At 39.9% G+C, this 60,948-nt stretch overlaps 4 protein-coding genes across 7 annotated transcripts; 1 reads left to right on the top strand and 3 right to left on the bottom strand.

Annotated features, from left to right (window-relative positions):
- Nucleotides 1-717: 717 nt before the first annotated feature.
- Nucleotides 718-4,227, bottom strand: tysnd1 (trypsin like peroxisomal matrix peptidase 1). Its single transcript, XM_021613537.3, has 5 exons — nt 3,348-4,227; nt 2,621-3,219; nt 2,111-2,241; nt 1,635-1,820; nt 718-1,323 (listed from the first exon to the last, which is right to left on the bottom strand). Exons 1-5 carry the CDS (start codon nt 3,828-3,830, stop codon nt 1,121-1,123), a joined length of 1,602 nt encoding a protein of 533 aa, XP_021469212.3. The 5' UTR covers nt 3,831-4,227; the 3' UTR covers nt 718-1,120.
- A 165-nt stretch (nt 4,228-4,392) lies between these two features.
- On the bottom strand, nt 4,393-10,897 carry LOC110530473 (small COPII coat GTPase SAR1B). 2 transcript variants are annotated; one of them, XR_016497532.1, is made up of 7 exons: nt 10,614-10,891; nt 9,176-9,248; nt 8,810-8,929; nt 8,611-8,676; nt 8,363-8,470; nt 6,540-6,671; nt 4,393-5,994 (listed from the first exon to the last, which is right to left on the bottom strand). XR_016497532.1 is itself a non-coding variant. In XM_021613563.3 (7 exons), the coding sequence occupies exons 2-7, from the start codon at nt 9,231-9,233 to the stop codon at nt 5,878-5,880; spliced, it is 597 nt and encodes a 198-aa protein (XP_021469238.1). In that variant the 5' UTR covers nt 9,234-9,248; nt 10,614-10,897; the 3' UTR covers nt 4,393-5,877. The 2 variants fall into 2 exon arrangements, 1 of the variants encoding a protein (XP_021469238.1); XM_021613563.3 differs by having other exon boundaries at nt 8,367-8,470; nt 10,614-10,897.
- A 181-nt stretch (nt 10,898-11,078) lies between these two features.
- Nucleotides 11,079-28,666, bottom strand: ipyr (Inorganic pyrophosphatase). 3 transcript variants are annotated; one of them, XR_016486089.1, is made up of 11 exons: nt 25,700-28,666; nt 22,185-22,249; nt 18,952-19,005; nt 17,516-17,635; nt 17,200-17,286; nt 16,718-16,844; nt 16,355-16,482; nt 14,416-14,822; nt 13,737-14,357; nt 13,339-13,378; nt 11,079-11,431 (listed from the first exon to the last, which is right to left on the bottom strand). XR_016486089.1 is itself a non-coding variant. In NM_001165208.2 (11 exon segments), coding segments are annotated over 11 exon segments (876 nt in total). In that variant the 5' UTR covers nt 25,761-25,834; the 3' UTR covers nt 11,087-11,399.
- LOC110530475 (eukaryotic translation initiation factor 4E-binding protein 2) lies at nt 16,170-38,611 on the top strand. Its single transcript, XM_021613577.3, has 4 exons — nt 16,170-16,508; nt 28,700-29,088; nt 34,370-34,555; nt 36,442-38,611. The coding sequence occupies exons 2-4, from the start codon at nt 28,950-28,952 to the stop codon at nt 36,471-36,473; spliced, it is 357 nt and encodes a 118-aa protein (XP_021469252.2). The 5' UTR covers nt 16,170-16,508; nt 28,700-28,949; the 3' UTR covers nt 36,474-38,611.
- The last annotated feature ends 22,337 nt before the right edge of the window (nt 38,612-60,948 follow it).

Raw genomic sequence — 60,948 nt, 5'->3', positions numbered from 1 at the left:
TCGCCGTTTACACATGAATCTGTCGACGAGCGATTATCCTCTGGTCTTTTGTCCACTCTGGACTGTTGTGTCCAGCAGTTCACTTCCATTCCTCCTAACCTTTTTCTGCAGCTTCTGAGGCTTACATCTATAGGAGGCTAGCAAACAACCGTGGCGCTTTGTCGTAGGACTAGTAGGCCCTAATAAAGTGTTACCTCAAAGCGTCTACAACAGGTTCAAATAATATTTGAAATCTTTCAAAAACGTTGAATGTTTGCTCCAGCCTACCTTGCGTGCCAGATTAACTATATTTGTTCACTGCATCGGGGAAGCTCAATAAAGCCCAGCCAAAGTGTTTGCAATTATTTCAAATAGTACTTGAACCCAGGTCTGACATCTATAAGCTCCTCTCTCTGAGTGCAAGGGAGAGAATAACAGATGTGTGAAAAGGGGTCTTGGCAGCTTTTTCCTCTGAGCTACCCAAAGGGACCAATCAGTCTGTGCAACATCAGATTTCTCCGCCCGGCTGGGAGCAACTTCTTAATATTATGATGCTTTACTGTAATAGTAGGAATTTATCCTTGAGTTGGGTACCGTATGAAAACAGAGATGACATGGTGGAAAACGCTGAATGTGTTCGGCACCAATCTGTAGAGATAGTATCTAAAGCTGTGAAGACTCATTATAGCTCGTTTTATGTCTGACATTGGGGGAAAAAACAAGATGGGTCATTATCAATCCTATCATATAAGATCTTTATTGTCTGAGAACAATCTGTTACACAAGGCTCAGACAGTAGTATGAATGAATCATGTATGTACTAAAATCAACTCATTTCAAATACCAGTACTTCAAAGATGGAACGTTAGTCAGCTCTGGTCCACTCGTGGTAATCATGTTACGGTGGTATTGTAACATTGAGGAGAGACGAGACTAGTCTGGCTGACACGCGAGCTGCGACTCACGGTCAAGGACTTAGAAAGGCTGGTGTTAGCAAGCCTAAGAAATGACGTGATGGTAGATAAACGTTCTCACATTTCAAACTGATATTAGTAGAACCTTAAAAAAAGGTCATAGAAAAGTGAGAAAGTTATTGCCTGACAGAAGTTAGTCTTTGTAAGTACTCTGTGTGTGTAATTAGTCACAGTTTGCTCTGAGCAGTCTGTAGCCTCCACACCCTCCTGACTCCCTCATCGGTCGTATCCAAGTCCCGGAACACACCAATGTCGCTCTTCTGGGCGTATCGCCGTAGCAATGGTTCCAAGACAGTCATTGGGACACTGAAGTTCAGGTGAGGGTAGGTTACCTTGGCAGAAAAGTCTCTGGTGTTACTGGAAACAAGACCTGGAATACAATAAGGACAATCAGCCATGAGGTTTGGGTTAGAGAGAGAAGGGTCTGAAATGTGGCATTAGACACAGTACTATTAATGAATGGCTGTCCTGTCATATTTTCTATGGTCAACCAGTGCCCCCCACTGTTAAAAAAACAGTATCACTCTTTCAAAATCTGCAGTTGCAGGCTTCTGTTCCAGCCACAGCTGTTCATCAGGACCTTGACCCTGAATCAGGTGTTTTAGAGCAGGGCTGGAACTAAAGCCTACAAACCCAGTCGCTCTCCAAGAGTAGGGTTGACTAACTTCTTCCATGGCTTACCTAGCAGCTCTCCTGATCCTGCCCGCACCACAGCTCCTCCGCTGGCCCCTGCCTGCACTGCAGCGGTTGTCTGCAGCATGACAGCCTGGCCATGACAGCCGATCGCCCTGGACAGGATGCCACTGGTCAGAGAGGGACCACAACGCTGGCCGAAAGCTCCGTAACCCACCACCACCACGTCCTCACCTACGGACCGACACGAGGAGACAACTCAAACGGCACCCTATCACCTTCGAGATTATTTCAATATCTGAATCACATTTAGTTTATAAAGCCCTTTTTACATCAAAGATTTTTACAGTAACCCGGCTTAGTAGACCAATCAGAAGCACAATGACAAGATAAGGTTTCCTCCTTTCAGGCAGTTTTAGAAGAACCAGACTCAGAGGAAAGGCCCATCCTCCACTGGCTGTCCTCTTGTGAAGAAAGAAAGAGTACACATAGTGGAGTCAGTGTGACAGTGACATCATGTCTACCTGGTGTAAACGATGTGGCCAAGCGTGACACAACTACCTCCGGGGGAAGGTGTCTTAGCTGCACCACGGCTACATCATAGGGAGACGATGCCTTGGTGGAGTACAGGACATCACTCACCACGGCATGAAATCTATGGGGAGGAAGAAAGGAACGTAAGTAACAGAGCCTTCACTTTGTTCTGGATAATGTTGTGTGGACTACTTTCATCTTCATGCTGGTATGGAACAAATGTTACTTTTTTATGTTTGCCCTGGATTTCTCTTGGAAACCAGCGTAAGTGAAACTTGAACCATCAACCCTGTATCTCCCATACCATGAAGGACATGACCTCTTGGCAGAGGTTGCACTACACTTGCATACATGAAGCTTCAGCATTAATGAACTTCCTATGAGATGCATACAGAACAGTAACCATTATTGGTGTTGAATCACTGAATGTTATGCGAGATGCAGATAGGTCAGGTGAGTAAAATGGCAGCATGGTCCCTGTCATTGGTGTTGAATCTTACCTGTCATTGGTGTTGAATCTCAAGGTGACAACAGGTTTTCCATTGACAACATGTCGACAGGTGACCACCAACCGCGGACTAACCAGAACCCCAGAGCCCCAGAATTGTCCAGCGTCTACTAAGGCCACTGTGGGGTACGTCTGAGTTTCAGTTTCACTCTGTAAGGCTAGAAAGAAGTCTGTGGGCTCCTGCATGTGGTGGATCTCTTGGTGTGGATTGCAAATATTCACACACTGTGTGATGTTCCTCAGAATCATCTGGAGCGAGCACACAAGTGTCAGCCCAATCCACTCGCTGGCTTTCCAGCACAAGGGGGACACGATCAAACCGACGAGGAGCGTTCGGTCTCCGTGGGGCACAAAAAGCCCCCCTCCCTCTGTACCGGGCAGGCAGCGGGCATCAGTGAGAATGAGAGCATTACCTTCCCCGGACAGGTTACTGATGATACCCTTGCTTAGTGTGCCCATGAAGAGATCGGGGCAGAAGGCGCCGAAGGGAGAGCCGCAGGCGAGGACCGCGCATCCTTTCCGGAGAGTGGAGCTGGTCGCCCATGGTATGGTTCCAAAGTTGATGTTTGATGCTTTGGCCAAGGCTGGTACCTTTGTTGTTGTTGTATGAAAAGACAAAATACAGATCATTAGACTGTCAGCATTAAATGGTAACAATGAAAATACTGTAAAGAAAACACATGACTACAAGCAGGTTACTCATTCCAACTGTCTGGTACCTTGAGTACAGCAAACCAGCTCAGAAACTCTGAATCCCTAACCATCTCTGCATCATCATCCTCCTCCCCACCGTAAAAACTCCACTTATCAGACTCTTTGAAGATCTTCTCGAAAGCACTCTTGAACTCCAAACAGTTAGCGAGCATCAGCAGCTGTGCTGTCGCTTGGTGTTGATGCCGCGAGGTGCTGTTGCTCTCCGCGACGGTGCATGACTGGTATGCGCATTGGTTTGTGTCCAAATCTCGCTGTTCATGGATGTTAAGGCTAATTTTGAGTTTTCCACTGAAACTGTCTGGTAGCAAGACCCGGTGATCTGAAGAGAAAGCGTCCTTGTCATTCATAAAGCGAGAAAAGATAAGACCATTGCAGAGAACGAGACTAGTCTGTGAGTTCAGGATGACTCCACTACAGCTTACAGGTTTCTGATCAGAAAAAGACTCAGACACCGTGACCACGCAACACATTTTTTCAGTCGACTCCATTTCGTTGTCAGTAGCTGGGGTGTAAAACGAGAGTTTCTATTGGTCAAATGCAGGTAGATCCCTCCCCGTGTCGTTCCGTTTAAAAAACGTTTTGCAAAAGAATAGGCGTAATAAATACACCCCCTGGCTAACTAGCTAACATGAACTTTGTGCCAATGAAGCTTATCGACTTCCACCTACCAGGAAAAAATGAGTTTAAAAGTACGACAACATATTCAAAAACCTTATGATGCGGATGGCGTTGCAGAATGACATCCAGAAATATCGATCATATCCTATCATCCAACAGGCAAAATATATATGATTACTAATTTAACACAAACAAACAATATTAATACGATCGACCTTAATGCTGCGCGCTGCTTCCGAAACTCCTCTCATTGGACCAGAAGGAAAAGGGGGTGTAATGATAGCTTGAATTGTTACGTGATTGGCTTTCGCTTCTCCAGCTGTTTCCGGTTTCATTGGATAGTTTCATTTTAGTCCAAGGAGAACCAACAGTAAATGTGTCATAGATCATGGATTGTAGAACATAAAATGAAACAAACAAAAAAATCACTAATGGATTGTCCAAAATATTTATTTTGATAAGAGGGCATGCAGAATAATTTCACATTATGTACAAAAAGGATAAAAAGTACCCTCTATCTATTGCACTCACATATATTGTGTATTTCCTACAAAGCCTATATTCTTCAGTACCACACAAGTACCCTCATATTATAGCTATGAGCAGCCAATAATCACCAAGTACTTATTTTACAGTAACAAAAACCATCGATACAGTAGGTAGGTACTGGTAGTTGAAATGACATACATCGTCTGTGACTGACAACGTGGTTGTAATAAAACCCTGGTATTACAAAATACTGCACCTTTGTATTACAAACAAGCATTAATAAATAAAAAGTGATAATGCACTTGTAGTCACATTCATGGCATCAGTTGGTAGTGATTCAACTTGAATTGATCGATCAAAAACATTCATTTGACAACTTTGTCCTCATTGGTAAAATACTCCAGCTGTGCTTGATTGAGCTTGCCTGTTGCAATGGAACCAACAGAAAAGTCCCAGAAGTACAAAGTGTTTGAAATATTTCTAATAGTATTTGAACCCAGGCCTATATTACGTGGAAGGCAACATCAGCAATGGCGAAAAGAAAACGCGGAACTGTTACACCAATAAGCACTCCTCTGTAATCAAATGCCACCGATTTAAAAAATAAACCGGGGTTACGAACTGGTTCAAAGCGATGGCATGTCCTACCCTATAAGTGTAGAGGTAACGTTGCCGAACATAGAGGGGATTGCCTAACTAACTTAATCATATTAATAAGAATGGTTTGACAGACATGAGGTATCCTTAAATGTTCACCACCAGTAAGTAACCGATAATATATAATTGAAAACTACGAAATGTGTAAACTACGAAATCTTGGGTTTGCAGGTTGATACTTGGCTTAGACAAGAAAGTTTGAATTCACTACATAGGGCTCAGACGACCAATTATCAATGGGTTCAACTGTTAGAGGGTTATCAAACAATCACTAGGCCTGAATATTTTAATAGCTCAGTGTTTTCCCAACAGCACATATTTTTATTGTAGCCCCAAACAAACCAGAATTGATTCAACTTGTCAATTTATTATCAAGCCTCCATGAGTTGAATGAGGTGTGCTTATCCGGGGCTACAACAAAAAATACTGAAAGTTTATCAATAAAAGTACATTTTTCTTAGAAATATATTTACTTACTGAGGGCACACTCAAATGCAAAAATTACAATGAATGCTAGCAGTTGATAGCTTTTCCAGCAGGTAGATGTGTGAGGCCTGTACTCTTGTGCATACAAAACAGTTGATAAACAAATACTCTTCCTTTTCACACTATTGAGCCTTGCTGGCCTGCATTACACATCGATCATAGTTACTGGAACCATGCTGGAAAGGACAATTAGAAAACAAATGATGAAGCCCACCCAGTAAGGTTCAGGTTAGCTCTATCGTGTGAATCAGGCAAAAGAGAGATAAGATGGGAGTGATATATAGATCAGTCAATGTACTGTGAGAGCCAGCGGAAACCATCTCCATATCCCTGTCTCTTCAGAACACTGCACATGAAGATCTCCATGGGCCTCAGGTTCAGCTCCTTCAGTGACACATTACCCTGAACAGAGATACACACGCAGACAGACAGAGACAAGTAAAGATGAACCTCCATTCCAACCTTTTCCTTTGTGTTGCAGTGAAGGCGAGACCTCAGAGTTAGCATAATAAACTACCATAATTAAGTGGATGCTAACTGTACTTTAAATATAAATTTGTCATCCCAATCTAGTCATTGTCAAGACTGGACCCCTCTGCCTATCTCTGTAGGCCACCACCTTGAATTAGTTTCATCAGACGTCAGTTTCTCTGGAGGCTGCTGCTTTAGAGGGTAAACCATGTGGGGTGCATTTAACAGTAAGCCTCTCTCCTCCTGCAGGTTGGCATTTATTGTAATGAATCTTGATCTGGAGCCAGCTCTGCAGAGTCATCACTAGTTATCACAGCCACAAAGATATCCAACCTAATCCTAACCTTAAAAATTTTTTCATGAATTTTTACTATGTTGCCAATGTTGACTTTGCAGCTGGGCCATCTAGCAGAAATCTCTCAGTTCTGCCTCCAGGGCAAGAATTGTGACAAACATCGACCTGCTCTCCTCCCTACCTTTCCAGTAGTGTGTCCAATGAGCCCGAACATCCCTCTGAGTGCGTCTTCACTGATGGCCTCTGGACGGTCGATCTTATTCCCCAGGATAAGTACAGGCACGTTGGAGATGGTGTCGTCTGTTAACAGCGCCTGGAAAGAGAATGTAGAGTGCCAGTTTAATGCCCCGCTCATCAGTGAAAAGCAATGGTGTATTGGTTAGCATTTAGCCATACAATATCTACTGGGTGTAGGATAGGCTGCTTATTTACAGTTTTTCCCTATGGTTAACACAAGTTTGCTGAAACTAAATCTCAGGTACACAAAACTCTAACCACAAAACAGTTAGCCATCTTCTCCAAACCCCACAGACATCTTGCAAAATGAAACACAGCAATCAAACTCGTGTACTCCCTGCTCAAAATGAAACTCTGCATACAAATGAGACACACACACACACACACATCAAATTAATCTAATTTAGTGACAACCAAGATCACACCAATGTGACATATTCAAAGCAATACTATCAGAACCTATTTCAGTGTAAAGACTTAAGTTTTTGTAGTTATACTGTTATTGTTTGTGTTTACTGAAACAAGAAAGGAACACAAATGCAGGATACGGGCTATGGTTGATAAGCTCACTCTGATGTTATTAAAGATGGCAGGGTTTTCAATAATCTGTTGTATGATTTCCCGCAGTCTTATGGCACTATTTTCAACTACCATTTGCACAATGGCAGCCTCCTTTTAGTCTGTAAATAGACGCGTTCTACCAACGTGGTGGTCGTCTTTCAGTTCTACAAAAACAAAATAGGATACAGTACAGTAAACACTACAGTAACAGTATACAATAAACATGTTACAAAGTAGTATTGCTCCCAATTTCATACATACATACATACATGAAACATTTACTTTGTTTCCCCTTAGTGTGTATTGGAATCGACAGTCTTCACTGTGCTTTATGTTGTACTACTGTCAAGTAGTAAAAGTAGTAGAGCCAATGTCTGCAGTACATACTGTACCTATTCTCATTTTGGTACTTCCGGATGATGGATGCTACGGTGAAGCGGCTCAGATTGGGCTCTCTGCCCAGCCGCTCTCATGGTCAAACCATGGTTCAGATTGGGCTGCACTCTCTGCCCAGCCTCTCTCATGATCAAACCATGGTTCAGATTGGGCTGCACTCTCTGCCCAGCCTCTCTCATGGTCAAACCATGGTTCAGATTGGGCTGCACTCTCTGCCCAGCCTCTCTCAAGGTCAAACCATGGTTCAGATTGGGCTGAACTCTCTGCCCAGCCTCTCTCAAGGTCAAACCATGGTCCACCACATGGTCCACCACAGTCGCCAGATATCAGATATTACTCTCCTTGTTCTTAGTCTTCCTCCACCTCCACCTCTCTCTGCCAAGTTTGCATCCATTATTCTCCAAACACAGGAGTACTCACCTGTGGACTTTTTATCCATACCAAAAGGTCTGATTGCAAAGTGAACATTTAGTGTTTGCACATGTTAAGAGTGAATGTGATCAATTGGTCATTTACCATAGCTTGTTGAACAGTGTTGCTTTTTATTTGTGAAGATTGTGCCAAAGGTAGAGAATTGTGTGTTGTGTTTGGCCAAATGTTTGTTATAGAATTGCAATCTGAGTGTAAAGCAAAACGTTCCAGTAGTATTGCAGATTTGGTGTATAGTTTTGCTTAATGAGTTACAGGTTTGGTTCATTGTGCCTCATGGGCCAGTTTTAGTGTGTAAACAAATGGGAAAAACTGAAATACTACTATTTGTATTCTTTGTGGAATGTTTTTTTTGGGTGGTGGGGGGGTGCGATGACTTACTTACATCCAGTTCAATTTTGGCTTCTTGTAGTCTCTCATGGTCTGCCGAATCCACCATGTAGACTATACCGTTTATAGCTGGGAGGTAGTTCTTCCAGATTCTCCTGGCTGCGAGTGAAAATCAAAGCAGTTTCATTGTTCACAAGTGACCTCTCACTGCCACTTAAGCCTCAGTATCACCTGAAGGTTTCAAGACTTAACCATTAGAGAAAGCACAGTGTGCATACAGTTTGAGTTCTAATGTGTACCTTGTGTGTGACCACCAAGATCAAATGTTGTGAATGTCATCCCAGCAATGGTCAGCTCTTCTGATGCTGTGGGACAGAGGCAGACAAATAGACTAGCTGAGGAACCACCAGATAAGGGTCATTCGATGAGCGCACTTAAGACAACTACAGACAGCCATAAGTAAGTGAGCAAGGTGTCTGAACATCCTCCATGTCTTACTGGGGTGTAGTGTTGGCACATGCTGTCCCAGTCGGTCATCTCTGAGCATGTGCAGTAGCGTTGTTTTCCCAGCATTGTCCAAACCAAGGAACACCAGTTTCCCAGACTTCTTATATAAACCTAGAGGGATAAACAAGAATAGAGACAGTTTATTTACCACCAGATGTAATGTAGTAAAATATGCTGATGAAAATATGACACGGGATTGAATACCTGATCTGACCATATTATGAAACGCAGTTATTGGTAGAGCATGAGGGTCAAAATACAGGTACACTCAGAAATAAAGTCTCAATCTTCAGTAAGTAATTCATTTTTCTCCAGTAGTTAGTTTTAATGATTTAATGGTATACATTTTAACTGTACCTAGTAACTGCAGCACACCACTGAGGCCTCTGTAGATCCAGTTAAATATAAAGGACATGTCTGTTGTCTTCACCTGAAACAGAATGGTTAGAGGTTTTAAACACCTGAAACAGCTTTTTCCTACACTCTAGAGGCATGATCATTATGAGTAATTCTATGCAGAAAAAATATGCATTATTTTTTTACATATCTCAGCACACATCTTGAGCTGTCTGGTGGTTATTTTTTTTAGGCAACTAAATATGCATCTCTGCTAAAATCTGGGTAACAGATTGAAAGGAATGAGTATGAAATAACTAACAGAGAATACCCTCCACACACGTGATAAAATACAATTTTGTAGTGAAAATCACACAGCGCAATAGACCTAGTCATGGCTATTTAACCTCCAATACTGAAGCTCAATTGTTCAAACTTTTTTTCCCAACCCCGGATTACCTCTTTGGTATGTGCAAACTGCTCCCAGTTGTTGTGCCAAGGCGAGAAAAGTGAAGGAAAATAATACATCTACCACAAACTGTAGCCCGTTCACACTAACTGATCGAGAGCTATTCATGTCTCCTGAGACCCGACCTGGGAACCCCAGGGTCCAAAATTCAAACTTTTCCCTCTGGTCTGGGTCGGGTCTCAAGTCTATGTAATGACAGCTGATAGACCTGAGTGGACCCGACCACGGCTCTGTATAGCTTATAGCATATTTATTTTACGCTAATAAAGGTTCATTTGACTTATAGAAGGCTTAGCCAACATATAAAGATATATTTGTTAACCAGAAGAGTAACTTGGCTGATAAACATGATTTGTTTTGTCAATCGGGGTCGGGTCTAGGTCTGATTGTCCTCGGTCATTTCAGGTCCAACTTTTTGGACCCGGGAAGACCTCTAAACTGATCATAGTACTCAGACTATTTTTATGAACAAGTTGTGGCTACAGATGACATTTGACACGTCCGGGGCTGTCATGGAGCACCTGTTACTTTCTTGACAGTGTCTACTAACTTGCTGTGTGAATATTATAAAAGTAACCTTACAAGAATGCAAAAACGAATACAAGAGTTAACCTATAGCTGCCCAGCTATGATAAAATACACGGTTATTGAGTAAGATTGGTAGTTTTATTGACTAAAGACGTGCTATACATTATAACTGAAATTGTTACAATGGAACTGGCTAATTACACAGTATCCTAGCTATACTGTTGTTGACACCATATTGCAATTCGGTCTGTGACTGAAAAGTTGCATCAGAGTTGCTGAATTAAACAGCAATATGAAGTTAAACAACAAACCGAGTAGGCTAGGCTGAATAGTTCGCAATTATTACAGCCCACTCCCATACGATCAAACTAAAAACATACTAGCTTGATTTTATGATAAACAAATATCTACTAGATAATAATTTTCATGTAACTACTGAAGGTAAACATTTCAACAATTTACCTTGTCTCAGTGGTTCTAACACTCCGTCCTGTTACTTTTGGTCCAGGCTTTCTCCGTGGATGACAGGTCGAAATTTGACAGTTCACCGGAAATGCGTAAGAACGGGGGGGGGGGGGGATCCAATACGTTTCTGTAATTAGATTCTGAGACAAAGAACTCAATCTCGAATCAAAACACAGTTGATATTTTTCAAATAGAAAAATACACATGCCATCTCGAATGAGAATTTACGCACAACCATGCAGGGAATTACATAATTCGGAAGCCCGCTGTTATATAACATTGCCGCTAGATGGCAGTATTGTGTATTTCAACATCAGTACAGCATGTGACTGTTCTAGCAAAGTGTAACCAAATCAACCCTCATCTACATAATATGTCAGCTGGGTAACAAGAGTAGAACTTTCTACAAACTGTCAACAAAGACCCAAATAAAATATTGAAATTAAACAAAATGATCAGACATTTTTTCAACAGAAAAAGCTTTATTAAAAGGCTATTGAGATGATCCTGGCATACAGTGCATGAGTAGCTATAGCTAGCACACTACCAGTGCAAGCTGTTGGACAGCACATCTCCAATGAGACCTTTGTTAAATAACAGGGAAAATGCATTTCCTAAGACATGATTTCATTACTCTTTGTCCTTCTATCTCCTCTCATCTTCCGAGTGTGGAGAAGATAGTCTATTTTTTCTCAGTCACACCCACAACCATCAACTATTATCTTCAAGTATGCTAGCTAAACAGATGAGACACTTCTGGTCCATTGAGTCTTCTTTGCAAAGTTACTTCTTCTCATAGTAGAACCATTTATCCACTGGAAATAGAAAAGCAAAAAAAATAATCACATTAGATCTGTACAGGGTCAATTCCATTTCAATTCAGGCAGTAAACTGAAACTGCAATTATCCCCACTGAGGAAAAATGTAATTGGAATCTTAGCTTACTTCCTGAACAGCAATGGAATTGACTGTCCTAAAAGAAAATACAGTGGGGCAAAAAAGTATTTAGTCAGCCACCAATTGTGCAAGTTTTCCCGCTTAAAGATGAGAGAGGCCTGTAATTTTCATCATAGGTACACTTCAACTATGACAGACAAAATGAGAAAAAAAATTCCAGAAAATCACATTATAGGATTTTGTATGAATTTATTTGCAAATTATGGTGGAAAATATGTATTTGGTCAATAACAAAAGTTTATCTCAATACTTTGTTATATAGCCTTTGTTGGCAATGACAAATGTCAAACGTTTTCTGTAAGTCTTCACAAGGTTTTCACACACTGTTGCTGGTATTTTGGCCAATTCCTCCATGCAGATCTCCACTAGAGCAGTGATGTTTGGGGCTGTTGCTGGGCAACATGGGCTTTCAACTCCCTCCAAAGATTTTCTATGGGGTTGAGATCTGGAGACTGGCTAGGCCACTCCAGGACCTTGAAATGCTTCTTACGAAGCCACTCCTTCGTTGCCCGGGCGGTGTGGTTGGGATCATTGTCATGCTGAAAGACCCAGCCACGTTTCATCTTCAATGCCCTTGCTGATGGAAGGAGGTTTTCACTCAAAATCTCACGATACATGGCCCCATTCATTCTTTCCTTTACACGGATCAGTCATCCATGTTCCTTTGCAGACAAACAGCCCCAAAGCATGATGTTTCCACCCCCATGCTTCACAGTAGGTATGGTGTTCTTTGGAAGCAACTCAGCATTCGTTGTCCTCCAAACACGACAAGTTGAGTTTTTACCAAAAAGTTATATTTTGGTTTCATCTGACCATATGACATTCTCCCAATCTTCTTCTGGATCATCCAAATGCTCTCTAGCAAACTTCAGATGGGCCTGGACATGTACTGGCTTAAGCAGGGGGACACGTCTGGCACTGCAGGATGTGAGTCCCTGGCGCCGTAGTGTGTTACTGATGGTAGGCTTTGTTACTTTGGTCCCAGCTCTCTGCAGGTCATTCACTAGGTCCCCCCGTGTGGCTCTGGGATTTTTGCTCACCGTTCTTGTGATCATTTTGACCCCACGGGGTGAGCTCTTGCATGGAGTCCCAGATCGAGGGAGATTATCAGTGGTCTTGTATGTATTCCATTTCCTAATAATTGCTCCCACAGTTGATTTCTTCAAACCAAGCTGCTTACCTATTGCAGATTCAGTCTTCCCAGCCTGGTGCAGGTCTACAATTTTGTTTCTGGTGTCCTTTGACAGCTCTTTGGTCATGGCCATAGTGGAGTTTGGAGTGTGACTGTTTGAGGTTGTGGACAGGTGTCTTTTATACTGATAACAAGTTCAAACAGGTGCCATTAATACAGGTAACGAGTGGAGGACAGAGGAGCCTCTTAAAGAAGAAGGTACAGGTCTGTGAGAGCCAGAAATCTTGCTTGTTTGTAGGTGACCAAATACTTATTTTCCACCATAATTTGCAAATAAATTCATTAAAAAAATCCTACAATGTGATTTTCTGGATTTTTTTTCTCATGTTGTCTGTCATTGTTGAAGTGTACCTATGATGAAAATTACAGGCCTCATCTTTTTAAGTGGGAGAACTTGCACAATTGGTGGCTGACTAAATACTTTTGCCCCACTGTATGTGTACACAACCATGCAATCATTCCAGGTTGGTCATAAAAGTGGGATTTTTACAATACGTCAATTAACCATCTGATAGTCAAGGCAGGGACTTACTTTTCACAATCTTAAGGTAAAAAATATTTTAAGAGACTTACCTGAGCAGGGGATATGATCTTCAGTTCCACATGGGCTTGTCTAAAAAACAAATACAAGCATTAATAAATACATCATTGGATGGTCTGACTGAGCAAAGTGTAAAGATGTATGCCAGACATGTTTGACAACACCAGAGGTTTGTAGGAAGCATGTATGTGTAGAATATTACAAACCCTGCAATGCACTTTGAATTGCTCATTTTGATTTGAAGTGCTGACCCCATCAACAGAAGCGAGTTTCATCCTTGAATTGCTCTATTTTATTTGAATAGCTACTGACCGTAGTACTAACCACAGTACTGACCGCCGCAATTAAGAGCACAGCATATAAAAGGAGACAGTTCTGAGCTGACCCTGAAGTTCTAGAACATAGTCATAAAGAAGCAGGAAGTACTGACCCTGCCTACAACAGCCTTGGCCTCGTCCGTAGAGCAGCAGAAGGGGCTGTCTCCCGCCGACACGCACGTGTTTTTACTGCAGGATGGGAGGAAACATCAGTCAGATATGAATTAATACTCTAATACTGTATTCAGATGAAGGGGTTAAACCAAGGCATCATACCTTTTAAAGGGTTAATCATTTGTTATGGTAAACTGTAAGGTCTCCTCTTCTAGGAGACCTCTGTGTGTGTATTAGCACCTGTTTTGAGTGTTGTGCCCTTCACACTATCAGAAGGCAGAAACCTCCTACGCTCATACTCCTCCTGTCTGGGCCCCACCTGGCTATCTGAGGTTCTGAGAATATGACTGGTGTTCCGAGAACACAAGGCTGCCGCAGGCCTGATGAAAACAGCCACCTGTCAGAAGATGCTTGGACTCGTTCACCTTGTTATGACCCTATACTTGTGATGAAAGGTCAAGTTTCGGTCAAACACTTCTGAGCTTTTAATTGCTGACAAGATGGTTGCTGCTGTCAGGGGGAGGTTAGATTTATTAAAATGTTGTTGCCAGGGAAACTCACACAAGGAGGACTGGGAGAGGCTAAATGAGTTACAGGATGACTTAGACATTTTGTAGAACCTGGGGAGAGCTATCATATACTGTAGTCTGTACCAACTTCTGCCTACAATTGTATTACTAAAGCAGAATTTTAATACTTAAACAAAGAATCTGTGTTTCCTTTCCATTACTAATGTATGTTTGATAATTATATAGACCTGATCATCTGTTGAAGAAATTGACCAACACAGATTCAAACAAGTTTTTGCTTGTTGCTGTACTCAAACAGAAGTCAAATCAAATTTCACAAATTAAGCAGCAGGGTTTACATGTTAGAATTACAGATGGGGCCTTTAAGAATGACTTCACATTAATTATATTAAAATGATGGGACTGTAATAAACACCAGTTTTAGAGGTACTGTACATTAAAATGATTGTACATTGTGTTCTCTCCTCACCAGTTGAGTCCTCCAGCATTGGTCTTCTCAGAGATAAGTGCCTTCCAGAAGCCATGGGTGCTCTTGATTGTCTCAATGGCAAAGTCCTGACAGGGAAACATACAGACCGAGCAGAGGCTGTTGTCAGGGTAAGGAAACATACAGACCGAGCAGAGGCTGTTGTCAGGGTAAGGAAACATACAGACCGAGCAGAGGCTGTTGTCAGGGTAAGGAAACATACAGACCGAGCAGAGGCTGTTGTCAGGGTAAGGAAACATACAGACCGAGCAGAGGCTGTTGTCAGGGTAAGGAAACATACAGACCGAGCAGAGGCTGTTGTCAGGGTAAGGAAACATACAGTTTGGGGGAAGTTTCCTGGACACAGACTAAGCCTAGTCCCTGACTAAAATGCAAACTCAATGGAGAATCTCAATTGTGAGTGTTTTAGTCCAGGACTAGGCTGAATCTGGGTCAAGGAAACCAACCCTTCGTATTTCTGTATTATGCTGAGCCAATCACTCTAAACCCAATTTCCTTACTAGTTACTATTGAACTTCACTGAACACAGGGGCATACTACGTTGCAACAGGATAATATCACCTTGTGATACTCTCTGTTCATCATATATGCATAGTCACTTTAACCATATCTACATGTACATACTACCTCAATCAGCCTGACTAACCGGTGTCTGTATGTAGCCTCGATACTTTTATAGCCTCACTACTGTATATAGCCTGTCTTTTTACTGTTGTTTTATTTATTTACCTACCGATTGTTCACCTAATACCTTTTTTTGCACTATTGGTTAGAGCCTGTAAGTAAGCATTTCCCTGTAAGGTGACCTGTTGTATTCGGCGTACGTAACAAATAAACTTTGATTTGAAATGTCAGCCCTCTATTTGGCCAATGCAATCTAGCCTGGGTACCACACCACTTCGGCATTCAACAACACTGCATTGCTACAAGGCTACGAAGGCATAACAACACAATGGCTAATGCAGAAACAGACTGGCATACAGGCTAAACTGCTATCCATGTACCTAGATTGAAAAAGCTGTTTTAGATGTGTGGTGCAAATGATGTGCTACAAAGTAAACAGAATGAAAATGATCTTGATGAGTGTGGACGAAGATACTGGAACACGAGGCTCTGGCAATACCTTGCTTAATGCAACAGAAACATGGACCACTGCCTCAGACAGGGCTGACACTGTATTGTTGGGTTCTGAGAATAGGAAATATACTTATTCATGTCACTGATGGAGTGCTGAGGTTCAGAGGGTCTACACCAGAAGTTAAGGGTTATAGGAGGAAGGTACATAGTGTGTGCAACTAAGCTTGGAATGTGTTGAGTGCAGGGAAATGATAGCATGTGGCAGAACTGATAAGGGGAAAATCCACTGAAGGCTCATATGACGTAGCTCCCTGCTCAGCAATAATGATGCAATGTTTAAAGATAAGGAGGAGACTCCACCCAAAGTGGGGTATGAATACTACCACAGGGGAAGCCATGTCTGTGTCTGAATTACAGCCGTATCGACCCTTTGGGAAGAATTACATTTGGTTAAGCTTCTCTAGTGTCCGTGAGTTATTTACTCAAAAGTAGAACCTAACAGTAGGGAATACAAGATGGATACCTTGTCTTTGAACGCTCCGTTGAAGGCGAATTGGTTCTCTGGTTTCCCGTCTGGTACCTTGTACCTCCTGAACCAGTCCACCGTGGCCTCCAAGTAACCTGGCTTCAGCCTCTGGATGTCACTGATGTCTGAGGTACACAGGATAAGGAGACAGGTGAGAGGATGACTGTGGCAATAGGAATAGACACACACACACACACACACACCTGGGAAAACAATAGTTCAATCATTGCATTCTTCACTTGAGCAATCATATTCTAGTACTACTACTTGCAGTGACTGGACCAATGGGCAGCATTAAGGAATGGCCTGTTGTATTAGGGATTGTCAGTTTAGCCCACATCCAGCTTCTCCGGTGCTTACCGTTCAGGTCCTTAGCTTCAGGGTCCTCCACGTTGATGGCCATGACTTTCCAGTCAGTCTCCCCCTCGTCGATCATGGCCAAAACCCCCAGTACCTTCACCTTGATCACTTCACCACGCGAACACACCTGGAGAGGAGACAGGGATGTGATCAGTACAACATAGAGAAGTAGGATATTGGTATGGGGATTGGTCAATTTCAATGATAGTATGTAAAATACAGGTCACATGCCTGAGGAAAGTTAATTTCATCAGACACCCACACATGAAGCTCACACCATAAATTCACTACAGACAGCTGATGTAGTAACAAAACAGCCAAATTGGTACCAACATACTTTTCAAAATTGGACACTTTGCTTTGGTGACAAAAAGCTGCTTTGAATGACACCTGAAACACGTAAGAATGTCAGAGAGTGAATGGAATAAACCAGATCCACTCTAAAGGTTTAATGGTTATAAGATAAAGAACAAGTGCTGTACCTTGGTACCGATTTCACAGACGTCAATTGGGTCGTTGTCACCACAGCAGCCAGTGTCTCCATCTTTGTGCCCGGGGTCCTCCCATGTCTATCAAGAAAGAGAAATATCACTGTCAAAAAAAGATTGAGATACTTAGTTCATATCACTACAGAGAAATAGGCAATCAATGCCAACTCAGTTCTAGGTGATCAATGAATTCAGTTAGACACGGATAGCGTAGTCTACATTGTCAGACCATATGTAGCTTGATACCAGGTTAGTGACTGTCTGGTGGCAGGTTAGTGACTGTCTGGTGGCAGGTTAGTGACTGTCTGACCTGAGGTATTGCTCCATAGTTCCAGATGTAGCCTTTGTGGGGGAAAACGTTGGCGACATAACGCAGGTTCCCCTTCTTCACATCCTGCTTGATCGGATTCAGGGGGTCTTTGGTCGCAATCTGGAAGTAGCAAAGCCAAACATTATTAAATGTGCTTCCACCGTCTTGAGAAACAATCTGTCCCTAATGGACACACGTACTCTTAAATCTCCACCCAGTACAGCCAGAATAAGACTGGCCACCCCTCGGAGCCTGGTTCCTCTCTAGGTTTCTTCCCAGGTCCCTGCGTTCTAGACTGTGTTTCTACCTCTGCATTGCTTGCTATCTTTTAGGCTGGGTATCTGTAAAGCACATTTTATTTATTTTATTTCACCTTTATTTAACCTGGTAGGGTATTTGAGAACAAGTTCTCATTTACAACTGCGACCTGGCCAAGATAAAGCAAAGCAGTTTGACACATACAACAACACAGAGTTACACATGGAATAAACAAACATACAGTCAATAATACAGTAGAAAGTCTATACAGTGAGTGCAAATGAGGTAGGATAAGGGAGGTAAGGCAATAAATAGGCGAAGTAATAACAATATAGCAATTAAACACTGGAATGGTAGATGTGCAGAAGATGAATGTGCAAGTAGAGATACTGGGGTACAAAGGAGCAAGATAAATAAATACAGTATGGGGATGAGGTAGTTGGACTGCACATTGTGACGGCTGATGTAAAAAGGTCTTTATGAAATAAATTTGATGCCTTATTTTGCTTACCTCTTGACTAGCTAGGGGTCAGATTCCCAGACAAAAATTAAGCTCAGTCGAGGATTTTTCAAACGCATGCTCAATGGAGAATCTCTATTGAATTAACTAAAAATCGAATGGACAAGGCCTAATCGGAATCCAGGAAACCGGCCCTAGATCGTAAAAGCCAGACTAATCTGGCTAAATAAAGGCTGAGTTGTTCTGATTAGTGACAAATGGATACAGGTAAGTAGGTTTGCATTATTATATTAGGCTTATAGACTAAGACCTGGTATATTACTGTACAGGTAAAGTTAGCAGGAGAAAGATCTCCGCATGGCCAAGAGCACAACGTACACACCAGAGTTAGGCTCAATTCGAAATGAAGGCAGTCAAATCAAGAAGTATATAATAATTCTAATTGAAAAAAGGGCATTTATTTTCAACGACTCCACAATAAACAAAAAAGTTGTAAAAGTTTTTTTTTTAATCTAAATTTAAAATTCAAATCACTTCCTGAATTGACTGCATTCAATTCGAATTGAGCCCAACCCTAGTACACACAACAAGGTTTGTTTCTGCACCCTGCACATGGAAATATGCCACTGACTTTATTGTGGTATGCCAGTCACGTTTTTCACATACTGTGTATTTTTAAAAACTGGCTCATTAAATCAATCAATCAAGGTGAACCTACCTCCATCTTTGAGTTGGTCCATCTTGGTACTTCAACAACCACGTGGAAAATGTTCTGAAAGAGAAGAAAGCAATAAATCATTCTGCTTTTTTTGTATGCCTGTGTCACACACTACATCTCATTCCAAAATCCGTTGGTCTCTTCTGGGAAGGCTTTCCAGCAAATGTTGGAACATTTCTGCAGGGACTTGCTTCCATTCAGCCACAAGAGCATTAGAGGCCGGACATCAACGTTGGGCGATTAGGCCTGGCTCACAGTCGGTATTCCAATTCATCCCAAAGGAGTTTGATGTGGTTTAGGTCAGGGCTCTGCGCAGGCCAGTTAAGTTCTTCTAAACATATTTCAACAAACCATTTCTGTATGAACCTCACTTTGTGCATGGGGGCATTGTCATGCTGAAACAGGAAAGGGCCTTCCCCAAACTGTTGCCACAAAGTTGGAAGCACAGAATCGTCTAGAATGTCATTGTATGCTGTAGCATTAAGATTTCCCTTCACTGGAACTAAGGGGCCCAAACCATGAACAACAGCCCCAGACCATTATTCCTTCTCCACCAAACTTTAGTTGGCACTATGCATTGGGGCAGGTAGCGTTCTCATGGCATCTGACCAAACCCAGACTCGTCCTTTGGACTGCCAGATTGCGCAGCGTGATTCATCACTCCAGAGAACGCGTTTCCACTGCTCCAGAGTCCAATGGCTGCAAGCTTTACACCACTCCAGCCGATGCTTGGCATTGCGCATGGTGATCTTAGGCTTATGTGCGGCTGCTCGTCCATGGAAACCCATTTCATGAATCTCCAGACAAATAGTTATTGTGCTGACGTTGAAACTCGGTAGTGAGTGTTGAAAACGAGAAGAGATTATTTTAATGCACTTCAGCACTTGGCGGTCCCATTCTGTGAGCTTGTGTGTCCTACCACTTTGTATCTGAGCCATTGTTGCTCCTAGACGTTTCCATTTCACAATTACAGCACTTAAAGTTAACCAGGGCAGCTCTAGCAGGGCAAAAAATTTGACTAAATGACTTGTTGTAGAGGTGGCATCCTATGACGGTGCAATGTTGAAAGTCACTGAGCTCTTCAGTAAGGCCATTCTAAAGCAAATTATTTCCTATGGAGATTGCATAGCTGTGTGCTCGGTGTGGCTGAAATAGCCGAATCCACTAATTTGAAGGGGTGTTCACATGGAGTGAGATATATTCACACATGTGAGATATATATATATATATATATATATATATACACATACTTACATATACACACACATACATATATACTTTTGTGTAATATATATGTATATACACAAAAGTATATACACACTATCTGTCAAAAACTTTAGAACACCTACTCATTCAAGGGTTTTTCTTTATTTTTACTATTTTCTACATTGCAGAATAATAGTGAAGACATCAAAACTATGAAATAACACATATGGAATCATATAGGATCCAAAAAAAGTGTTAAACAAATCAAAATATATGTTATATTTGAGATTCTTCAAATAGCCACCCTTTGCCTTGATGACAGCTTTGCACAATCTTGGCATTCTCTCAACCAGCTTCACCTGGAATGCTTCTACAACAGTCTTGAAGGAGTTCCCACATATGCTGAGCACTTGTTGGCTGCTTTTCCTTCATTCTGCAGTCCAACTCATCCCAAACCATCTCAATTGGGTTGAGGTCAGGGGATTGTGGAGGCCAGGTCATCTGATGCAGCACTCCATCACGCTCCTTCTTGGTAAAATAGCCCTTACACAGCCTGGAGGTGTGCTGGGTCATTGTCCTGTTGAAAAACAAATGATAGTCCTAAACCAGATGGGATGGCGTATCGCTGCAGAATGCTGTGGTAGCCATGCTGGTTAAAGTGTGCCTTGAATTCTAAATAAATAACAAACAGTGTCACCCGCAAAGCACCCCCCCTCCCCCTCCCCCCTCCTCCATGCTTTATGGTGGGAAATACATATGCAGAGATCATCTGTTCACCCCCACCATGTCTCACAAAGACTTGGAGGTTGGAACCAAAGATCTCAAATTTGGACTCCAGATCAAAGGACAAATTTACACTGGTCTAATGTCCATTGCTCATGTTTCTTGGCCCAAGCAAGTCTTTTCTTATTATTGGTGTCCTTTAGTAGTGGTTTCTTTGCAGTAATTTGACCATGAAGACCTGATTCACACAGTCTCCTCTGAACAGTTGATATTGAGATGTGTTTGTTTCTTGAACTCTGTGAAGCAATTATTTGGGCTGCAATTTCTGAGGCTGGTAACTATAATGAACTTGTCCTCTGCAGCAGAGGTAACTCTGGGTCTTCCATTCCTGTGGTGATCCTCATGAGAGCCAGTTTCATCATAGCGCTTGATGGTTTTTGCGACTGCACTTGAAGAAATGTTCAAAGTTCTTGACATTTTCCATTTTGACTGACCTTCATGTTTTAAAGTAATGATGGAGTGTCGTTTGTCTTTGCTTATTTGAGCTGTTCTTAGTATGGACTTATGTATACCCCCTACATTGTCACAACACAACTGATTGACTCAAACGCATTAAGAAGGAAAGAAATTCCACAAATTAACTTTTAAGAAGGCTCACCAGTTAATTGAAATGCATTCCAGGTGACTACATAATGAAGCTGGTTGAGAGAATGCCAAGAGTGTATAAAGCTGTCATCAAGGCAAAGGGGGGCTATTTGAAGAATCTCAAATATAAAATACATTTAGATTTTTTTGGTTACTACATGTTTTCATATGTGTTATTTCATAGTTTTGATGTCTTTACCATTATTCTACAATGTAGAAAATAAGAAGAATTAAGAAAAACACTTGAATGAGTAGGTGTTCTAAAACATTTGACCGGTAGTGTAGTGTATCATAACATCAATATACCCAGTTATAATGTATTTATGACTATGGATGAGTTGGAGGAAACGAAAGGCCATCCAACTGGGATATATTATTCCAGTGAGATAAGATAACAGGAAATCCAGAATTACTGCATAATGATTGAAGAGTTCAGTGTTGGAGGGGTAAAGACCATTGCTTTGACAAACAGACTATGACCTTGCTAGTGCTACTCCTACTCTCCCACACGCATAATACATTAAAGCTATTCTGACCACAAGGTTTCACCATGGAATCAAAAGTTAAACTTAGTGGGTGTCTTCCTATAAAGAAACAGTTGAATAGATATCCCATTGTGTAATGGGGTGTTGTAGCGGAATAAAGGTGACATACTTTACCTGGCTCTCATCAGCGTACATGGGTATGTCATGGAATGGGGAGACATACTTTCCATCAGAATTTTCTAGAGAACAGACAATAACATACAAGTAAATTAATCTATATGAATTCAATCACTTTGACTGCATCCCTTTTGATTTAAACCAAAACATTTCTATACATGTTTGCCCATGGAAGAAGTGGTCTGAAAGTTACTTTTTGGATCTGAATACCAAAACATTCAGGAGATAGAGACGCTCAAAGTTGACCCATTTTGCATACCTCACCATACCACGAGTGCATTCACGTCTTCTTCACTGGAAAAGATAAACGGTTGAGGTTTATATAATTGAAATGCTTAAAAACAGAGTTGTCAAACTATTTTATAATTTCTTGAAAAAAACAGTTTAAAAATAGTTTGGCAATTCTGTTTTTAACTTTGCAATGATATCAAATCTCAACCTTTTATATTTTCCAGTGATGAAGACGTGAATGCACTCATGGTATGGTGGGGTATGCAAAATGGGTCAACTTTGAGCGTCTCTATCTCCTGAATGTTTTGGTATTCAGATCCAAAAAGTAACTTTCAGACCACTTCTTCCATGGGCAAACATGTATAGAAATGTTTTGGTTTTTTAACCTTTACAAAAAAGGTGCTCCGCTAGTTTTTTCCACATAAACTGAAATTAGGCAATCTAAACAGCTGTGAAATATATTTTCAACACCAAAAATATTGGATTTTGAAGCTAGTGACTTGCCTAGTTAAATAAAGGTTAAATACATTTTAAAAGTTTACAAAACCAAAAGTAAAAGATGCAAAAATTTAACTTAAGAACAGCAAGCATAGAAATAGCACACATAGAACAGAGTGTACCGATTAAGCTCACCAAAATCTTAGATTAGACATTTAATGTATACAGCCCTAATTGTATTTTTTTATTTTTAAAGTGGACATAAAATGAAATATGAATCTGGCATTAAGTTTTATGACTTTACTTACAAAGATACGTGAAAAGCCCGAGCTAGGCTTAATGGGTACCGATGTAAGTGGGCATAATGGGTACGTGGGCTTTATAGGTACACTTACCAAACCACTTCTTAAACTTGCTTCCAATGAGAATGACAGACCTATAACTATGTGAATTTGTCTGGGTTGCCCAAAGCAGCTTTAATGTCAATTATCCAAAATATGCATAAACTCAGATTTTTTAAATTTTCGCACGTTGTAGCTTAGACCCTACCTTACATCATCTGAGGTTTTTGTGTTGTGCCTGCCATCGGTTGAGACAACATGCTCTTGAATACAGGGTGGGTGTCATTTCAATCATGGAAATTGAATTCATAGAATGAACGAGCATGCGGCAGAGTCGTGCCGGACCTTGGGCTAGAAGGTTGACCTGCTCCCTGCCTGTTTCATTACAATATATTTCACAGCAGTTTCCATGGTACAATGATTCTCTACAATATACTCTCATGTTTTGTCACAAACTGAAATGAGGTAAACTATTATCATTTTAGCAACCACGAAATGGCGGCACGATTTCTGCATAGTGTAACATTTCAATGGCCATCCATAGCAACGGCTCCACTTGGGCTGGTAGCCTAGTGGTTAGAGCGTTGGGCCAGTAACCGAAAGGTTGCTAGATCGAATCCCCAGGCTGACAAGGTAAAAATCTGTTGTGTTCTGCCCCTGAGCAAGGCAGTTAACCCACCGGTCCCCGGGCGCTGAAGACGTGGTTGTCGATTAAGGCAGCCCCCCCGCACCTCTCTGATTCAGAGGGGTTGGGTTAAATGCAGAAGACACATTTCAGTTGTACAACTGACTAGGTATCCCCCTTTCCTTTACTTACTCACCGAGTCAGAGCTGCCATGACCGGAGTGCATGCAGAGCAAGCTGCCTGTGCACAGGGAGCGAGTGACAGAGAGAGGAGCAGCTAATGGATTTATTAATGGAGGAAGTTATTTCTGATTTCGGGCCTGGGTAGGGCCTGAATGTTGTCGGCATATGTAGTGCTCAGGCTTAAAATTCATGCCCACGAAGGGCTCTGGTGTAAATGTAATCAACTCTTACACATGAATAACATGTATTCATAATGCAACCCCCAGAGTAATAGACATCAGGGCTCAATCACAAAGGCTGCACTGTATGCAACAAATATGAAAAACTGCTGCATCACATTCAATATCAACAAGGATACATTCAGCCTAACTGGTTAAATGAGAAACACCTTTGACAGCTCTTGAAGCCTCATCTTAGAAACTGGGCGTAACCCACACCGTTTATAAACGGAATTCTCTAAATTGCTGGTGTGGTAGCCCTTTCAACAGATGGTAATGTTAACCATATACAGTAATTTCACGAAGCTGTCTGCCGCCCAAGGGCAATGCCCCGACTCTCCAACGCTTTACTTTCATATCACATCAAAATAATTTCAAAAGGCTAAAAATACACTTATTGTACACTGTTTTAACCGGCTTTATCACAGTTGCAGCAGACAGTATTTTCCAGTGACAACACGTTTCTGGCAGCCTTCTTCCTTTATGCTACATCTACACACAGGTGTTCGGAGACGCAGATTGCTAATTACCACAGGTGGTCCCTCTGTCTTCATTAAACATGCGCTGTAACATGGAGATATGGCTATGTGGGAACACTAACCCTATAAAAGGTGTGTATCAATTTAACCTATTGTTTTTGTATTTATTATTTTTCATAAGGTCCGTATGCTTCCAAAACCATACTGCAAGCTATACGTGTCAATGTTCAGACCAAGTATCAGGGCTCTTAACAAAACTCCCCATACAGATGATGTCTTCGTCCAATGACTTGTGTAATGTATGGAACAGATTGTCATGATCAAGGGCTAGGAGCCAGCTGTGGTCGATACATTCAGCTGAGAACCCAAGACAGGGAAGCTGAAAGTTTGGCCAACTTGGGTTTTCGAGAGCTACTTTAGTTTACAATTGGCTCATTCATCCCCCTCCTCTCCCCTGTAACTATTCCCCAGGTCGTTGCTGCAAATGAGAACGTGTTCTCAGTCAACTTACCTGGTAAAATAACGGATAAATACAAATAAAAACTTGTGTGGTATCCCAACACTAGTTTATATCAGAAATACCACATATGCAGAATTAATTTAATAAACACTTAACTTAGGAATTAATTGGATCCTGATACCAAGTCAAGTTAAAGTACAGCAAGTTCGATAGAAGCATATGTCAGCCAACCGGCAAAACTGGTCCATTCAATTACTAGTTTGTCTGCTCAAATCAATCAATGTGGGGCAAAGGCCAAGCGATGGTACACGCCTATACTTATAAATCCACGATGCTAGGTGACAATATGTGAAATCTAGCTACACTTGAACGTAGCATTAGATAGGAGTATAAAACCAATGCTAAAGCAATGAATAAAAGTGACACGTGGGAGGTTGGGGCCCGATCCCAGTAGCAAACCGGCGAACCACAATGGACACGATTATAGCAAGCTAATAAGCTAAACTAATATGTTCATTAAAAAGTGAACCATACTTACTGAAAAACAAACGATAGCTCAATGTATTGGGGTTCCCCCTCTCTTCGACTGTGAAGCTCATATTTAATCTGTTGGTTTCTTGCCGAAACTGCGGTGATGGTTAGTGCACTTTGAGTGTTCAAAAGAAGTCCACCCAGAACTACACTGCACATGCGCATTTCTAGGCCGAGTTTGGAAAGTGCAGCAACTGCGCATAACGAATAATCATATCGCGTTGAAGATTACGTATGCATACTGATACTGTCTGTGGTTCATTCTAAGAGTTTATCTTGCTTTTGCAAACCAGCTGAATGTAAGGCAGGTCTCCAATCCATTCTACTGTACATTTTCTTGAATATGGGAGATATCATGATATCAATCCGCTAAAACGATGTCCTGCTATATATAGTTTGTTAGAGTTGATCATGTGCTACGTATTAACGGTAAAGCAAAATATCCCTCAACCTACATCAAATAACATATATATTTTTTTCTAAACACGTGTAGTGGGTCTCTTCCATTAGCCCTTAGTTATTATTCCAAACCATACAGTTTGAAGCAGAGATCAATATATAATGACGAGCTCATGTCTCCGCCCTAACAATGGGAGTCGTTGTCATAAACTGTGTTCGAATACTCATACTAACCGTAATATTTGTGACATAAATTGAGTATGTAGTATGTTTCTAAGTCATAGTATGGCTATAGTTATTATGCCAAATGTTCCCGGATGTCGTACTAGATTCGCCAAAATACGAAGTATACACGCGATGGACACTATTTCCGTGTTTGTGTATAAAGTATTTGGCAACAAGAATACAAAAATTAAAAATAATTTCTGTGGTTTTGTTATCATTGTAATAGTAACATATTCTATATTTTATGTTAAAATTATAGGCAGTGTTCATAATGGTAAATAAGTACTTTGCAAGGTTTTCCCAAAATTCGGACACAAATTTACATTCAAAGAACAAGTGAGACAGATTCTCACCTTCTTTTTCACAGAAAACGCAGATAACATCAATAGCCACACATTTGGAAATCATAGGATTACATGGATATATCTTATGTAAAATGTTGAAGTGCACTCCCTTAACTTTGTTTGGTATACAGTATTTGTAAGGCCTTAACCATGCATTTTTCCAGACAATGTCAGGAATAAGCATGTTCCAGAAAAACTTTCCTCTCGGTGTAAATTGGTTTTGTGAATGAAGAATTTGTCTTATATATTTATTACAACAAGATTTCTCAAGTAAGCCCACACCTTCCAATCTGAGTTCTGGATAAACTTTGTGATCATTCCCAAAATTAAAATTAGAAATTAAGATGACTTTTCATAAGTGTAGTTAGACCACTGGGAATGGCTTTGATCACAGAAATAAACTCTCTGAAAGGTATTGGAAACTCCTTCAATGTTATAAATTGTTCATATGTGAGAATATTACCCTTGTTGTCGAAAATATCAAGAACAAAGTCAATATTCCTCTCATGCCAAAATTCTATACCAAAATTAAAATTTTTTCTGATTGAATTGAATTATCTTATTAAAACACTAACCCTAGTGAATAACAACAAGAATAACATCTTCATGAATCATTATAATAAGATATTTTCAGAGTGAATATAATTGCACTTAAATTGTTTATTTTTTGTATTTTATTTGTATTTATATTTTTTGTATGTTTGAGCATTGTTAATACCTGTGTTTGGTTTGCTAGACATTTTTGATGTAACAATGTAAGTAGATTTTTGTATTATGAATGAAATAAATTTATAAATAAATAAATTAAAATAAAATAAAATGTAAAAAAAAATACACTATTTCCGTGCTTTTAGGGCCCATAATGCCATTCTCCAGAAAATGGGCGTGGCTTTACAACGGTTTCAGATTTGAAGAAAATTGTGGAAAATATGCAGCCGAAGTCTGACGAGAGCAATAGAAATTCGTTGCTTAAATTATGATAAATGTTACGAACATGTTGAGCAATGTAATAAAGCAATGACTTTTCAAATAAGTTACACTTTCTTGGCTGACAATTTGTTTGCTAATATATCCTATCATTACAGCATTATGTTGAGTTAGCTACCTACTGTAACATTAGTTGGCTACTAATACATTGAACTTGCCAGAATATTTACTCTGCAATCTAACTACCCAACTTTTAGTGACTTGATTATTCATGTCATTCATAGTTTACCTAAGTGGTATAGTCGTTTGAGTGCGTTTGTAAATTATCTCTAGCTATCTACTCCAATTTCAGAGCACTCTCGTGCAGGCATAGAATAACTGATGACTTTACCAACGCTCAACACCAGTTGAATGTGGCCGTGTCAGTAAACGTCTGCAAAAAAGCGTAATTAAATTGTTGCCAGCAGCACCGTTACAGTCACCAATGCTCTGGATAACATGAAAACTGCCTAACCAGCTCTGCTGAGCAGAGTAAACTGGTCAGAATGAGGTGTTCTCTCATTTGTGTCTGGAAATAGCTAGCAAGTTCACTTGGGTGCTTGACTGCCGTTGCGAAGTCGATTTCATCTACCCTGCTCGGATCATCCCTACTCCTTGGCCAGAGCATCCAGTGTGCGACAATATGACAACGCCCTGAATTTAAACCCAGAGAGCAAACCCTGGCAGCCCAGATTGAATTTACGAACACACCCTAAATCTAGCTAGTAATTTGTTAATATGCTAGCAAGAGGTTGTATAACAACAGCATCAACTTCTGATAGACAGGCGAAGCGCTAATATGCTCAACTGAAAGGTTACCGTTCGTTTACAGTACACTAAAATTGACTTGTACTATATACTCATTAAGTATACAGTATGTTAGTATGGGTATTCGAACACAGCTAAAGACTGTAAAAATAGTTCGTTGTCCCAGCAGGCGACAAGCTTAGGTCTGCTTAAACCCAGAAACGCATTGAGATATTTTTGACATATTTCGGAGTAACCATCTCGCTTTGCCTCTTCCTCTGTTTGAAAACTGTGATTATTCTTTATCGTTTGTCATTGCATAATAGCTCCACCAGGCGACAGCGGGGCTACTCTTCCACGACGTCATATCCGGTCTCCTTGTGTTGTTGTTCTTCCTGCCTGGCGGAGGGAGTGGGGCTGTGCTGACGGCTGGGAGGACGAGAGGAGCCACAAGAAAGACTTGGGAAGAGATAAGAGAGAAAGAGAAAAGGCCGTGGGTTACACCGTCCGTCGGGTTAGGCATCAACCACCTACAGATTACAACACCGTCTGACCATTCACTAAACCGGGGGTGAAATGTCGTCGTCTACCAGTCGTCAGTTTAGCGAGAGCAGGGTCATTCCGACCAGGACGGTGTTGATCAACGATACAACGCAGCTACCTCATGACTATTGCACCACCCCAGGAGGCACTTTATTTTCGACCACTCCGGGAGGTAAAACCAACACAAATTTATAAATTGCATATTATTGCTTGTTTGTCCCGCCCCTGCCGTGGCAATGTGATTGGTTAGTGTTCAACAGCAGTGATTCTGAATCATGGTGGCTGCCTACATAACAATGCAATAGATTATTTATTGTAGAGGAGGCTGGTGGGAGGAGCTATAGGAGGACGGGCTCATTGTAATAGCTGGAATGGATAATGGAACGGTATCGAACTCATCAAACATATATTCCATTCAAAACGAATTTATTTATATAGCCCTTCTTACATCAGCTGATATATCAAAGTGCTGTACAGAAACCCAGCCTAAAACCCCAAACAGCAAGCAATGCCATTACATTGAGCCCACCCTCCTAAAGCGCATCCCACCAGTCGCCTCTGATTTATTGATTTATGCTCGATTGTGTCATTTGTCATTTTCAATAATTAGTCATGTTTTGAGCTAGTCTCTATTAAAAATAGACATGTCCATTTTATATTTGATATAATAATTAACAGATTGCATTTTGCTCCTCCGTCGCCTACTGGTTTTGCCTGCTGGAAAGATTTGCTTCCCTCCTGCGCGCCACTGTTTTGGTTCAGTGCAGTTAGAAAGCAGTAGTTGCACCACTGATTTTTAAAAAGAAAAGGCACCTGCAAAATAAAATATTGTATCTATTAGGTTGTGCTGTATCATTGTTTCATGTCCGATGCACTCCGGGTGTTGTCATTTCACTTTGCCTGTAAGAATCACAATGTATAACGGGCATGTATGATTAGGCTTTGCTGTATCACAGCCTCTGGGAGAATCTAAAAAGGATCGGACCCTTTTTTTTCAATTTTCGTCTGAAATGACATACCCAAATCTAACTTCCTGTAGCTCAGGACCTGAAGCAAGGATATGCATATTCTTGATACCATTTGAAAGGAAACATTTTGAAGTTTGTGGAAATGTGAAATGAATGTAGGAAAATGTAACACATTAGATCTGGTAAAAGATAATACAAATAAAAAAGTTTTTTTGTTTTGTTTGTACCATCTTTGAAATGCAAGAGAAAGGCCATAATGTATTATTCCAGCCCAGGCGCAATTTAGATTTTGTCCACTAGATGGCAGTGTATGTACAAAGTTGTAGACCGATTCAATGAACCATTGCATATCTGTTCAAAATGTTGCATCAAGGCTGCCAAAAGGTGTCTAATTGGTTTATTAATACATTTTAAAGTTCATAATTGTGCACTCTCCTCAAACAATTGCATGGCATTATTTCACTCTAATAGCTACTGTAAATTGGATAGTGCAGTTAGATTAACAAGAATTTAAACTTTCTGCCCATATCAGCTATGTCTATGTCATGGGATTTATTTTTGTGTTAATTACAACCTCATGCTAATCACATTAGCCTACGTTAGCTCAACCGCACCGTAGAGGTTGCTCGTGCTCTCTCGCCTCCTTCTCAAAACCAATTGGAGGAGAAGGTCAGAGGTGAGGGACCTCTGGCTTTCTCATCCAGTGGGTTTTGAGGAAGAATTGAGGACTATGCACTTGAGATCTGCCACTGACCCAGAGTAGCCTTCCATCAGCCTACCAAAGGTTGCACCTTTGTAGAAAACTGCATATCTGGTAGCTTGGAAGTAGATACTGAGAAATAATCAGTAGGACTAATGTTACATGATTAAATATGTGAAATAATTTCTCCCCCAAGCTCTTTACAGGTATTTAACACCATTCTACATTTTTGACATCTATTTTCCCAACATCAATCACTTAAGTCACATTGTTAAAATGTTTTCATTCAGTTACAAAAGTAACAGTCCATGGCTGAGCCCTATATGTGAGTGCACCGTGGCTGTATAAGTACTGAAAAGCTTGGTTCTGGTGACTTTTTAAAAGGAAAAAATAAAAATAATATTTCTGCCCCCAGAAATGAGCTCAATAACGTATTGGTAAAATTATTATAGTATTCAGGATGCAATTTCTTTCTGAAATAAGACATTTATCTTGACAAAAATTAAGAGGGGAACATTTGACTGAACATGAATTAAAGCGAACAAAATCATGTTCATCACAAAAGGAGGGCGTTGGAAATCTCTTTCCAGGTTCTTACAAAAGCCTAGGTCTTCATCAGGCATCCATATATAGGTGGGAGGTGAAAGTTCCTCTATATAGGGGCTGTACTCAGTGACATCCCTTCCAGGAGGTAAAAAAATGTATAACAGTTGTTCACAATATTCAATGTATTAAAATATATGATCATACACAAGGAATGGGATCAATATTTACAATAATATACATACAATATTCAATTAGGATCAAATAAACACTATAATTTGGAAATGTTGAAACTATGAAAACGGTTTCAAGTCAAACTCCTAGTTAAGGCCAAGAGGAGGGTGTGCTAAGCTTGTGGATCCAGAAAGAATCCCTTTGAAGAAGTTTCTTCTCACTGTCCCCGCCCCTGCGTGACATCTTCTTTTCCAATGTATCTCAGAGAACTAATAAGATGTCCAGCTTGTATGAACAGCAATGAACAACAACCAGATTGTTTGTCTCACCTGCCCGTATATTCCTGCGGTGCTCAGTGATCTGTGTCTTAAGGCTTCTATGGATTTTCCGTATGTAAGACAGACCACAAGGACATTTCAACATGTAAATAACATTGGTGGACATGTAGATAATCAGGCCTTTGATATTAAATCTTTGTCCTGTGCGGGGGTGGGTAAATCAGTTACATTTGTAAGTGAGGCTGCATTGAGCACATTGGCCACACTTGTAATTACCCTCTGAAACCTTGTCCAAGCAAGTTTCCCTTTTCTCTGGTGGGTAATCAGATTTAACCACAATGTCTCTCATGTTTGGTTTTTAAAAGACCATACGTGAGGGATGAAAAAAAAAATGGGTTTCAGTCAAAGCTGTCAAGGTAAAGTGTGACTACTTTGTAGAATCTCAAATATAAAATAAATTTTGATTTGTTTAACGCTTTTTTGCTTACTACATTATTCCATGTGTTTCTTCATAGTTTTGATGTCTTCACTATTATTCTACAACGTAGAAAGTAGTAAAAATAAAGAAAAACCCTGGAATGACTAGGGTGTGTCCAAACTTTTGACTTGTACTGTATATATATGGAGCAATTTAGCAAGTACGATTTGTTATCTGTAATGGTTATGATAAATTAGGCATTGTTGTGCACTGTTGGTGTATAGATAGATACTGTATATTGCAACAAAAACAAATCTGGCATTGTGTTTTTAAAAGGTTTATTTTATTTGAGTACTGGAGTTCAATATCATTTATTGTGGTAGAACTTAAGTTGAATAGTTGTGTTCTATTCATAAATATTCATAAATACGAAAACGACAATGACTGTTATAGATGTGATATAATCAACATATTAGAGGTCGACCGATTTATGATTTCTCAACGCCGATACCAATTATTGGAGGACCAAAAAAAGACGATACTGATTAATCGGCCGATTTACTAAAAAAAATAAATCAATAAATTTAATTAAAAAAAAAAAATAATAATAATAATAATAATAATTTTTAAATAAAAATAATATTGACAATTACAACAATACTGAATGAGCACTTATTTTAACTTAATATAATACGTCAATGAAATCCATTTAGCCTCAAATAAATAATGAAACATGTTCAATTTGGTTTAAATAATGCAAAAGTGTTGGAGAACAAAGTAAAAGTGCAATATGTGCCATGTAAGAAAACTAACGTTTAAGTTCCTTGCTCAGAACATGAGAACATATGAAAGCTGGTGGTTCCTTTTAACATGAGTCTTCAATATTCCCAGGTAAGAAGTTTTAGGTTGTAGTTATTATAGGAATTATAGGACTATATCTCTCTCTACCATTTGTATTTCATTAACCTTTGACTATTGGATGTTCTTATAGGCACTTTAGTATTGCCAGTGTAACAGTATAGCTTCCGTCCCTCTCCTCGCTCCTCCCTGGCTCGAACCAGGAACACAACGACAACAGCCACCCTCGAAGCAGCGTTACCCATGCAGAGCAAGGGAAACAACCACTCCAAGTCTCAGAGCGAGTGACGTTTGAAACGCTATTAGCGCTAGCCATTTCACATCGGTTACACCAGCCTAATCTCGGGAGTTGATAGGCTTGAAGTCATAAACAGCACTGTGCTTGCGAAGAGCTGCTGGCAAACGCACGAAAGTGCTGTTTGAATGAATGCTTACGAGCCTGCTGCTGCTTACCATCGCTCAGTCAGACTGCTCTATCAAATCATAGACTTAGTTATAACATAACACACAGAAATACGAGCCTTAGGTCATTAATATGGCCGAATCCGGAAACTATCATCTCGAAAACAAGCCGTTTATTCTTTCAGTGAAATACGGAACCGTTCCATATTTTATCTAACGGGTGGCATCCATTAGTCTAAATATTCCTGTTACATTGCACAACCTTCAATGTTATGTCATAATTACATTAAATTCTGTCAAATTAGGCAGCCCAAACTGTTGCATATACACTGAACGCAAGAGAAGTGACACAATTTCACCTGGTTAATATTGCCTGTTAACCTGGATTTATTTTATCTTAGGTTTAAAATTTAAAATGTATTTATTTTAGGTTTAAAAATATATACTTCTGTGTATTGATTTTAAGAAAGGCATTGATGTTTATGGTTAGGTACACATTGGAGCAACGATACGCACCGCATCGATTATATGCAACGCAGGACACGCTAGATAAACTAGTAATATCATCAACCATGTGTAGTTAAATAGTGATTATGATTGATTGATTTTTATTAGATAAGCTTAATGCTAGCTAGCAACTTACCTTGGCTTACTGCATTCGCGTAACAGGCAGGCTCCTCGTGGAGTGCAATGTAATCAGGTGGTTAGAGCGTTGGACTAGTTAACTGTAAGGTTGCAAGATTGAATCCCCCGACCTGACAAGGTAAAAGTCTGTCGTTCTTCCCCTGAAAGAGGCAGTTAACCCCCTGTTCCTAGGCCGTCATTGAAAATAAGAATGTGTTCTTAACTGACTTGCCTAGTTAAATAAAGATGAAATAAAGGTGGAAAATTAAAAATAATTTTAAAAATCGGCCAAATCGGTGTCCAAAAATACCGATTTCCGGTTGTTATGATAACTTGAAATCGGCCCTAATTAATCGGCGATTCACATGGTGTACCAGTTCTCTAAAGCAGGTTTGTAATACATATGTTGTCACCTTATTTGTTTTCAGTCAACGTTTGGAACTAATATGTCAATGATTTTACTAAGTAATCACTCTCCTCCATCGTAGGGACCCGGATCATCTACGACCGTAAGTTCCTGTTGGACAGGCGTAACTCCCCCATCGCCCAGACCCCCCCGGCTCACCTGCCCATCATCCCCGGGGTGACCAGCCTCAAAGTCCTCACCGAGAACGGGAGGAACGAGGTCAACAACCGCATCAAACCCAACAACAGTCATGGCAAGACAGCCACCGGTCAGTAGGCTACTATTACACAGAGAAGTATTGTTAGAATATATATCGGGCAGGTTTCTCAGACACAGATTAAACCTAGTCTTGAACAAAGAAGCAACCAAGAAACTCCATTGAAAGTGCGCTTTAGTCCAGGACTAGGTTCATCTGTTCAGAAAACTGTCCATATATGTACAGTGGGGCAAAAAAGTATTTAGTCAGCCACCAATTGTGCAAGTTCTCCCACTTAAAAAGATGAGAGAGGCCTGTAATTTTCATCATAGGTACACTTCAACTATGACAGACAAAATGAGGAAAGAAAATCACATTGTAGGATGTTTAATGGATTTATTTGAAAATTATGGTGGAAAATAAGTATTTTGTCAATAACAAAAGTTTATCTCAATACTTTGTTATATACCCTTTGTTGGCAATGACAGAGGTCAAACATTTTCTGTAAGTCTTCACAAGGTTTTCACACACTGTTGCTGGTATTTTGGCCCATTCCTCCATGCAGATCTCCTAGAGCAGTGATGTTTTGGGGCTGTTGCTGGGCAACACGGACTTTCAACTCCCTCCAAAGATTTTCTATGGGGTTGAGATCTGGAGACTGGCTAGGCCACTGCAGGACCTTGAAATGCTTCTTACGAAGCCACTCCTTCGTTGCCCGGGCGGTGTGTTTGGGATCATTGTCATGCTGAAAGACCCAGCCACGTTTCATCTTCAATGCCCTTGCTGATGGAAGGAGGTTTTCACTCAAAATCTCACGATACATGGCCCCATTCATTCTTTCCTTTACACGGATCAGTCGTCCATGTTCCTTTGCAGAAAACAGCCCCAACGCATGATGTTTCCACCCCCATGCTTCACAGTAGGTATGGTGTTCTTTGGATGCAACTCAGCATTCTTTGTCCTCCAAACACGACGAGTTGAGTTTTTACCAAAAAGTTGTATTTTGGTTTGATCTGACCATATGACATTCTCCCAATCTTCTTCTGGATCATCCAAATGCTCTCTCGCAAACTTCAGACGGGCCTGGACATGTACTGGCTTAAGCAGGGAGACACGTCTGTCACTGCAGGATTTGAGTCCCTGGCGGCGTAGTGTGTTACTGATGGTAGGCTTTGTTACTTTGGTCCCAGCTCTCTGCAGGTCATTCACTAGGTGCCCCCGTGTGGTTCTGGGATTTTTGCTCACCGTTCTTGTGATCATTTTGACCCCACGGGGGTCTTGCGTGGAGCCCCAGATCGATGGAGATTATCAGTGGTCTTGTATGTCTTCCATTTCCTAATAATTGCTCCCACAGTTGATTTCTTCAAACCAAGCTGCTTACCTATTGCAGATTCAGTCTTCCCAGCCTGGTGCAGGTCTACAATTTTGTTTCTGGTGTCCTTTGACAGCTCTTTGGTCTTGGCCATAGTGGAGTTTGGAGTGTGACTGTTTGAGGTTGTGGACAGGTGTCTTTTATACTAAGTTCTTTTATATTAAGTTCAAACAGGTGCCATTAATACAGGTAATGAGTGGAGGACAGAGGAGCCTCTTAAAGAAGAAGTTACAGGTCTGTGAGAGACAGAAATCTTGCTTGTTTGTAGGTGACCAAGTACTTATTTTCCACCAAAAATTTGCAAATAAATTCATTAAAAATCCTACAATGTGATTTTGATGGTCCAGCATTTTATTTTGTTGTTCGGCTAGCCATGTGCAACATGTACGGGCAGTTACAAGCCTGCTGGATATAGTGCCAACTGCGTGATCAATATCCACCTTCATAACATGGATGAAGCCTGAGCTGGAATGTGGCTGGCTAGCTGTATAAAAGCCTAAGTAGGTCTAGCTTCCATCGTAGTATAGAGTACAATGCTTTAGAGTACACTGTTGGTTACATTTTATTTGTGTTCTTGTGTTTAAAGGTGAGGACGCTCAGTTCGAGATGGACATCTAACCACCCCTGAGGAACCTCAACGGAACAACAGAAGAAGGAACTAACCTTGTACCTGTGCTGTGTACCTGTGCACCAGTGGCTTGGCTTGTAGAAACCAATTTTTGTGAGCCCTCATGTCAATCATGGCAGCCATCTTCTTTAGCTCTCTGTCTCGCCGTCGCTGGGTGTGATGTATGTAAACCATGCGGATAAACTATACCATATAATACGGTGGCTCTGTTTCAATGTCCATGCTAGGATACCACTTACAATGAAGCAATGTATTTGACATGTTTTCCCCTAAGTGGTATAGTAGTGGGATATTGGAATGCAGTCTTCATGTACTGTAGCCAACTCTTCAATAGTTGTCAAGCCATACACAGAGGCATTGGCTACAGTACAAACCAACTGGGCTACCAGGCTATGGCCAACCCTGAGACCTAATGGGAGACTGCTGGTCTATTTGAACAGGTCTCAGGGTTACAACTGGCATATTTGTATGTACTTCAGCCACACAGCAAGAGAAAGGGTCTGAAACCAAGGTAACCAGAGATATACTTACCCATTAACTAAATGTAGACGCCCAAGTCAATGCAGTAATCTAAGATGTCCATTCTGTATGTCTGTACTACCAGAGCACACTGTAAACACAGCCTTCTTTACCACTTCAGACTTTTTATAATGGGGCCCAGGAAACTGTGCAACATGTGCTACTTGTAATACTTTGTAGAGCAAAGTACCGGCCTTAGAATCTTCAGTCAGAAGGATTGATATAAACAAATAGTTTGGTTTAAATGACTGAATATGCTCCAAGGTCTCATAGCTGCCTGTTTTGTAGTCCGTTAGGTTACCAACAATTAAATTAATATGGACGATGTGACAGATTAGTTTTTTCTTCAGATTAGCTGAGAATTTCATCGTCATTCCAAGCCTTGAATTATCCATCACCAATACAAGTCTGACTTTATGTTGTGTTTTGGTTCTTTCTGGTAAAGGATTTTATGAAGATTGGGCTTTTGGTTTGTGGTGATGATTTGATAGATTTGCAAATGGAAGGAGCAACTTAATTGATACATTACTTACAAGATTACAAGACAATAGTTAGGTTTAAACAGTCTGATATTTGCTGCATTTGAATGAACTACGTAAACTGTTGAAGAACACAGATTTATTAGAAAATGAGACAGGAAAAAGTTTAAAAACGTGAATCGTTTCCAACAATTTTTCTATGCATTTTATTACATACATTACTTCTATCTTGACATTGAACTTTTTTCAATGTCAAATACCAAATGGACATGAAAGGAAGAGCTGAGACCATTTTTTCATCAGACATTGAAACTGTATTACAGACATCTCTCGTTTAGGTAATAGACTACACTTCCACCGTCTTTCTTACCTTAATCTCTTCTTCTTCTTTCAGTCTACTGTTTTAAGTGTCTCTACCCCATGCCTTACACATTACATACCAAGATAAAAGGTTGCTACTAAAATGGAGTTCCTTGTCTACTGATTCAAATGACCCTCAACCAGAAAATAGTTATATTTTAAACAGACTTTTATGTTTGTATTTAGCACTTGAAAATAAATATTGTTTTAAATACATTTTTTAAAACCGTTTTTTTTTAGTTATTCAGATCATGGCCATTATTGTTTTGGATGATCATACTGTTACCATAACTAAAACTGTCAGCAATTAAACCACGTTTTCATTCCATCTCTAGGTCCTCTCTTATTCAGATTATATATTTTAAAAAATGATTATATATTAAATGCAATCATTGGATTTGATTGAAGGAGAGAAACTGTTATTTGGCTTTCTGAGAAATTATAAAATCCCAGTCTATTAATGTGGAAAATGTTTATGTGTTAAACATACAGAGCAATTGTATCCATTTTGAATTGCACATGTTTCTGTTGGATTAGGATTGTAACTCTTTGTTTTGAAGTAGGCCTGCAGCAATTGTTTTATGGGAAACCAGCTTGAGACCAGTTTGGTTCTACACATGGAGGGCTTTTTACATTGTATTTTTTTCGTAAAAAAGATTTGAAACAAGAAACCCATCTTCTGTTCCGATTTGAAATAACTTTATTTTCAGAGAAATGCCAATGCCATTGGACACTGTTACAGCAAGATCAATAAAGTTCCTTGAAGATTATGCTGTTGTTCTCTATTTTGTCTTCAAACAGTTGCATGTTTGAAATCACACGTGGTTTTACATGGTTGAAATCACATGTGGTTGTACATGGTTGAAATCACACGTGGTTGTACATGGTTGAAATCACACGTGGTTGTACATGGTTGAAATCACACGTGGTTGTACATGGTTGAAATCACACGTGGTTGTACATGGTTGAAATCACAATGATAACAAAGGAAGATTCATTTATTGTCCAATGTACCTGACTGTCCAACAATGTCTCTTCTGCTTTATCCCATTAATACAGTGCCTTGCAAGAGTATTTAGATCTCTTGAACTTATTTACATTTTCTTGTGTTATAAAGTAGGATTAAAATTGATTAAATTGTATTTTTTTTGTCAACAATCTACACAAAATACTCTAATGTTAAAGTGGAAGAATTATATATATATATATTTAATATTGATAAATTAAATAACAAAAAAATGTGTTGTTGCATACAGCTCCCTGAGTCAATACATGTTAAACTCCTTTGGCAGTGATTAAAGCTGTGATTCATCTTGAGTAAGTCTAAGAGCTTTCCACACCTGGATTGTGCAATATTAGCCCATCTATTTATTGTCATCATTTTTCAAGCACTGTCAAGATGTTGGGGATCATGGCTAGACAGCAATTTTGGATCCTTGCTATAGATTTTCAAGCAGATTTAAGTAAAAACTGTCATTTGGCCACTCAGGAACATTCACTGTGTTCTTGGTAAGCAACTTCAGTGTAGATTTGGCCTTGTTGTAGGTTATTGTCCTGCTGAAAGGTGAATTCCTCTCCCAGTGTCTGGTGTAAAGCAACCTGAAGCATGTTTTCCTCTAGGATTTTGCCTGTGCAAATTTTGCCTGTGATGTGTTGTGTTAGATTTGCCCCAAACATAAGGCTTTGTATTTATGCCAAAAAGTGTATTCCTTTGCTGTCTTTTTTTCTTCTTCCCAGTAATAATTTAGTGCCTTGTTGCATACAAGATGCATGTTTTGGAATATTTGCGTTCTGTATATTTGTGTATATTATTTCACACAGACTGAGTCCATGTAACTTATTATGTGATTTGCTAAGCCACATTTTACTCCTGAACTATTTTAGGCTTGCCCAAACAAATGGTCTGAATACTTATTCAACGACTATATTTGAGTTCTCATTTTTATTCCATCTTTAAAAATACATATACATTTTTCTTCCACGTTGACAGAGTATTGAGTAGATTGTTGACAAAAAATGACAATTAAATCCATTTGAATCCCACTTTGTAACAAAAAAATGTGAAGAAATCCAAGGGGGTACAGTATGTATATCTTTGCAAAGTTCGAGCAGGTGCTGGAGGTGAACGTGTACGTAGTATGTTCAATAAAAAGAAAAGAGAATCCACGTATACTGCAATCTATTTTCCCAAGTGTGTTTAATGTCACGCTTGGATGCACTGCACACATTGAAGAGTCTTCTTTTTTTGTTGATCACAGTTAGAGGGAATCTTCTCTCTATTCCAGATCATTCTCCTGTCACATGTTCCTGATTCTATAATATTTGTAATAACAGTCATGCAACACAACATCCCTTCTTAACCCTGGCCCTTGGCTGGTTATAGAGGCCTGCTATGACAACATGAGGCTATGGGTTCCTCTTACTCTGCCCAAGGGTTGGTTATTGAAGAGCCCTGGTGTAGGATATTTTTTTGATCACTAGGTGGTGTGCAATGTCAAATGTTTGAAGTACAGCAGATCCAAATAATGAGGTGTGTGCGTGCATGTGTCTGTTTTATGTGGCTGTGTGCATGTGTAAAGGACGTCAGGCTTCTTGCTTAAGTTTAACATATGCTTCCCAGTGGAAACAATTTGCGCGTATATTATGACGCCATTTTGTGATGTTTTTGTTTGTTTTCGTGTTAATTTAGCCAAAGTAAAAAATGGCTAAATGAATTACAGAGTTCTTGAATTATTTTTATTTTGAGGAAGTGTACTGGCTATGTGGCGTCTCAAGAGGGACAAACAATAAATAATATTGCCGTTTATAAAGCGAAGGTATTTTAAGGGAGTATGCGTGCATAAATATTCACTTCACCTAGCTGAGTTCAGATAGGAGCAAACCTGAACCTACTGTGTATGTGTAACAGTATAGACTTTACGTCCGTCCCCTCGCCCCGACCTGGGCGCGAACCAGGGACTCTGCACACGTCAACAGCCACCCATCACTTCACAAAAGCCGCGGCCCTTGCAGAGCAAGGGGAACCACTACTTAAAGGTCTCAGAGCAAGTGACGTCACCGATTGAAACGCCACTAGCGCCCACCACCGCTAACTAGCTAGCCATTTCACATCGGCTACATATGCAGACGCCTTTCGCGAGTACCTCTTCCTCCTGATTCGGCTCACACAAGGCTCAAACCCCAGACCTCTGCCTCGCTAGCACACGTGACCGCACTCCTAAGGCATCTTACCAGTCAGCCCCACACGTAACGCTAGCTATGCACAACTGTAGATCCGGGTCACTGCACAACTATAAAGGACCTCACGCTGCTTGCTTAGCAAGTACCACTTCCTCCTGATTTGGCTCACACTGAGGTTCGAACCCAAGACCTCTGCCTTGCTAGCATGCGTGACCGCCCTCCTGAAGGGTCTGACCAGTCTAAAGATGTAGACACTTGCATCATTTGGATTTTTCCAACTGATTAGTGAAGACAAAATCTGTGCACCGGAACAAAGTTGTCACATCCCACAGTCTGTTGACAGACACTACAATTATGCAATTGGACCCAAGGGGGTGTAGTATATTGACCAATATACCATGCCTAATGCTGCATTTATAACCAATTGGGAAAGTGGTATTTACCATATATGACTGGAAAAATCAATCTGCATACCCCTCCAACACTTAATTATAAGTGGGAAATTCATCTCAGATTTCTCTCAAATGCTGACCTCTGACATCACCTACTAACAAAATTATCTCTATACAGCATGTTCTGAAGTTAAATGTAACAAAAAATATATATTTATAAAAACGAATCAATAGTATGGTTTTTGAACACTATAATTTGTTTACAAGCACAATAGCTGTACTTTTAGTTTATGGTTGACGACGCAGCTTGTTGACCATTAGCCAATTGGTGTTTCTCAACAAGTTCAAAGCATGTGAATGCAGCCCACTGGTATTTACGACTTCAAAACGGGTAATTACCAACTTCCCAATTGGTTATGGATGCAGTATAAGGGCTGTTCTTATGCAAAACGCAAAGCAGAGTGCCTGGATACAGTCTTTAGCAGTGGTATATTGGGCATATATCACAAACCCCTGAGGTGCTTTATTGCCATTATAAACTGGTTACCAATTTAAATTGAATAATAAACAAGAAGTTTTGCTTCATACCATGGTATATTGTCTGATATAGACACGACTGGAATGCTGTTTCAGCCAATCAGCATCAGGACCCAAACTACCCGGTTGATAACTGGAAAGTAAGATAACTGGTATTATCTTACCAGTTAATAATACCAGTCATTTTATGTCTGTCAACGAGATACTCTATTAGTAGCAGCACATTTTTGTGTTGGCACATTCTCCTGCTTTACAATACCTACAGCAGGGGTGTCAAACTAACTTTGCACCATGTGCTGACTTTGGTCTTCACAAGGTCTGGAGGGCCGCACTGAAAATTGGTTATATATCCTTGGCATCAAAATTTGCCAAAAATAGTCCTCTATCCATCGTTTTCTGATATATATATTTTTATTATTTATTCTTTTGTCCCCAATTGGCAGTTATGATATTTTCTCAGCACTGCAACTCTCCTTTAGAGAGGCAAAGGTCAAGAGCCATGCATCCTCCGAAACATGACCCTGCCAAGCCGCACTGCTTCTTGACACACTGTTCGCTTAACCAGGAAGCCAGCTGCACCAATGTGTCGGAGGAAACACTGTCCAACTGGCGACCGAAGTCAGCTTGCAGGATCGAGCCCGAGGCTGTGTTGGTGCCTCGACACTGCAATGCAGTGCTTTAGACTGCTGTGCCACTCGGGAGGCCCTGTTTTTGGAATGTTCAATTCTCCCTAACCGTCTAGCTTTTATTATGGTGATTATTGCCGCGTTCACGTGCTAGTCGGAACTAGGAAACAGTGGGCTGTTAAGCTCCAGCCTATTCCTCTCTTTGGATTGGTGGATACATCTCGTTATTGAAATACTTTTTTGAATATTCAATGAGGGGTGTTGACGTAAACCACTTCTAATTCCATGGAGAGGGAGATGCTATGCTATCCTCATGAATATGCATAGACCGTCTCAAATTTCAACAGGGACAACTCAGATATATATATTTTTAAACTCAAAAGTCACAGGGATCACACTTATAAATTGAGTATACAAAACATTAATAACACCTTCCTAATATTAAATTACACTCCCTTTTTGCCCTTAGAACAGCCTCAATTTGTTGTGGCATGGACTCCACAAGTTTTCCACAGGGATGCTGGCCCATGTTGACGCCATTGCTTCCCACTGTTGTGCCAAGTTGGTTGGATGACCTTTGGCTGGTGGATCATTCGTTATACACATGGGAAACTGTTGAGCATGAAAATCCCAGCAGTGTTGCAGTTCTTGATACAAACCTTTGCGCCTGGCACCTACTACCTACCGTACACCATTCAATGGTACTTAAATATTTTGTCATGCTTATTCACCCTCTGAATGGCACACATACTCATTATATGTCTCAATTCTGTCAAGGCTTAAAAATCCTTCTTTAACCTGTCTCTTCCCCTTCATCTACACTGATTGAAGTGGATTTAACAAGTGACATCAATAAGGGATCATAGCTTTCACGTGGATTCACCTGGTCAGTATATGTCATGGAAAGAGTAGGTGTTCTTAATGTTTTGTATACTCAGTGTATATCAGTACACTTGTAACAACCTAAGCATTACGAAACTTCTATTAGCCACGTTTCAAAATAGCAATTCATTTTCATCTTGACTAAATTTGGCGCTCATTGCCCCCAATACAAAAACTCCTCACTAGCTTCATTTTTAATGAGCTTAACGTTGACAGATTTGGGGCGTAAACCCAGCGTCTCACTTCACCTCTTCCTCTCTGGTTCCGGCTAGCACGTCAAGAAACAAGCTGGACACACAGTTTCCACTTGGTTTTAGTCATTTTAAAGTATACTGAGTTCGTCTCCCTACATGGGCCATATGTTTGACACTCCTCTTCTACAGTATGTGTACGCACTGGAAAGACAAGTGCATTTGCCTGTTTTTGAGAGATACTCATGGCTCCTTCTCCAGTCAGCATGGCTCCACTAATTGCTTTTGTGATAAATCTCATTACCCATCAGTGGTTAATAAAACACTTAGAAGAAGCACTTCTCCTCACACTAATATTCTTTACAGGGACTTAATCACGTCTGAAACAGATCTGGGTTCGGATACTATTTGAAATATTTTTCAAATACTTTATCTGGGCTTGATTGAGCTAGCCTGGCTCAATGGGCCTGATAAAATAGTTATAAAAGTGCAAACTCTGCCCATCTGGGACCCAAGGCAGATTTAGAGTAAATGCTAAAGGTGTTTGAAAGATTTCAAACAATATTTGAACACAGGTCTGCTTTCCACAGGGAATCCGTCTAATCATGTCTGAAACATTATCTTCCTTCATGTTTAACTCAGTTATTTTACACAAAAGCTTCTCGTATGTTATTCATTGTGTTACGAAACCCATAACTAGCCTTAATATACTGTTGCACTCTGTGGCTAGGAGTGCTAGGCCTAGCTACATGTCACCTGAATGAATGTGTGTATTTATGAGAGAAATTAGCGTTTGAAGACCGTGTTGGATGTACATTTGCCCAGGGAGACAGCATTCTTTCCTTGGTTCAGTGCCATCTCTGTCTCTCTTGACCTCGTGCTCGCCCAGTCCAAGCAGATTATTATTTGTTCAGATGGGGACGAAACATAAATATGTACAAAAAGGAAAAATACAAAAAGGTATGCTCAAACTAAAGACAGAAAAACTAACAAATGGCCTCATGGCCACCAAATCAACCCAGCATCCTCATGACTGACAATCACCCTAATTGGCAGCACCTGATGTGCTTATCAACCAGGCTCAACATCTGGACAAGGTTGCTGCTGCCCCCTGGGGGAATGGAGTGTGGAAGTGTGACCTGGATAGTGTGTTTTTCTATGTCCTAACACTAACCTTCCCCCATATCATAACCATTTTTATTTTAATATGTTGTTAACCGTTTCATAAAAGCTATAAGGCAAGCGAGTCCGTGCTATATTTTGAAAATAGTCACAGGTAAATGGGTTGACTTGCCCACCGCTGGGTCTCGGGCCGAACAACGGCATGTATCTGTGACTATATCATGATGTATCACTGCCTCTTAATAGCCTTCTTAATTAGCCTACTTTAGCTCAGATCTGTCTTGTTCTAAACCAAGACAATGAAGGCCATTTTGATTAAATGTTTGAAGACAGGAAGTCTTGTTTTAGAATAGAGCCTCAAAGTTGTGATGTTAAATTTCGTAATTACAGTGAGCTCCATTTGAGAAGATGGAGCTAATTTTGATTGATGTTTGATGACAGGAAGTTAAACTTTTTAATTGTAACTTTCCACTTTGTAGGAGAGAGTTGAGCCAAAGCGGTAAGTTAAGCCAGCCTTGTTTCTAGGAAGCCATATACAAAATGAATCAATCGACCAAATATTTAAGAGGTCATCATTTCATGGAATGAATAAGTCAAAAAAATTGTTTCTCATCAAGTCAATTTTATTTATTGTGTTAGAGGTTTCAAGATGCTGTAAACAACATGGAAAACTGATTGGATTGCAAGAAGTAAGGGAATTTAGTATTTTTCTCACCCAACTCTTTAAAAAAATATATTTTTATCCTATTGTTAGTTACTTGACTCATCGCTACAACTCCCGCACGGACTCAGGAGAGGCAAACTCTGAAACAACCAAGCCGCGCTGTTTCTTAACACATCCTTCCCGGAAGCCAGCCGCACCAATGTGTCAGAGGAAACACAGTACATGCTAGTGCACGATGAGACAAGGATATCCCTGCCAGCCAAACACTCCCTGTACGACGCTAGGCCAATTGTGCGCAGCCCGATGGGTCTCCCGGTCGTCACGTCACTCAACTTTTAACCTGAATCCAGAGTGACAGAGTGACATTTTTGTTTATTTCAAGTTGAATTCACGTTAGTTGACAACCAAATGTAATTCAAAACTAGACGTCTGTGCCTACGTTAAAAGTGTTAAGAAAGATACAAAGTGTTTGTTAGGCGTAAAGCCTGTTTTAAAAGATGCTTAAAATGATTAAAACACAACAAAGCGATTGGGATTGTGTTGAATTGGGTTTGGGAAATACAGATAGACAAGGTTTTAAAATGGTAGTGGTAGTATTTCATTCAGCACAGAAATGTGTAGGCAGCTTCACTTACCCTGTCCCGTGGCTCAACTTACCCCATAAGTATGTCTCTTTGACTTGTAATTTTACATTGTGAGTTGATGGACGTGTGGTGCCACATTCGTTTTTCATAAATGCTTGAAATAATTATTTTAGTTGTGCCAAGAGACCACTTTTTTGGGACAAGCTATGTTTTTAAAACTGTAGTGTTTACATTAATTTGGATTATTTCCAGGGATACACAACATTCTGAAATGTATTTACATATATTTGCTAGAAAGAATACTATATTTCCCTTGACATTGGGATGCTCAATGCAAAAAATGGCTCAATTTACCCCACTGTCCCTTACTCAGCCTGTTTCTTCTTCTGCATCCTCTGACAATAACAAGATGATGATCAACATTGTGTGTGTGTGTGTGTGTGTGTGTGTGTGTGTGTGTGTGTGTGTGTGTGTGTGTGTGTGTGTGTGTGTGTGTGTGTGTGTGTGTGTGTGTGTGTGTGTGTGTGTGTCTATGCAACACCTGAAGTCCATTGAGCCAATCAGAAACGGTCCTTTTCTGATTCATCCTTAGTAGAAAAGATATAGGGAGAATGAAGCCTTACACAAGACTGGCTATGTCAGTGTCACCCTTTAAGTAGTTTTTCCAATAAGCATCGCATAAGCCTAATGTATGTACTGCCGCAGCACAACACCTCTTCCTTTGATTGTTGTCTCCATTCAGTGTTTTCTATGGAACAGAGTAGTTGGTAATATCCTATAGACCAAGTAGTTGGTTATATCCTATAGAACAGAGTAGTTGGTTATATACTATAGAACAGAGTAGTTGGTAATATCCTATAGACCAAGTAGTTGGTTATATCCTATAGAACAGAGTAGTTGGTTATATACTATAGAACAGAGTAGTTGGTAATATCCTATAGAACAGAGTAGTTGGTTATATCCTATAAAACAGAGTACTTGTTATTATCCTATAGACCAAGTAGTTGGTAACATCCTATAGAACAGAGAAGTTGGTTATATACTATAGAACAGAGTAGTTGGTGATATACTATAGATCAGAGTAGTTGATAATATCCTATAGAACAGAGTAGTTGGTAATATACTATAGAACAGAGTAGTTGGTAATATACTATAGAACAGAGTAGTTGATAACATACTATAGAACAGAGTAGTTGGTAATATACTATAGAACAGAGTAGTTGATAATATACTATAGAACAGAGTAGTTGATAATATACTATAGAACAGAGTACTTGATAACATACTATAGAACAGAGTAGTTGGTAATATCCTATAGAACAGAGTAGTTGGTAATATACTATAGAACAGAGTAGTTGGTAATATACTATAGAACAGAGTAGTTGATAATATACTATAGAAAAGAGAAGTTGGTAATATACTATAGTACAGAGTAGTTGATAATATACTATAGAACAGAGTAGTTGATAATATACTATAGAACAGAGTTGTTGGTAAAATACTATAGAACAGAGTAGTTGGTTATATCCTGTAGAACAGAGTAGTTGGTAAAATACTATAGAACAGAGTTGTTGGTAAAATACTATAGAACAGAGTAGTTGGTAATATACTATAGAACAGAGTTGTTGGTAAAATACTATAGAACAGAGTAGTTGGTTATATCCTGTAGAACAGAGTAGTTGGTGATATACTATAGAACAGAGTAGTTGATAATATCCTATAGAACAGAGTAGTTGGTAATATACTATATAACAGAGTAGTTGGTTATATCCTATAGAACAGGGTAGTTGGTGATATCCTATAGAACAGAGTAGTTGATAATATCCTATAGAACAGAGTAGTTGGTAATATACTATAGAAAAGAGAAGTTGGTAATATACTATAGTACAGAGTAGTTGATAATATACTATAGAACAGAGTAGTTGATAATATACTATAGAACAGAGTTGTTGGTAAAATACTATAGTACAGAGTAGTTGATAATATACTATAGAACAGAGTAGTTGGTGATATACTTTAGAACAGAGTAGTTGGTTATATCCTATAGAACAGAGTAGTTGGTTATATCCTATAGAACAGGGTAGTTGGTGATATCCTATAGAACAGTGTAGTTGGTAATATACTATAGAACAGAGTAGTTGGTGATATACTTTAGAACAGAGTAGTTGGTTATATCCTATAGAACAGAGTAGTTGGTTATATCCTATAGAACAGGGTAGTTGGTTATATCCTATAGAACAGAGTAGTTGATAATATCCTATAGAACAGAGTAGTTGGTAATATACTATAGAAAAGAGAAGTTGGTAATATACTATAGTACAGAGTAGTTGATAATATACTATAGAACAGAGTAGTTGATAATATACTATAGAACAGAGTTGTTGGTAAAATACTATAGTATAGAGTAGTTGATAATATACTATAGAACAGAGTAGTTGGTGATATACTTTAGAACAGAGTAGTTGGTTATATCCTATAGAACAGAGTAGTTGGTTATATCCTATAGAACAGGGTAGTTGGTGATATCCTATAGAACAGTGTAGTTGATAATATACTATAGAACAGAGTAGTTGGTGATATTCTATAGACCAGAGTAGTTGGTTATGTCCTATACAAATCCCCTTTTCATCTAAACACAATAGCATGTTTTAACTTAAACTTAACCGTCCGAAACCATGGAGAACATGCACATTATAGTGTTATAGTGTTAGTGTTGACGTTGGGAACACCTAATGAGTCAGTTTTCGATAAAAGAAGACAAACTTTGGTAGTTAGCCAAGAGGGCTAGAGAGGCAGATCAATAATGGCGGTAGCTGGTACGAATCCTGGGCCAGACATAGATTAACTGACAACCAGAAAACTTCTGGGTTGGGGTTGGGGGTAGATCAGCTTTAATATTGCAGATAGGTAGTAGGTTCGATCAATTTAATAGTTTGCATAATTTCTAATCCCCCTTTTCCCCTCTTTTTCCCCTCTATACATTCCCCCCCCGCCCTACCATCCCTACCCTAATTCTTCTCTATTTAAAAATCTCTCCTTCATTTCGGCAGGCAGGCAGGCAGGCAAGTTTCTGAGTGACAGTGAGGGCTTTGCATAGGCGCTTTGTTGTGATTTTTTTTTTGTGAGACTGGAAAAAAATGAATGGTATTTACCTGTTCCCATGCTTTTAAAATAATGTTTCTGCTCCAGAACGGTATAGATCACTTTCATTCTCGGTTCTGGTTCTGTTCCTTGAAAAATGTATTTTCCATTTTTGGTTCTGTTCCCTGAACCGGTTCCAACCCCTGATTTGAAATCACTTCAAATACTTTTTCTGTGTTTGATTGAGCTTGCTTGGCTTAATGGACCAGTAGAATAGTCCCAAAACTGCAAACCTCGACCTCGATTGAATCCAGGCTGTATCACAACCGGCTGTGATTGGGAGTCCCATAGGGAAGCGCACAATTGGCCCAGTGTCATCCGGGTTTGGCTGGTGTAGGCCTTCATTGTAAATAAGAATTTGACCTGCCAGGTTAAATAAAAAAATACATTCTTGGCCCTGCTGCTCGTTGAGAATAGGCCTCTCTACCTAATAGTATTTTGTCTACACTGGTTTTAGCTAATAGGTGGGATACGCTTATTATTATTTATGTATTCATTGGCAGGGCCAAACCGAGCCATCTAATTATGTGCTAGTGGTTTAAATGACGCATCTAATCGTTTAGACAGACACCTTTGTGTTTCTGAGCTAAATAAAACAATTCAAGTGATGTGGCCATTAAGGCTACAGATGTTGCAGGACAATTTGAAATAACAACACTGCACAAGTTGTTCTGACCATATAAATGTCTGCTTTTATATTGTCTACCTTCTACGTTGCCTTGAGGCAGAGTGCCATACTGCTGTGTGGATCATCCCTGTACAGTTTACCCTGTTGTGCGCTTGGAGGATTGCAAGCTTATCATAGATGTTTGGCTGTCTGACACCCAGTGAATGTTGTGTGTGTGTGTGTGTGTGTGTGTGTGTGTGTGTGTGTGTGTGTGTGTGTGTGTGTGTGTGTGTGTGTGTGTGTGTGTGTGTGTGTGTGTGTGTGTGTGTGTGTGTGTGTGTGTGTGTGTGTGTGTGTGTGTGTGTGTGCGCGCGCATGCGTTGGTGTGTGTGACACCCAGGGACTTAGCCAACCTGCTGGCTGTCCTGGAGAGCCCACTCCCTGCTGTCAAGTTGTTGCCAAATCAGGAGTTTAGGGCTGTGTTCTAAAATGGCAACAAAGCCAATTGTCAAAAGTAGTATACTGTATAAGGAATAGGGTATCATTTGGGATACAACCTATGTCTAAAAGCTTAAAGAACCCTCAGGACATTAAACTCGCCATGCTCCACTACGCCATGCTGTGCGCATTCTCTGCCAATGAGAGTGAAGGTTTATTTGGTAATGGGCCATGGATAGGCGCCCAAGTTCTTTGTTAATAATGACCTGAGTGTTGTGAATTTGTACTGTTGAATATGTATGTTGTATTTTTTTGGAAGCAATGTTGGCAATGGGTTCTTCTCCTGGGTGACGTGAGTTGAACTATTGCCGCATTAGCCCCATCAATGTGTTCAGAATGTGATGAATAACAGTATTGATTTGTGAATTTGGTTTTGGAATAAAAAGTGCAACAATATCACATGTTTCTCCTAGAAAACTGTCCATTTCATTTTGGGAAGTGCTCATCAGTTAAGACACTCCAAAAGGAGAAACATTTCAAAGCTTTAAATCTGTCAATGTAAAAAATATGGTATAAAAAACATGCATTTAAAGAGTGTCACACCCTGATCTGTTTCACTTGTCTTTGTGCTTGTCTCCACACCCCTCCAGGTGTCGCCCATCTTCTCCATTATCCCCAGTGTATTTAAACCTGTGTTCTCTGTTTGTCTGTTGCCAGTTCGTTTTTCGTTTTTCGGTTACTGGCCCAACGCTCCTACCCGCCAGGCTACAAAAAGCCGGTGTACCACATGTGCAGCACACGTGAAACCACTCATGGCCACATATCACAGTGGTGTAGGCATAATTCTTTGCATCCCAGGTGAACTGTAAAAATTGACAACACTTTTTTTGTGGGTATTTCCATTCTGACAGACTACATAATGATAACAACACCCAGTCATCAAACTCAATGAGATCATTTGTGTGTCTGTGTGTGCATGTCTGTGTATCTGTGTGTGCATGTGTGTGTCTGTGTGTGTCTGTGTGTGCATGTGCATGTCTGTATGTGCATGTGCATGTTTGTGTGCTCCTCTCTAGGTAGAATGCTCCTCTCTAGGCAGAGTACTCCTCTCTAGGCAGAGTACTCCTCTCTAGGTAGAGTACTCCTCTCTAGGTAGAGTGCTTCTCTCTAGGTAGAGTACTCCTCTCTAGGTAGAGTGCTTCTCTCTAGGTAGAGTACTCCTCTCTAGGCAGAGTACTCCTCTCTAGGTAGAGTGCTCCTCTCTAGGTAGAGTACTCCTCTCTAGGTAGAGTGATTTTCTCTAGGTAGAGTACTCCTCTCTAGGTAGAGTGCTCCTCTCTAGGTGAATGCTACTTCTTCCCCATCAGGGTCCTATTTTTAGCCAGAGCTATTTGTTTTTGCACTCTGTCACTAAGCAACGTCACAGACCCTTCTCACAGAAAGGCCATTATTAAAACATGTGAAAGTGGAGGAAAGGGCATACTTAGTCAGTTGCACAACTGAATGCATTCAACCAAAATGTGTCCTCAGTTAACCCAACCCATCTGAATCAGAGAGGTGAAGGGGCTGCCTTAATCGACGTCCACGTCAAGGAACAGTTTTTGTTGAGGTTCAATGCTGCAGACATGTTTTGGCACCCTTCCTCAGATCTGTGCCTCGACACAATCCTGTCTCGGAGCTCAATGGCTCGGTTTTTGCTCTGACATGCACTGTCAACTGTGGGACCTTATATAGACAGGTGTGAGCCTTTCCAAATCATGTCCAATCAATTGAAATTACCACAGGTGGACCCCAATCGAGCTGTAGAAACATCAAGGATGATCAATGGAAACAGGATGCACCTGAGCTCAATTTCGAATCTCATAGCAAAGGGTCTGAATACTTATGTAAATAAGGTATTTCTGCTTTTTATTTTTAATACATTTGCAAACATTTCTAAAAAACATGTTTTCGCTTTATCAGTATGGGGTATTGTGTGTAGATTGTGATGAGGAACATTTTTTGAAAATATGTTATAGAATAAGGCTGTAACGTAACAAAATGTGGAAAAAGTGAAGGTGTCTGAAAACTTTTCCAAATGCATTGTATAAATATTCAACACAAGTAGTTGAATATTGGAATGCATTTGGAAATACATTTGGAAAGTAATGGCATGTATTTGAAAATACTTGAATACCCAGTATTTTTATATATATATATATATGTAAGTACTCTGATGCATTTGAACCAATGATTGGTATTAACCCTAGTTGACTGACAGGGGCCGCTGTTTTGAAGCCACTGCACAGACGTTTTGGTACTTGTTCTCAATGTTAAGAAACCTGGAAGATATAGAAAGGCATTTATTCATGTCTGCATTTCGTTTTGACAAGTATATTGAATTACAGACACCTTAATGCATACGTTTAAATTATATTATGTGAACTGAACATTAAAATGAAGAACATATGAAGACGTATTCCTTAAAGTATAGATTTTTTTGTACTGATGTTACTGTCCCCACTTCACTTGTCTCCACTTGAAACATTAAAAAAAATACTGTATTATTCCGTTCATTCCTATTGATGGAGGACTGTTCCTTCTGAGGAGTACCAATATGGTGGCCGGGGGCTTCAAAGCCTCTCATTGGCCAAATTATAACATAAGCAATCCAGGGTTTATACACATCATTGATTTGAACCCAGGTCTGTTCGGTATTTGAAAATAATGTATTTGGAAATAAGTATTTGAAAATATTTTCAAATTGTAGGCTATTTATCAAAATACTTTCAAATACTTTCAATGGGAGTAGTTGATTTGGACACATTATTTGAAAATATTCAAATACACAGAGAATAAGTATTAATAATAAGTTAATTAATAATAAATAACAAAGAATCCAATATACATGTATTTGAACCCAGATGAGGTATGTGTACTGTTCCCCAACCAAAATGTCTTCATCCGTCTCCTGTCCAACACCAGTTGACTGTTACTTTGAGGTTAACACAGTTAGCCAATTTTTCTATTTAACCTTAATTTAACTAGGCAAGTCAGTTAAGAACAAATTCTTATTTACAATGACGGCCAAACCTGACGACGCTGGGCCAATTGTGCACCACCCTATGAGACTCACAATCACAGCCGGATGTGATACAGCCTGGATTTGAACCATGGACTGTAGTTACACCTCTTGCAGTGAGATGCAGTGCCTTAGACCGCTGGGCCACTCGGGAGCAACCTCTTGGGTTGTGGGAATCTCGGAACCCAGAACCAAATCTTCTAAACTCGCTGGTCACAAGAGACTATGGTTGGGGCTGGAAACTACGGTTGGAACTCAAGGGTTTTGCTTGCTCACAAGGGTTTTAGGAAGGTCAGAAGGTATAATCATATCAACACTTTACTTGTCACCCAGCGTCATAACAAGTTATGAAACGATCATAACTATGTCATAATATGTCATAACAGCTGACATAACCTGTAACAATATAGTCATAACACTGTACATAACACACGACACATACACTACCGTTCAAAAGTTTTTTTGTCCATTAAAATAACATCAAATTGATCAGAAATACAGTGTAGGCATTGTTAATGTTGTAAATGACTATTGTTGCTGGAAACGGCAGATTTTTTATGGAATATCTACATAGGCGTACAGAGGCCCATTATCAGCAACCATCACTCCTGTGTTCCAATGGTACGTTGTGTTAGCTAATCCAGGTTTATCATTTTAATAGGCTAATTGATCATTAGAAAACCCATTTGCAATTATGTTAGCACAGCTGACAACTGCTGTTCTGATTAACGAAGCAATAAAACTGGCCTTCTTTAGACTAGTTGAGTATCTGGAGCTCCAGTGTTTGTGGGTTCAATTACAGGCTCAAAATGGCCAGAAACAAATAACTTTCTTCTGAACCTCGTCAGTCTATTCTTGTTCTGAGAAATAGTACCTGCAAAACACCAGTCTCAACGTCAACAGTGAAGAGGCGACTCCGGGATTCTGGCCTTCTAGGCAGAGTTGCAAAGAAAAAGATATATCTCAGACTGACCAATAAAAATAAAAGATTAAGATTAAGATGGGCAAAAGAACACAGACACTGGACAGAGGAACTCTGCCTAGAAGGCCAGCGTCCAGTAGTCGCCTCTTCATTGTTGACATTGAGACTGGTGTTTTGCTCTGTTGCTGATGACTGATGACTGACATAAGGGCATGTACTTGACAGGCCTATCTGGCGTATATGATTATGATGGTCATAATGCTTAATGACAGTGTCATAAAGTGTATTTTCTACAAGTTATTTAAAATATATGATAAAAAAAAACATGACTGTAAAGAATTTATTACAACAAGGAATAAATAACATTTCAAATGATAGGAAAATTCTTGGCAGGGAAAAAAACATGAATTAATGTGGGTTATGACACTATCATGTAGGTGTCATAACCAGCAATAAAATAATGCAATATATGTCACAACAATTGTAAATATGTGGGTTATGACAGTATTATGACCATATTATGACAGGTTATGACAATTTCTGTCAGCTGTTTTATTATGGCATGATTATTATCATTATGACATGATTATTATCATTATGACATGTTTATGACGTTGTAATGTGTTATGACGCTGTGTGTCAAGTGAAGTGTTCCCGCTAGCTATTAATCATCTTTGGCTGAGGCGGCTAACTCTCCTCCTGCAGAATGACTGGGTATGCAGGCTTTTGCTCCATCCCTACACCTACACACCCAATTCAGCTTATCAAAAATGGGTGCCGCTAAATAGTAGAATGAGGTGTGATGGAGTGGGTTTGGTACAGAATCTTACAGGAGAGTAGCTCTCCAGAACCTCATTGGGTTTGCCACCCGTGGTCTACGATAAGCATTGTATGAAATTCTACAGAGCTGTTGGAAGGGTCTTAACCTGTGATTGTAGTGACAGAAGTGGCAGCAGAACATAATGGAGAAATAAAGAGGGTTAAATGGAGGTGCTGACTTCTCTAACACTACTATCTCAAAGGACAATGGTGGATTGTAGGCTGCAGTTATGAGGGGAGAAAGGTTTTCAAGGATATTTTCAATGACAAGTTCTTTCCGTTTCCCTTTTGCTTTAGGTAGCCATATTTTTCCGATCACAGCTGATCGCCAGTTTAATTGCTTCTTTAATCAGCACGACAGTTTTCAGCTGTGCTAACATAATAGTGAAAGGGTTTTCTAATGAGCAATTGGCCTTTTAAAATTATAAACCTGGATTAGCTAACACAACGTGCCATTGGAACACAGGAGTGATGGTTGCTGATAATGGGCCTCTGTACGCCTATGTAGAAATTCTATTAAAAATCAGCCTTTTCCAGCTACAATAGCCATTTACAACATTAACAATGTCTACACTGTATTTCTGATCAATTTGATGTTATTTTAATGGACAACATTTTGGGCTTTTCATTCAAAAACAAGGACATTTCTAAGTGACCCCAAACTTTAGAATGGTAGTGTATGTTTCAAGGTTTCTCTGTTTTCAATGCTCTGAGAGGAGCTGTAATTTGTCTGAATAACTTATATGAACAGGAGTGATTTCTCTGTTTTCAATGCTCTGAAAGGAGCTGAAATTTTTCTGAATAGCTTGTATCAACAGGAGTTATTTCTCTGCTTTAAACGCTCTGAGAAGGGCTGTAAAATTTGTCTGAAGAGCTTGTATCTACAGGAGCGATTTCTCTGCATCAGTATATATTCAGGTGGTTCAGTGAAGGAAATACAGTAGTTTATGACCATCTGTTTTATTTAAAATGGCTCTTTTTCAAGGACTTGGTCAGGAAATGGAACAAACAACAAGAATCAGCAACAACAAAAAAAGTGCACCAATACGGCATTCATATTAGGAACTCCCTCAAGGACTTCCAAGTATGGATGCAGCACACCATTTTCTGCTTCAGTGCATCTTTAATTAGACTTTCTCCTGGTCTTCGTCTCTGTCCTACACTCTACCCCTATTAACACACTTCAGTCATCATGCAAACATCAGATGCCCACTTAATCCTTGGCTCTAAGGATGTGGGGGAGTAACTACAGCCACACAACCTAATGAAGGTACTGCATTTAAACCCACATTCATATGGCTCATTGATTGATGTAGAGTAAATCATTGTTTATGATGCGTTTTGTGATTGTAATTTCTCTCTCTCTCTCTCTCTCTCTCTCTCTCTCTCTCTCTCTCATATAACAACAGCAATCTTCAGCAGTAAACTGTCATCCTCATTCTGACAATGATGTTATATGATAAATGGTTTTAGAGTGATTGTAGTCGTTGTTTTTGAACAGTGGGATAGTATTCAGAACTGAAATAGTATCCCCTTTTACAGCTGTTCTTCAACACAATATTTACCAAACCTTTTTTCCACCATGAATAGGAAACCGTATGCTTCAAAGACAGTCATCACGAAGTAGATTGTGTTGACGACAAATGGCCTAATATTACGTGTGAGTGACAGGGATGCATTTATTGACAAAACAAAGCAAATCTCTCTGACTGAAAGCACAGTTACGAGTCAGGATAATCATTATATTTCACTGAAGGTGGCTGAGTGACACTGAGTTGCATGGTTTTGTTATACTTCAAAGAAAAAGGAAATCCCATTTACAGGGCCTATAGAGATTCTACACCCCCTTGAACTTTTTTTCACATTTTATTGTGTTCATTTCATGCATTTAAATAAGGATTCCCCTCCCCCAGTTTATCTACACACCATACTCCACACTTTTAAGGGGAGTTTTTGCTTTGTGAAAAGTTAATACAATACATGATGGAAGCACCTTCGGCAGCAATTACAGCTGTGAGTCTTTTGGGATAGGTCTGTACCAACTTTGCACACCTAGATTTGGCAATATTTGACCATTCTTTACAAAACTTTTCAAACTCTGTTCCTTGAGGAGTCTCGACAGTCAGAAAACTTTAAGTCATGCCACACATTTTAATTGGATTTAGGTCGGGGCTCTGACTGAGCCACTCAAGTATTGAGCCACTACACTGTATCTTTGGCTGTGGGCTTCGGGTCACTGTCCTACTAAAAGGTGAACTTCCATTCCAGTTTCAGATTTCTTGCAGAGGGCAGCAGATTTTCCTCAAGGACTTTTCTATACGTTGCTCCATAAATTTTCCCTTTTATCCTGATAATTGAGAAACATCCCCATAACATGATGCAGCCACCACCATGCTTCACTGTAGGGATGTGCCATGTTGGGTTTGCGCCAAACCTAACACTGCATTTAGGCAAAAAAGTTCAATTTTTGTTACGTCGAACCACAAAACTTTCTCCCACATGGCTACAGAATTTCCAGAGTGGTTGTTTTGCACACTTCAAGCAGGATTCAATGTGGGCTTTCTTGAGTAATGGCTTCCTTCTTGTCACCCTACCATACATGTCAGATTTGTGGACTGCTTGGGATATTGTTGTCACATGCACACTGTGACCAGTCTTAGCCATAAAAGCCTGTAGCTCTTTCAAAGTTTTCATTGGACTCTTGGTAGCCTCTCTGATGTCCTACTAGCTCAGTCTTCCAGTTTGGAGTGATGGCCTGATCTCGGCAGTGTCTTGGTGGTGCCATACACCTTCCACTTATTAATAATCATCTTGACCGTGCTCCAAGGGATATTCAAGGTCTATAAAATATTTTTATACCCATCCCATGATCTGTACCTTTTCACAACTTACCCAGCAGAGGGAGCATACATGAACTGCTGAATTTATCCTGGAATTGTGTGAATCACTACAATTTAACACAGACAGAGGCCAAATAACTTGGTGTGTGATTTTGAAGGTGATTGGTTACACCTGAGCTAATTATAGGATTGCTTTTACAAGGGGTGTGGACACTTATCCAACCAAGCTATTTCATTTTATTTATAGATTTTCTTCACTTAGAAGGTAGATCAATCCCCCCCCAAATATTTGTATACATTTTAATTTCAGGCTATAAGGCAACAAAAGGTGAAAATGTTGAATGGGGGTATAGACTTTCTATAGGCACTGTATGTAATTTGGTATCATAAAACGCCCTCGGCTATTTCTAATTCCGTTCTCTTGTTCCCACTGGGTTGTTTTTAACTGCTTTCCACTTAATGATATGAACAGGAGTGATATCTCTGTTTTCAATGCTCTGAAAGGAGCTGAAATTTTTCTGAATAGCTTGTATCAACAGGAGTGATTTCTCTGCTTTAAACGCTCTGAGAAGGGCCATTTTAACCCACATGGGATAAAATGGGATGCATCCCAAATGGCAACCTATTCTCTTTATAGTTCACTACTTTTGACCAGAGCCCTATAGGTAGTAGAGCCCTATGGGTAGTAGATCCCTATGGATCCTGGTCAAAAGTTGTGAACTACATACAGAATAGGGTGCCATTTGGGACGAATCCAGGATGTCATCCATTATCTTCCCAGCTTTGATGTTTTGAAGGAAATAACACATTTCCTCTGTCTTGTTGTGCACAACGTTGCAATGAATCTTAATTCTGGATTATTACCTGCGGGGGATGTATGCATATGATTTTCCGACATGCAGCCAGGTGTGAAAATTATGCTGCTGTATTCATTAAACATCTCAGGTATGCTTGCAGATCTAGGATCAGTTTTGCATTTTAGATAATGATGAATACAATTCTACGAACATGGGGTTCTGATCCTAGATCAGCACTTCTACTCTGAGACTTTTTTAAATCACCAAGCAGGTTAAGTCATAAATCTGCTGTCTGCAGTGAGGTTTCGTCAGAGGGTGAAGACAATTTATGAGGTACTAAATTACAATACTACGTTTCAATATTCCCAATCTTTCTGCTGAACGAATCTCTCAAAGCATTAATAATCGATCTACTTACAAATCAGAGATGAGTTGGGAGTTTGAAATCTCCAATCTTTATATCGAACTAAAAAAAATGGCTGAGATGACAACATAATGATGTGTTGTGTTCCTCTTTTTAGAACAATTAAACACCAGATTTTGAGGACATAATGGATGACATAGGTTTAACCATAGCATTATCTGAAGAGAACCATGATAAATCTCTAATATGTTTGGAGAAATAGCTAGCTGCCCAACTGTCAGCCCCTGAAATGCTGAGATTCCAAGGGTTGGTTCCAAATAGCACCCTATTCATAGTCCTTATTAAGACAGAAACACATCACATCAGTATAATCTAATGTTAACTAGACAGCAACACATCACATCAGTATAATCTAATGTTAACTAGACAACACATCACATCAGTATAATCTAATGTGAACTAGACAACAACACATCACATCAGTGTAATCTAATGTTAACTAGACAACACATCACATCAGTATAATGTAATGTTAACTAGACAACAACACATCAGTATAATCTAATGTGAACTAGACAACAACACATCACATCAGTATAATCTAATGTGAACTATGCAACAACACATCACATCAGTATAATCTAATGTTAACTAGACAACAACACATCACGTCAGTGTAATCTAATGTGAACTATACAACAACACATCACATCAGTATAATCTAATGTTAACTAGACAACAACACATCACGTCAGTGTAATCTAATGTGAACTAGACAGTAACACATCACATCAGTGCAATCTAATGTTAACTAGACAGCAACACACCACATCAGTATAATCTAATGTTAACTATACAACAACACATCACATCAGTATAATCTAATTGTTACGAATCCCTTTTGGCCCGACAGTCTAGGGGGGATGGTAGTGAGACCCGTAACATAACTCATGTAGATTATAATTGTGACAAAGTAAGTGTGAACGAAATAACCACGACAACTGAAATAATACCGTCAAACTCAGGGTTTATTTATAAACACACGGTAATGGGGGGAGCAGGAAAAAGGGGCTGAGCTGGACCCAAGGAAAGAAACAATAAATATACAAAAACACCCCTAAGTTAGACTAGCCTACTTTAATAACAGCTAACTAACTAACCAAAAATACAGTGGGTGGTCCGCCCAGTTCTAACTAGTGTGTTTAACAAAGTTTACCTACGGGTAGTGTATGCCCAAGGGCGACTTGTCTTGGTTTCCCCCTTTTCCCACCAGCAACAAACAAACACCATAACCAAAACAATACTCACAGGAGATGACAAAGTGCTTTGGAGGTGCTCAAACAAAAGAAGAGGTTATTACACAGAGAGCGAGTCAAACACAGAGCTCTACCAACATGGCATTAACAAAGAGATTGAGCTACTGAAATCTATGAAGACCAGCGATCTACCCACATGGCATTACAAAGATTGAGCTACCCTGAAATCTATAAAGAATAGAGATCTACCAACATGGCATTACAAAGATTGAGCTACTGAAATCTATGAAGACCAGCGATCTACCCACATGGCATTACAAAGATTGAGCTACCCTGAAATCTATAAAGAATAGAGATCTACCAACATGGCATTACAAAGATTGAGCTCCTGAGCAAACAAATGATGGCGTTTTTAAACCATGGGGAAGGAACTGTGATAGGGTAGGAAACAGGAGGAGGTGTGTCTTCTGATTGATGGGTTGATTGTTGACTGATTGGGGAGTGATGATGTTCACCTGTGAGGGGAGACGGAGAGAAAAGAAACACACAGGATACACACAGACACAGGATACCTGTATCCGTAACACTAATGTTAACTAGACAACACATCACATCAGTATAATCGAATGTTAACTATACAACAACACATCACATCAGTATAATCTAATGTTAACTAGACAACAA

This window comes from Oncorhynchus mykiss, chromosome 1 (assembly GCF_057628025.1).
Source record: "Oncorhynchus mykiss isolate SJ-2025 chromosome 1, ASM5762802v1, whole genome shotgun sequence".
Taxonomy (NCBI): Eukaryota; Metazoa; Chordata; class Actinopteri; order Salmoniformes; family Salmonidae; genus Oncorhynchus; species Oncorhynchus mykiss.
This window is presented reverse-complemented; position numbering and strand designations above follow the sequence as displayed.

Bases quoted from the DNA above. Each gene is read 5' to 3' on its own strand.
- ipyr (XM_036952491.2), bottom strand. From the start codon at position 25,760: ATGAGCTTCACAGTCGAAGAGAGGGGGAACCCCAATACATTGAGCTAT. The intron at 17,287-17,515 runs GTCAGACAGTCA...CTTTCTTGATAG, and splicing joins ACTATGGAGCAATACCTCAG to ACATGGGAGGACCCCGGGCA. The intron at 16,845-17,199 runs GTACAGCACTTG...TCTCCTCTCCAG, and splicing joins TCTGTGAAATCGGTACCAAG to GTGTGTTCGCGTGGTGAAGT.
- LOC110530475 (XM_021613577.3), top strand. From the start codon at position 28,950: ATGTCGTCGTCTACCAGTCGTCAGTTTAGCGAGAGCAGGGTCATTCCG. The intron at 29,089-34,369 runs GTAAAACCAACA...CCTCCATCGTAG, and splicing joins ATTTTCGACCACTCCGGGAG to GGACCCGGATCATCTACGAC. The intron at 34,556-36,441 runs GTCAGTAGGCTA...TTGTGTTTAAAG, and splicing joins TCATGGCAAGACAGCCACCG to GTGAGGACGCTCAGTTCGAG.
- tysnd1 (XM_021613537.3), bottom strand. From the start codon at position 3,830: ATGGAGTCGACTGAAAAAATGTGTTGCGTGGTCACGGTGTCTGAGTCT. The intron at 2,242-2,620 runs GTAAGATTCAAC...TCCTCCCCATAG, and splicing joins AGATTCAACACCAATGACAG to ATTTCATGCCGTGGTGAGTG. The intron at 1,821-2,110 runs GTAGACATGATG...GTCGGTCCGTAG, and splicing joins GGCCACATCGTTTACACCAG to GTGAGGACGTGGTGGTGGTG.
- LOC110530473 (XM_021613563.3), bottom strand. From the start codon at position 9,233: ATGTCCTTTATATTTAACTGGATCTACAGAGGCCTCAGTGGTGTGCTG. The intron at 8,471-8,610 runs GTACACATTAGA...TTTCACTCGCAG, and splicing joins TCTTGGTGGTCACACACAAG to CCAGGAGAATCTGGAAGAAC. The intron at 6,672-8,366 runs GTAAGTAAGTCA...TTCTCTTTCCAG, and splicing joins AAGCCAAAATTGAACTGGAT to GCGCTGTTAACAGACGACAC.